Genomic DNA, 72,089 nt, shown 5'->3' with positions numbered 1-72,089 from the left:
AATCTCAAAAATCAAACAACTTTTACCACCAGCATTCAAGTGAAAGATATTACCTTTAGTCTTTGTCCCTGATGCAATCGCAGTTCCAGAGCTACTCAAGATCTCACATTTGTCATTCTTGAATTGCAAGTTATATCCCTTCTCAACCATCTGACCAACAATCAAAAGATTATGCTTTAAACCTTCAACATACAACACATCATCAGTATTGTGCTTATACCGTCAAGAGAAATAGAGCCTCTACCATGGATTACACAACCTTTGTTATTACCAATTCTTACTATACCACCATCATACTTTTCCAAGTTTACAAATTTACTCTTATCACCTGTCATATGATGAGAGAAACCACTATCAATTACCCATTCATCTTTCTCCTTAACTTTAGTATCCCAAGCTTTCTCCTCATTGATGCAGCTTGTAAAATCTATAGTTACAGGATCATCTTCCTTAATAGAAATGAACACAAACTCATTGCCTAAATTTTCCTTATCCGACTCATTATCTGTCACACCTTCATCAGCAACATAATAACACTTCGTCTGATATTTAGGTGTATATGGCTTAAATGGATTCTTAGGATTTATATCTCTTTCCAGACACCTTGATACAAAATGTCCTATCTTATTACATGAAAATCATTTAAGAGGGAACTTTCCTTCATACTTACTGGCACCTTTAGGCAATCTTCTTGCAATAAGTGCTTCAAGCTCCTCAAGCTCTCTTTCTTCATCTTCCATCTCTTTCATCTCTTTCTCATATTTGGATACTCTTTTAGAACTTTCTCCCGGATCATATCTCTACTTCCTAGAAACAGTAGCTTTGAATGCAGATTCAGACTTAGGAAGAGAGTCTCCAAACTCACTCAACTCAAAAACAGCAAGCTTACCAATCAGCATGTCTCTTGTCACCTTTGTCATGGTTGGATCTCATCAACAGTGGCAACTTTATGTTTGTAAGCAGGAGGAAAGGATCTCAACACTTTAGCAACAATCTCATATTATTCTAATACTCCACCAATACATTTGTTTCCACACACAACCTCATTCACTTTCTGCATAAAAGAAGTAATGTTCTCGTCTTCACTCATCTTCAAGTTCTCATATTTACCCTTCAAGCTCTACAATTTACCAATCTTCACATGACTATCAACTTCATGCAAGGTCTCCAACTTTATCCAAATCTCACGAGCAGTCTCTAAGTCCATCACATTAGTCATCTCAGAATCTAACAAGGCACTCAACAATGCTTTCTTAACTTTGATATTGTATTTTTCTTCCTTTATCTCATCTAGAGTAGTAGGACTATTCTGAGGAACATTATATACATTCCTAGTAATCTCCCAGTACTCTTCTCTAATGCATCTCAAATGACATTGCATCCGGTTTTTCTAGAGAGTTTAGTTTTTTCCATCAAATCTTAGACTATCCTTCTTGAAAGCAAAGGTTTCCATCCCGAATCTCCTTAAGTGGTCAAGCTTCTTCCGGAGAATCTAGCTCTAATACCAATTGTTGGCAACAATGTAGCAAACTGAGAGGGGGGGGTGAATCAGTTTGCACAAAAATTTGATGCACCTTAAACCACAAATTTGATCTGATAATTAACAGCCAAAGCATGAAACAACACCACATCAATAACACACATAACACCAAAATTTTGACGTGGAAAACTCGGTTAACAGAAAAACCACACTGGGAACCTACCCACAATGAGATAATACCATGTTAGGAGTAAATGAAAATATTACAATGGGGAATGCACATGCATTCAAGCACACTGCCTAGAGCTCACTGCTCAAATAAGAAACCCAAAAATACTACAACTTTTAGGGAAGGCTCACGACCTTACAAGAAATCTCACTGACTTACAAAATCATTCGGACAACAATCTGGATTACATGAACTAAGAAAATAGCATATTCATATGCCTAGGTACAGTTCTTGTTAAGCACACAGTCTACTCTACAGCACTTGTCTTCTCTCCTTCACACTTCTGAAAAATCAAATCACTTGTTCGCACATCCAACTCGATCATAAACACTCTCAAAGATCACAGACATTCACAGACACATCTTACATGATTATTACATTTATTTATACAAGTCATCAACCTATATTTCAAGGTCAACTAAACCCTCAATACAAATTACAAAATAATAACCTCACACGCTACAACAATATATGCGGACCAAAACAATGTTCGCTAAGACATAGTATGGACCCAAATAATCACCGCAAACACGCAACACCTCCAACAATTACGCCTCGATCATCCGCAACACGCTACAACCACAAAGAATGTTGTATAACAAAGAACATCACCTAACAAATAAAATCTTCAATAACATGCACAATAATCAACGCGGACCACCATTACGCATAGAACACGATCTAGAGATATTCACAAGCAACGTGAATTGCACCACAACAACTGCAATAACTCGGATTACAAGAGTCATCATCTTTCTACCAGAGCTCAAGAACACCATCATAACTGACTATCAACCTGAAACATTTGCTTGTGGATTTCTAAATCATGAACCAATCGAACTGAGGACACACATCAACTTCCATAACACATCCCACACATCCGCAACAAAAGATATTGCAATCCCATAGCAATATGGAGCACAAACCAGAATACTGAATAACACAAACAACTAAATAACATTCTTAATACCAAATCACAAAACTTAATCAAAACATCATGCGGACCTCTGTAAATGGAAATGAACCATCTACAGACAACATACCAGAAACCCTTTAATCCGCATCAGCTCATCTGCAACACACAAGATAAACCAACTCATCCAATCAAACTGCAACACTCGAATACATAGAAGAATATGTTGACATCAATGACAACACATCATTCCACCAAACTTCTCAGCAACATCTAACATAAATAATGAGATATAGTTGTCAAACAAAGCCACGAACTTGGATGTCAACAATATGTGAATGTTCGGATTCGTTCCTAGAAGGTCATCCTGAATTGTCTAGGACCAAAATGCTCGTAGATCTGGTCTTCTGAGCTTTTCATTGTCCAAAAGGGAACTTGTTTATCTCTGCAAATAATGTCGATCCTGAAAATTGCAACTTTGTACCTGTTCCTACGTACAAAAGAGAAGGGGAAATGATTGGGAATAGGGGTTTGTCTTAGGTCAAACCCCAATTTTGGAATTAACCATGAATAGAATTGAAATGTAAATGAAATATTGTAATGGAAATGATTTCCTTTTGAGGGAAATGTTGAGAATGTTTGAAACACTAATGTTATACCTTTTTATGAAGTTTTGTTTGTCTTCACAAAGAATTAGGGATTCGTGTAGATAGTCTTCATAAAACATAGAACATGAATGTCATCACCAATGTTTGAATCTTGACTTTACTTCAGCTCTAGTGCTTGAAAGAAGACTGATTGCTTGCTCACTTGATGTAATTGAGATCTTAAATTCGAATTGTGAATATGTTATATCAAAATGAGAGGGATAGACCTCTTTTTATACATGTTAGTCAAAAAACAAATTAATTTTCTGACATGAGCCGACATGGGATCTAGGTTCATGCTCAAATCATGTTACCATTATGAGGCCCCAAAATAGGCCCTTTTGGAGAGGACCAGGGCATGGGCACCCTAGTCCTAAACATCAGAGGCCTAGGATCTTGGGGGAAGGGAGTGCAAATCATGAAAATTTAAGTGAAATACATAGTGTGAGCAAAATCAGGGTTTCAATAAGGCCTTATGGGATGAACGCCAAGGTGAGGGCCCAAGTGAGGACAAAATTATAAGGGAGTATAATTTAGGATGCTACAGCTACAAATAAAGATTTTAGTGAAGGAGGGAGTCCAAATAATAGACATACAGCCCCATGTCTACACTGTTAATATAGTCATCATGGTTATAGGTAGAAGAGCTCATATGCTTGAAAAAGAGGTTGGAAATTTTAGAAACAAAGAGATTGTATGAAGAGAGTGGGATAAAAGAAGTTGTAGAGTTCAAGTACATGTTGAGAGGGGGAAATTAGATAATATTCAAGGAAATATTGAATAACATGCAAAGAGATTAGAATTAGATCAATTGAAAATAATCGGAAATAAGAAGCTAGAAATCATGAAGGGAGATGACACAATACAAATTTAGGAAATTCAATCAACATTAGTAGACAAGGGGAGGGGAAACAATTAATAGACCATTTAAAAGAGTTCAATTCATGGTCACAAGTTGTAAGTGAATCATCAAATGAGCAAAAAGAAATGATAGAAAAACAAATCAAGTTGCAAATAAGAGGAGAAGGAAAAAAACAAAGCAGACATCAAATATCATTACCAAAGGTTTGAGGGGCCTATGTGAGGAGAGAACTGACATTTTAGCAAGATACTTTCTTAAAGACAAGCTAAAGTGGAGGGAGCATAGCCAACAAGCAAATAGGATTGGAAAGAAGATAGATGGGGGAAGGGATAGATATGTTGTAATTATCATGATAAATACAGAAGACAAGAATGACATTCTAAATAATAGAGGGTTGCTTAGAGGTTCACACATTTATCTAGATGAAGACTTGACCTTTTTCCCAACAAGAAGAACAGAAGAAGGAATGAGAGATAGTGAAAGCAATGAAAAATGAGGGAATGTGGACATGGCTAAAAAATGGGAAAGTGCAAATAAATGTACATTTAGCAAACAAGAAATAGGGATTAGGAGCCCCTTAGGAGTACTTATGTGTAGTAAGTTGGAATTGTGAGGGTTATCCATGGAGAAAAGGACTTGAGTGGCAACCCATAGCATAGGGTAATGACATTTTATTCTCACAAAAACACATGAACATGATAGCTACAAAGTCCCAAATTTTGAAGGATACAAGAAAATCTTAGTTTGGAATGAGGGTAGTGAAACAGGTAAAGGACATGGAGGTATCACAGTTCTAATCAAAGAAATTTGAAGTATAATTATTAAAGTTGGGAAGGAGAACCCAAATAAGTAATACATATGACTATAAATAACAAACGAGGTAACTTTCATATTGGTTGTTTATTACTTTGCACCAAAAATGTTCAAACATCCACTAGATAAATTTATACAACAAAGATCCACATGCTTAATTTAAAAAAGACATTTCTATACTCAACACCTGGAGGAAGATAGTTATAATAGGTAATTTTAATGCAGTGACAACAAACAACAAATCACTCTAGTTAAACAATGAAGAAAGAGGAAATAACAATCCAAATTGGCTAAAGGAAGGAGGTAGTCATTCTTGGGGAAGAGCATCACAAGATGGAAATGAGAATGTCACATACTTTGGGGCATAATTAGTAAAACTTTGTAGCTTATATGGCATGGTTATTTGCAATGGCATGAAAGATTGGACAAATTCAAGCAGTATCACTTGCAAAAACTTATAATGGTCAAAGTGTGGTGGACTACGTAATTTGCTCCCAGAATTTTCTTGCTAGATTGCTAGAGTTTGATATCAAGGACTACCCTATCGAAATGAGATATGATCATTCACATTTATCCCATAGCATAGGGTAATGACATTTTATTCTCACAAAAACACATGAACATGATAGCTACAAAGTCCCAAACTTTGAAGGATACAAGAAAATCTTAGTTTGGAATGAGGGTAGTGAAACAAGTAAAGGACATGGAGGTATCACAGTTCTAATCAAATAAATTTGAAGTATAATTGTTAAAGTTGGGAAGGAGAACCCAAATAAGTAATACATATGACTATAAATAACAAACGAGGTAACTTTCAAATTGGTTGTTTATTACTTTGCACCAAAAATGTTCAAACATCCACTAGATAAATTTATACAACAAAGATCCACCTGTTTAATTTAAAGAAGACATTTCTATACTGAACTCCTCGAGGAAGACAGTTATAATAGGTAATTTTAATGTAGTGACAACTAACAACAAATCACTCTAGTTAAACAATGAAGAAAGAGGAAATAACAATCCAAATTGGCTAAAGGAAGGAGGTAGTCATTCTTGGGGAAGAGCATCACAAGATGGAAATGAGAATGTCACATACTTTGGGGCATAATTAGTAAAACTTTGTAGCTTATATGGCATGGTTATTTGCAATGGCATGAAAGATTGGACAAATTCAAGCAGTATCACTTGCAAAAACTTATAATGGTCAAAGTGTGGTGGACTACATAATTTGCTCCCAGAATTTTCTTGCTAGATTGCTAGAGTTTGATATCAAGGACTACCCTATCGAAATGAGATATGATCATTCACATTTATTTGTTGGGATTGACATTGTCCCAAACAACCAGCATGGCTAACAAGCCCATCACATCCAAAAGAAAACTCTTCTCAAAGATAAAATCAAGGACTCTTTAGTGCTTCTCTTGAGCAGCATTTTCATGAAAAAAATAACATAAGGGACAGGGCAACCAATGGTGCTTGTGGTCACGCTTGTAACAATTTGTTGATTCCTATAATCCACAAGAGTGATTGTAAAATATCTAACCCTAAGAAAGGGGTTGCAAACACTTTTTTGACAAACTCATGGTATTATGAAGAGTGCAAGGCTGCCAAGAGATTACTGAAAGAGAGTGCGATAAACAAAAAAAAACAAGAAGAAATATTATAAACCTATGCAAACAAAAAAAAAATGCATGCAAATGTAAGATGAAAAGAGATAATTTCTCTTGCAAAACATATTCCCAAAGGTTTTTGGAGGGAATTGCAACAAAGGAGAAAAAATATCAAAAACAATATCACAAATGCCCAGTGGTCAAAAGTATGCAAGGCTCCTTTATGAGTTGGTTCAAGAGAGACTCCCTTGCCAAAGTTAACATATTAGCATAGATATTCTTGGTAGGAGATATTGAGCGAGGAATTAAAAACATAGCAAGTGGTAAAGCACAAGACATTGATGATTTGTAAGAAAAATTTCCAAAATACGGAGTTGAGACTCTAGCTCCTCACATTACTAGAATTTTCAATGATGTCAATCATGATGACTTCCTAGTGAAATAGACAACTAGTGACGTGATCCCTATCTATAAAAATGTAGATATCATGAACTCGTCTAACTACCAATCTATTCTAGTCAATCCTCTTCTTGAAAAGATTTTTGGGAGTATGATAGAAAATGAGGGCAAAAGAGCAAAGGGGCAAGCAAGGTTTAGACCAAGACACTCAAACATTGATCATTCACTTGATTGAAAAATATGGGTCACTCAAGGTAGGGAAGGTTTTTGCTACTTCATAAACTTTTTAAAGCCTTTGACATTGTGCCTAAGACAACTTTTGGAACATAATAGAGGAATTGGGTATTCTTCTTAATGGGTATAGAGATGTAGTGCACAGACCTTATAAGCAAGTCAGAGCTAAAATAAGAACAAGTGAGACAAGAAGATGATGAGTTTGAGCAACTTGAAGCCCCATTTGCTAGAAGAGTACCTAAAGGTCCGGCAGGAAGTAAATATGAAGGAAAATCACTTTTTAAAGGTTTTGCATGTAATAAGATAGGTCATTTTGCATATAGATGTCCTGAGAGGAATTCAAGATTTGAAGAGAAAGCTAGAAGATATTTTAGACCTAACCATGATTATCAGAACAAGCATAAGTACAGGAGGAACAAAGACAAATCATGTTACTATGCGGATGAGGAAGGTGTAACTAACTCTGATGATGAACCGACACAAGATTCAACTAGTGGATCCGGCAGTGGAAAGGAATGGGTATTTTTGGCTATCAAGGAAGATGTTCTGGCACCTGTTATTCAAAATGAGGAAAATGCCCTTGCTGCTAAAATTGAAGATAGGGATGAATGGGTGATAGACAGTGGATGTTCACATCATATGACTGGAGATAAAAGGAAGTTCCTATCATAGCAAGAATTTGATGGTGGTCTGGTTAGATTTGGAGATGACAAAGCATGCATGATCAGAGGAAGAGGAACTATATCATTGGATGGTAAGCATAACACTAATAATGTTTATTTTGTTGAAGGTTTGAGGCATAATCCTTGAGTGTAGGACTGTTGGTGGATAAGGGATTTCAATTAAAGTTCAAGGATGGAAAATGCAAAATCATTAACAGATCTGGTTTGGAGATTGCAAGCGGTACTCAAACTAAAGGTAACATATTTCATTTGAACTCCAGTGAGAAGACATGTTTGATTGCACAAGTTGATGAGAATTGGTTATGGCATAAGAGGTTGTGTCATGTGAATTTTGATTGCATTGTAAAGATCAGTTCAACTAAGGTTGTTAGAGATATACCTAAGATTATGAAGCCCTATAATTCGGTATGTAAGGAATGTTAAATGGGAAAGCAAGTCAAAACTTATTTTAAGAGTGTACAAGACAAATCTAATGATGTTCTTGATCTTATTCATATTGATTTGTGTGGTCTTGCTAGAATAAAAAAAATTCAGGGTGATAGATATTTTATGCTAATCATTGATGACTATTCTAGAATGATGTGGGTTAGTTTTCTAAGGGAGAAATCTAAAGCTTTTGAAAAGTTTAAGATCTTTAAAGCTAAAGTTGAGACAGAGACAGAATTGAAGATTAAATGTTTAACGTCGAATCGGGGTGGTGAATTTATATCCAATGAATTTAACAGTTATTGTGAGAAGCATGGGATAAGGAGACAATTGTCTGCACCCTGGACACCTCAACGGAATGGTGTTGTGGAAAGAAAGAATAGAACTATCTTGGATGCGGCCAGAACTATGATGATGGAAGCTAATCTGCCTCATATCTATTGGAGAGAAGTTGTGAGCACGACGATATACACATTCAACAGAGTTCATATCAAATGAGACACTGGTAAGACAACCTATGAGTTATGGTTTGGCCATACACCTACAGTTATGTATTTCAGAATCTTTGGTAGTAAATGCTATATCAAAAGAGATGATTCCATTGGAAAGTTTGATCCTAGATGTGATGAAGGGATATTTCTTGGTTATTCTAATGAAAGCAAAGCATATAGATGTGATAACAAAAGATTGCAGAGAATTGTGGAGAGTGCTAATGTCAAGGTGGATCAATAGTACAAAAGTTAAATTAGAACTTATGAGAGAGAACCGAAAGTGGAGATGATCATAACTGAACCGGTAGCACCTGTACCGAAACAGAATGTTGAACCAGTTACCCCGACAATATCAAAAAATTCAACAATAACTGAAGATCAGAGCAGAGAAACAAAAATTCAGAAGACTCCTAGGTATGTAAGGTTAAATCATTCAAAAGATTAGATCATTGGAGACAAGAACAAAGGAGTAATGACAAGAAGAAGGTTGGCAATTGATGAGGTATGTTTAATTTCTCAAGTTGAACCAACATCAGTTATTGAAGCTTGTAAAGATGAATGCTGGATGAAAGCTATGGAAGAGGAATTAGATTAGATTGAAAAGAACAACACATGGACTTTAGTTCCCCTACCTAAAAATAAGAATGTTATTGGAACTAAGTGGGTCTTTAGGAATAAATTGAATAGGGATGGACAAGTTGTGAGGAATAAGGCTAGATTGGTATGTAAAGGATATTCTCAGAATGATGGAATTGATTATGATGAGACTTTTGCTCCAGTAGCTAGGATTGAAGCTGTAAGATTATTTATTGCTTATGTTGCCCATAAGAAATGCAAGGTTTATCAGATGGATGTTAAGTGTGCATTTTTTAATGGAGATCTTGAAGAGGAAGTTTACATTGAGCAACCTAATGGATTTTCACTTTCAGATGACAAAAAACATGGTTTGTGGGTTAAGGAAAGCTTTATATGGATTGAAACAAGCCCCTAGAGCTTGGTATGCTAGATTGGACAAATATCTTTTGAAGTTTGGTTTCACTAAAGGTAACGCTGACAGTAACTTATATTATAAGATCACTGATGATGACATGTTGATTGTTGAAGTCTTTGTTGATGATATCATTTTTGGAGGTGAGGATAAGTTATGTATGAAATTCTCTTATAATATGAAGAATGAATTTGAGATGTCTATGACCGGGGAGATGAAATTTTTCTTAGGTTTGCAGATTACTCAGAATGATAAAAGTATTTTCATCTGTCAAACTAAGTATGCTAGAGAGTTGTTGAAGAAATTTGGTATGGAAAATTTCAAGCCGATTGGTACTCCTATGGTTACAAGTAACAAATTGACAAAGAATGATGTATCATCTCCGATAAATCCTACAAGGTATAAATCTATGATAGGAGGTTTGTTATATTTGACTCAGACTAGACCGGATATAATGAATGCAGTTTGTATTGTATCAAGATATCAGAGTGATCCTAGAGAGAATCATGAGAGCGCAATGAAAAGGATTTTTCAGGTATTTGCAAGGAACAACTGAGTATGGTTTGTGGTATCCTAAAAATGGTGACTTTACACTATGTGCATATACAAATGTTGATTGGGTTGGAGATGTTGATGACCGGAAGAGCACATCCGATGGAACTTTCTTTCTTGGATAGAAACTCGTTTCATGGATCAGCAAGAAGCAGTCATGTACTTCTTTATCTATTGTTGAAGCTGAGTATGTTGTTGTTGCTATTAACTGTACACAAGTTCTATGGTTGAAGCAAATGTTGAAGGATATAAGGGTAGATTGCAATGAACCGGTAGTTATTCACTGTGATAACTCTACTGCTATTGACATATCAAAGAATCTGGTATTTTATTATAAGACTAAGCACATTTCTATCAAGTATAATTTTATGAAGGAGAAGGTGGAAGCAAATGAAGTCAGACTGGTTTATGTGAACACTAAAGAGCATATTGCAGATATCTTCACTAAACCTTTGCCTAAGGAATCATTTGAGTACTTCAGAGACAGATTGGGAGTTTCTGCCCCTCCGATAGAGACTTGAGTGATGTTGATTGGCATCAGTTTGGCATGCATTATCAGAACTATCATTCATTTTGGATTGATGTGTTGATGCTACTACTCTGGGGGAGTAGTTAGTTGAGTGGTTCAGAGGATTTATGATTTTTCTTTGATGTTTATGTCAGATTTTTGGCATTGATATCAAAGGGGGAGAGATATTTATGTGAAAAACGGAGCTTAACATGGATATCATTCACAGGGGGAGTTTGGTATGTTGGTTTAGAACTTCATTGTTATATATCATTTTGGGGATTTTGTTGGATGTCTTCCTTTGGGGGAGACTTGTTTGGCACTTCTTGGCACTTGGATGTTTTTCACATCTAGTGTTGCCATCAATGCCAAAGGGGGAGATGGTTAGCAATTTGGAGGAATTGATTATGTGTTGCATTGATGTTTATCATTGATGTCAACACTAGTTGTTTTGTTGTCTACCGGCTTCCAGTAGAGTGGTTGGTCTTTGATGTTGATCTGGAGATTTGTCTATGGTTTGGTTCGGTTGTTGGAATTGGTTTGGACTGGTTATTCATGTGTTCTTGATGTGTATCACATTCAATTGGTTCGGGATTTGATGATCTAGATGCTATCATTTGTTCTAGTAAGTCTTTTGGTTACCGATGAGAGTTTTACCGACAGCGCTTTGTTGAAGATCTTTTGGTGAATCCAATAAGTGGTGTTGGTGCGACTTCTAGAAGGTTATCATGATGCTGGTGGCTATCATGTTCATGTTTCAGTTGTTCGTGGTGTTTCATTTGGCTTATGGTGACCTATTTTAGGTCCAATGGTTATTCTGTTAGGTTATGGACCGGTTTATGTAACGTGTTGGTTGATGCTTCTGATGCATCACCGGTTGGATTTATTGTTTGGATTATGTTGTTTTGGTCTTAAGCCAACTTGGTTTATCATTGGTTTGCGAGATTATGTAACAGAGCTATTGTATTTTTTTTTTTATCGTAAGAGGTCGAGGCCAAGAATTTTATTAATTATTTTGACAACAGATCTATTGTATTATCTTTTAGGTGGCCGACCTAATTGTTTAGGTCTTGGGTTGGTATAAATATGATGTAAGATCTCTTTGTAGATCGTGATATATGGGTTATGGGATTACCTATGTACGAATGAAGTTGTAATCATATGCAGAGGTTTTGGTCGATCATAGGTGATCGAATTGGATTTGTGTAAGAGGTTTAAGACCTCCGGCATTGAGCTTAACCGGAATTGTACTCATGCATAGGAGATGCTATTCTTGCAGTTCATTCATCTTTCTGGATTGTAGTCTGGATTTATTTTGTAGTCAGTGAGGCTCCTTTTGTGATGAGCAGTGTGCTCTAGGTAGTGTGTCTTCCTGCATGTGCAGGCCCCTCTTATTGTAATCACATACTTGCTGCAGAGGTATTATCTGACTGTGGTTAGGCTTCCCACCCTAGTTTTTCCCCTTACCGGGTTTTCCACGTACAAATCTTGGTGTTGTGTTATGGATGGTTGATAATTATTCTATGATTTATGTTTATGCTTAATTGTTATATCTGTTATTCCGGTAATTGGCTTATACATTCCGATAAAAGGTTTTGAGTGCTTAAAGTTTTATAATCTGTTGACAACTAATTCACCCCCCTTCTCAGTTGTCCACCAGTTATTCCACCAATTATTCTACCAGTTATCCTAACAATGTTGGTTCCCACTTTTTTGTACATCCTGATTTTTGCTGAAATCATACATTTTTTAGAAAATATAATAATTTAAGCTTTAAGAGGTCTCATTTGAAGTAATTAATTAAAGAGAGTTAGATCAAAGGCTCTGATATAACCTCTCTACTTCTAAATCATACTTGCAATGGAGTCTCCTTTGCATCTATCAAATGTTAATAAAAAACAATTTTACATTAACTTTTGGGGGGTCAAATGAATTCATTTAAAAGTTTTATTTTTTAAGTATTTAGTCCTTATTATAAGCTTTCCAAATAATATAATTTTTATTATATTTAATTTCATTAATATATTTTTATTTTATTTCTTATGAATGTAGGTTTCTCACCGAACATGAACTTTTTTGTTCAATGCATTGGAAAAAAAAGTAAACTAATTCAAAAAAAATCTTTTAAATATCTATGCACTAGGTATTGATGTCTTATTTCTAACCAAAAAAAAAAAAATGAATTTTTATATATATAGAACAAGTTATGTGTTCAAACGTACACCTATATCTAAATTATAATTAGTCAGACTTCAAACCTTAAATAAATGAAAAATATCCAACATATCAATATCAAACCAACTGCATGCCCTGGGTATTGATGTTAAAAACCAAAATTCAAAAATAATTAAGTTTTTATCATTTATAGAAAAAAAAGTTATGCGCTTTGGGATGCATCACTCTTAAATAATGATGTTTGTTGTAAAAAACTACTTTTTGAGGGAGATGGAAAAATCAATAAAATTTTATTCAAAAAAAATTGAAAAAAAATATATTTAGAATCTACAAACAAGATGTTACAAATCACTAGTTTACATCATTTTCAAATTTTTAATAGTTTAAAAGTTATAAGTGTTGGAAGTGAAGGTTTTTTTCAAAATGTTCATCAAATGTCAAAGTTGATCAAAAAGTGGGAACCAACACCCAATGGCATGAAACAAGGAAATCCTTTATCCCCCACTTTGTTTGGCCTTTACATTGACAAATTGGAATAATGGTTAAGCAAAATAGATTAGGGGGTGTTTAGTTCGTAGGCTACGTGATGAGCCTACTCTTGTATGTAGATGAGCTTATCCTAATTTCAAAAACTGCCCATGGGTTATTGAAGGCCTTGGAACTCTACCAAGACCAAAGTCATGATTTTTTTCATTAATAAAGAAAGAGAAACATGGTAACTTTGTTTTTGAAGGTAGCCCTTTGGAAACAAAAATCTTGGGATTAATTTTCACTTCAAACTTAGTTGGGAGACTTGCAGAGCGAAAATTATACAAAGAGATTGGAAAGCTTCTTACTCCAAAATAGGTGCAAGAAAGCTAAACTTTGGAATTGGAAAACCAAGAAAATCCTTTTTGGTTTGCTGGTCAAACTCATTGTCCTCTTTGGTTGTGAAGTTTGGGAGAGTAGCATGTCAAATCACACATAAAGGCAGTTAAAAAGAATCCAAAAGCATCTAATCACAAACAATTTCAAAGTGAAAGCCACAGTCCCTTATGAGACTCTTTTGGCTGAAACATGATTTTTTATCATTGGAAGCAACAATGATAACCTGATTGTTAAACTATCTAAAGATGGTTCAAAACACGGACAACCATCAATGGCCCAAAATAGTTGTGGAGGAAGAAATAGGCCGTAGGAAGAAAACATGGATGAAGCAGAATAAGTAGTGGTTGAGCAAGTGGCACATCAATCTACAAGAGTGCCCTAACACCAATGAGGAAAATTGAAAAATATGTAAAATAATTCAAGACTATGTGGACAATACAGATTGGAAAAAAGAAAGCATACTACATCAAATAGTTTAAAGAACAGTAACTAGTATCTAGAGTTGAAAATTTTTAAAAAGCTCAATTCAGTGAAGAAAAGAATGGCAATTTCATTTGTACCAAGCATCCTTCTACACAAAAAGACGTAACAAACTGTACCAGCGTTCATATTGTTGTCATCCCATTTACATTGTTGTGAAACACCAATGAAGAAGACAAGAAATATAAAATCTAACCATAACTGAATGTAAAATATGGGAAAGATAACAAAGTTATGGGTAAATCTTCAAGCTATACCAATAGAGTTAATAGTCACCTTCACCATTCTGTAAGTAGCATTTACCAAAATATCATAGGGACTGAAGTGTTTCCTTCTGTTTAAAATTTTTAAATGGCGCCATTAAACTGGAAGTGGCACATGTAATGCCACAAAGATGAGTCCAACTTTTAATCACTCTAAGCTGCCTGAAACTACAGAAAACTAGACAGGCTTTTTGCAAAAGTGGGTAAAAAATCAATGACCTCAGTTTCAGACTAATAAAAAGAATATTGAAAAAATTATGCTGATGTACAACAGATTTTCTTTTTTGCACCAGTCTCCTGCTCTGGCCCTGGAACAACTATTTTAGTCCCTGATAGAGATGATGCATTTCCATTACCTTGACCTTGATTTGCAATAAGGGCTTTCTTACTGACTACCCTGAAAATCTCTGTCAACACAGTTAAGAATGCACTCTCAACATTTGTTGCTTCCAATGCTGATGTTTCTAAAAAGAACAAACCCTCCTTTTGAGCAAATTCTTTAGCATCCTCTGTCTGCACTGCACGAAGGTTGGCAAGATCACATTTGTTGCCTACCAGCATAATAACAATATTATTGTCAGCATGGTTTCTCAACTCTTCAAGCCATCGAGGGATATGCTCAAATGTCTGTCGTTTGGTTATATCATATACCAACAAGGCCCCAACAGCACCTCTGTAGTAAGCACTTGTGACTGCTCTGTATCTGCATACAGCCAATGAAACACAAAATTATGACAAAAAAATGATACTTGGCAATCAGAAGATGAACCTCATTTTTCAATTTGCTAGCACTACATCATGGATACATAATATTTAGTCAACCATTATCATTTTAACTAATAGCCATCTAAATCTGTCTCTCTATCCCTATAAATGCTCAATGAATGGAAAATACTTCAGTTCCACAATGCAAACGAAACAAAGAATTGCTTTCTGCTAATAATGTAGAGAGAAAAGGGAAGGTCCATGCATATCTATTAATCAACATAGATTTTTATATTGCAAAACTCCTCAGACACGCTTGGAAGGGAACAACTATATATAGTAGTATAATTTAAATTTTAGCTCCATTTTCAACCATGTACTAAATCTTCATGAAGAAGATGACTTCAAAAGACAAATAATATCTTAATAATGTAACTGTTAGATTTGCCACTCATACAGCATCATTCAATTAAAATCCATTTTCTCTTACGGGTTATCAGCTCATCAATGGTAATCTGGCACAAATGGAAGGAGCATAATTACAGAATTTTTTCATAATGATCTCTTCCAGATGAACTTTTACTTCTCAAACTGGAAATAGCCATCAATGAGATGGCGATGGTTTAGAATCCACCAAAAGTGCTGAAAAACAAACTCTTCAGCAAACAGGACAATGAAATGTTAAAAAATGGAAGCATCCCAAACTCCCATCCCCCTCCCCACACCTCTTGCCCTATCCCCATTCAGGGCTCCTATGGGTCCAACCAAAGAAAAGAGACACACCAACACACAAGATGGATCCCCCCACCAAAAGGGAAGCTTAAGATGAACTCTGATGGAATCACATGACACTCCAAGTATTTCCAGTGTATGGTACGCAAAAAGAGATTGGAAAGGGAAGATGGTCCGGGCTGCCTCAAGAAAACATAGTCAAAGAACCAACAATCAAGCAGAAGCTCAAAGATAACTCCTTGGACTACATGTCTGCATAAAGAAAGGGATATTGACACTCCATAGAAGGCGACTCTATGGTAGTCGTAAATGCAGTCAAAAAAAAAAAAAAAGCCACAAACTGGAGTAACAAAAATATCATGGGATGGGTCTGGAACAAGTTGAATATGATGAAATCATATACTATTTGGCTCACGTTTTGGGAAAATAACAAACTAGAAGACAGGCTAGCAAACTATGCAATTAACAATATAGAAGATTAAATTATCACCAGTAAGATTTCTGAGTGGAATGGAATCAATGAAGAACATTGGGAATAAAAAAGAGGGACATGCTCCGTCAATTTTATAAGGGAATAAAATACTATCTTCTGTGGAATCTTGGTTTTCTCTTCATCGGCCACATGCAAGTTACTTGCAACAACTAACATCTTCGGCAGCAACTTGGTTTCTATTTGACAACTATATGTAAGTCACCTTCAGCTATTAAAATCTTCTGCAGCAACTTAGTTTCACTTTGTCAACATCTTGTAAGTCACTTCTGCAACCTCTTAATATCTTTGTCAGTCAACCATGTGCAACTCAGCAGCTTTGTGGATTTGTCTTCATCAGCTCCAAAATTTCTGCAACATCCTTGCTGTAGAAGTTCCAATCTGTTTCTGTTTTGTTTTGCTCAGCAGTTTATGGGTCTGTAGCACATTTTTTTGTTCAACTTTGAAAATTTATTAGAGGGCCCTCATCCTGCACTTTTACCGATCAGAAAAGGAAAAATTACTATAAGACAACAATTTCCTATTAAGAGGAAACCCAGAACCTGAGATGGGAGGAGGATGGCCATATGGCCTCTGCCACAAAGAGGGTTTTGGTTTGATGGAGCTACCACAGGCAACCCTAGCAAGGCATGTGCAGTGTTTAATGATAATGGTAACCTCCTAGGGACCATGACTGTAAATGTAGGCTTTGGCACCAATAATGAAACAAAACCCTTGCACTGATTGAATGACTTAAGTGAGAGTGTTCACACAATATATTGAAGATTATTGTAGAAAGCAACTCCTAGTTAATCATCAATACAATGATTAGAGGGGAAACATCTAGTTGGATGTTAAGTGAACAAAACCATAGACTTACTAACTAGTTCTAGGATAGAGCTACAGATCTTTTTTACTGTATCTAGCAGACTAGAACCTTGGTGAGAGATGTCATAGGTCTTCAGGAATCACTGCTTTTCGAGAGATCCCTTTAATATTTGTATTGTCATTGTATTTTCTCTCTAAGGAGTCGGTGATGCTTTCAATGAACCTCCTTTGGTTATATCCTCACAAATTATAAATTATGGGCAACGATGGAAAGGCAACCAATAAATTTCAAATTTTCAATGTTTTGTCTTGTTTGAGTGTCAATGAGTACAGGGTTAGCAACAGCTTGGTGTGATGGTAGCAAGAAAAATCAAAGATGGCAGCAGTGAGGAAATTTTGAGGAGAAAAAGGTGACATGTCATTTAAAAAGGCCTCTCTCAGCCAAACTGCGACATTTTATATCTTCCATTGTTGACAAGTCAAGACATGGAATTGATAGACTATTTTGGAGAAAGAAAAATGGGTTCCCAAGAGTGTGAATGCTTCCGTGGCTGATTGTTATGTCTAGTTTAATGGCCAAAATTCTAGAAAGGGATCATTCTATCCAGATCATTGATGCCATGCTTCAGAAACGTTTTGGGTCCGACCAAGACCATTTGATTTGATATGGGAAGTGGCAAAGACCCATGGTGGGATTTCCAGTGCAGGCAAGGACAGTACATGTTGCAGGTGGTGTAGTCAAGATTTGGTCCTGAGAAAGCCAAATTTAACAGCAAGGGTTTCTACTCTAGAAAAGAGCTATAAGGCATGAAATGAGAGTTATGTGGTCTTCAAAGACTTCAATAAGTCTAGAGTAATCACCTTCCAATGCTTGAAAAACTCCCAATTAATCCTGAGTAATCATGAACCACCCCAGTTGCCATGCTGCTTCCCAAGTTTTTCAAAAAGTGGTACTAATATTCCTTTGCCTAGCTTTTTTTACTGATTTTACAGAGGGTCGCTGCAGTGTAGGAGCCTGGCTGGGGGTTGTATGCCTCCACGATGGGGTCAGGTTAGGGGTGTTCCTCTGATCTCCTATTCATAACAGGGCCTTCAGGTCAGCTCATATCCTATAATATATCAGGGTTTCTCAAATGATTGGAGAACCTTCAGTGGCAGAGTAGCAGTGAATCTAGTTAATAGGAGAGGACAAAAAATATAGAGCAAAGGTAGACTGAACAATATTTTAAGCATAAATGTATTTTAAAATTTCTTTACATTTTAGTTATTACTTTGAATAGATCTTCTTTACAAATTACATTTTAAAATATAATGTGTTTTCTTTTATATTATGCCTTACTATGGATTTTGTAAAAAAAAATATGGCCACCCCTAAGTGGTAGGCCTATTCCATGACAAAATGTCCTCCTATTTTAGGACCAGCAGTTTTTTTACACAAACCATCTTACATTTTTTTGTGATTAGCAGTTTTGTAAGGCATATGTTCAATTTTACCTCTAGACACTATATTTGACATGAAATAGAAAAAGTATTTTTTAGTATCTCTATTTTTGCAACTAGTACTTTGTTTTTTAACTCTAAATTTTTTGACATGCTTTCCCCATATTAAACCTAAGTAATTGAATTCTATTTCTATTTTGGCCATACCATGTAAATGGAATGCTACACTATGTTCCAGGCACATAGTCGTCAAGAAGGATGGAGACAATTTGCTCATCAGTGATCTTTCTAAAACTGGCATTTCAATAGCCACCATGGTTGGAAGAGGTTAGGCAAGGTAGGGTGCAACCACTGCAGTTGTTGTGGCTCCCCTATCCATGGGAATTTTGGATTTGAAATAAGGCATTAAAGGGCCTTTCCACTCTCAATTGGATTTAAAATGCATAAGCGTCAAGGATTTAGCAGGGAAACTGCATTTTGGACAGACCATTCGAAATGCTATGCCTTCCTTTCTAATCTCCAAGGAAATAAGTCTCAAATTGATTTCCACTCAATCGCTCACTCAATCCTAGGGTCCAAAATGGAATGAAAGAGGAGTGCCAACAGAGGCAAAAGGAGAGGAGGAGGAAGGGGAAGAGATAAAGTGTGTGCACATCAGCACAATTCTAAAGAAATGGAGAATGGTATGGATCAGCAGGTGGTAGATCTAGAGGAAAACATGGTTGATGGGCCAGACACAGGCTTTGAGGTGGGGCACACCAACTGACCTGGATGAAAATTCATGGCAGGCAGCTTGAGGACCCACCCTGGTGATGGTTTTCATTTTTTTGGCTATGTGATTTTTTCTCATATTTCCTATAGTGACTCTTTGTTTCTTGGTTGGCTAGCTACTGTTGTCGTTTTCGTAGTGTTTTGATTGCAGCTGAGCCCCATGCCCAGTCTTTTATAGCAAAGTATAAAATACCAAAGTATTTTACCCCCTCTTGAATAAAATCACCTCAGATGCTGAATATCTGATCAACTAAGACGATTCCAAGGTTTCTACGGTCAGTTCTTGACATGTGGGTAACTCAATGGCTTAATGTGATAATGTTGTTTTCACTTCGGGACTTACGTGATTGTTCAGTTTGCGAATCTTTCATGGATTTGGAATTCAAATAGGTTATGTCGATGAGTTAAGATTTTGCAATTCAGCTCTTGATCTAATCTAACAAAGATTTCTAAAAATAGGGACAAAAGGAATAGGGTTTACGAATTCTATTATAAAGCCTAGAATGCAAGAAAAGGGTGAATGATTCAATGGAATCCTACTAGGCAAGGTCTCATCATCAAAACGAACAATTTGACACAAGCTTAGTGCAATCATCTAAGGTATATTTCATAGATGTTCAAATTATTACCATCAAACATTGATACCATTCAAAGCAATGCATAGCAATGGACGCATAACAATCGAGGTTAAGTTCGCATAAAAATTCCAGTTGACCACACAAGGCACACTTACAATCAACAAGAGAGGCTAGTGGTATGGACTAAATGGATTCCACACAAATGCATTCAACAAATTCCTTCATTCAATCTAAAATGCTTGAAAGCAAATTCTAATCTAACTTGGAGGCAATGAGAACCACATATGCATGCAACACTTAAACAAAATCACCATCAATTTGAACAATGACTTGTATTCAAATCTGCAGCATATAAGCGACAATTCTCAAAAATCTCTCTTACTAATGAGAGGCGATGTTATTTATATAGTCTCAAAAGAAATGAATGGCCAAGATTCATTCAAAATCAAGGGCCAAGATCATGCCAACACAGCCCTAAAGTTGCCCTAATTAGGGTTTACATCAAAAAGTGAACCACCAACATATGATCCAATGGAGTGACGCCTAATCATTCAGTAGTAACTTGTATTCCTCTCTCTCACAGCATATTCCAGGAATCTAACCAATACTAAATCTAACTCCTCCATGGTAATGTTGGGCAAAGCATCCTGCTGCACATCAATCACATCCAACGCATCGAAACAAGCATCCAAAGTATTCTCCCAATCTGGCATAAGCTTCTGTGAATTATGGACATGGATCAGCAAGGAAACCAAATCATCAATCTGATTCTTCTTCAAAGAATCCAACTGGTTGAAGTACATGAACTTCATCTTATCTCTCAGTTCCTCTAAGTGTAGACCACTGGCAACACTAGCATCTACCCCTAACAATTCCTCAATAGATGCAAGGATCCTCGATTGTATCTCCTGAATCAGTCCTTCCATCTCTGCACATTCCTTTTGTGCATGCTCATAAGTGGATTTCTGCATGGCCAATGAACAATACCAACCATGGAAATCGTATCTATCTCTTGCTTGCACAACTCTTTCCCGAATCAATGTGGACATTGGAATTTTCTTCAACACTTTGAGGCGAGGAATGGTCTTCTCCTAAATAGGCTGGAAATCCTCCAAATATTGTATCCTGAATATGAGTGCCATTGTCCTGTCAAATACATGGACAAACTGAGTAAGGAAATCATCTGCTTGCCTCTTCACATCTTCAATCCATTTACCAAACTCCACATGTTTACTCCTCATTGCCTCATGATCAAAATGAAATCCACGATCAACTGTGATAGGCGAGACAAAGGTGGGATTCTCATGACTTTTCCCCGCAAAATACTCCCTAAGCTTGATATTCTCTTCTCTGTACATTTCTTTCTTCTCAATCTCCCTATCTAACATTGCATTGATCACCTGAATTTTATCACCAAGTTCCTAGAATTTCTGCTCTTTTGTAGTCCATCCAAGGGCAGCCGAAGTGATCTAGAAATTCATAGGAGTGGCATCATCTTGAGTCACGTCACCAATCGAGACAGCCACCTATGCAATCCGCATTCCTATTTTATCTCTAATTATATTTGAAAGTATCTTATCCCTCTCAAGTTCTTTCTCATTATTAATCCTGGCTAAGTAGTCATCAATATCATCAATAGGCTGGACCTCTACCATCTTCTTACTTTTCTCCATGCTCTTCATCAACCAATCGGGAATGGTGGACATTTTCATTCCATCATCAAGACACATTTCCCGCTCGAGTTCCCTCAACATCGAGATAACATCATCATCATCCTCCTTGTCCTTAGTTAAATCATAAATACTTTTACCCAAGCTAACCTCCAACAGGACAGTAGGAGATCCCAGTTGCTCATCATCTTCATTAGGTGGGGCAGATTGTGTTGTAGCATGCAACTCCTGAATGTTCTCTAGTAAAATCATTGTGTTGGAACATTGTTCAAAATCCTTACTCCACTCCAGCATGTCGATCTCCTTGATCGATGAGGAACTAAGGGGAGACAAAGGAGCACTAGGTTTATGCTTCTTTTTCTCTTGACTAACTATCTCCTTCCCTTTCGTCTTGGATTCTCCAGGCACACTCTTCCTTCGTTTTGGAGCATGACTCTCCTCATCTGAATGAATCCTCACATCACTAATTGTTCTTTGATCATCTTCAAGAGAGGATTCCTCTTGTTTCATCTTCTCATATGTGAAGACAATGCCCATATCTATCAATTTGTTCATCTGCTTGTCTATCCACTCTCTGGAGAAATCCATGACGTCCCTCATAAGCACATTCAAATCTATCATTTCTGGCTCTGACCAACTAGGTAATAGGATAGGCCTCTTCATTTCATTCTCATACTGCGGATGAGTATGATCACTATCATCCAATATCTGATCAGGAATGAGAAAGAGTTCACATTTCCTCATGAAATCCACTGACATCCTGGACCACATCCTTTTCTTCACTGCTTGTTCATCCATTAAGTTAGCCCAATAATCCTCAATGTCAACCTTGTGTATGAATCTGTCTCCTCTGATCCTTTCAACATTCTTATGTGGATCAAATTTGTCTCTACTCTTATAAGTTCCAAAACAATAGAATGCAATCTCATCGATCATTGTACTAGTTGCAATGGCACTGTGGCACACTTCCAAAGTTTTCCCTATAGCAATAGGAAAAGGCATCCCTGTTCTATGCTTCTCCTTCTGGATGAAATCAAATTCCAAAATTTGTCTCACCACCTCAAGTAGGAACATTTTGTCTGTAGGATACCTAGGAAGCTTGTATGGTTCAAATCTGAATCCCTGAACCCTTAGGTATGTGAAAGTGGGAAACTATACGTTCCACGATCCATATTGTTCAACTAATTATGTTGCCGCCTTGGACAACCTCTTGTGGATTCCGCCCTGCAACATCTTGGTAATATAAATGGTGAAAGCATCATTCACCCTCCTATAGTCTTCGATTCTATGCATATCAAGTTGTGGATAACATTCATAGCTTCTATATTGCCCTTGTCCATTCCTGACTTCACCTTTGCATATCAATCCGTTGTATGTGACAAATCTAGCAAGTATATACACAAGGTAAGAAGTCATGGTGAATGACTTAGTCTTCTCCACATTCCTCAACTGAAAATCCAAATTGTTGTTGATAATCTTTGACCAATTGATCATTGTTCCTCTTGTACAATCTTGGATAAAATAAAACATTCATCCCTCAAATAAGGCACCCTGCGGCATCCCCATCACTTGGTTTAGTAGGAATATCAAATCACTATATTCATCTTTGAAATTTGTGCCCATGAGTGTCTTTGGCACCTTGGAATGATGAGGCCTTGGCTCAATCATCCACTCTTTATTCATTACTGATTTGCATGCATCCACCTTCAATTTATACTTCGCTTCATATTCATCCTTTGTCCTTTCTTTCATGTCTGCACTGTGAGGGATCTCGAACACTTTGGCAATTGCATCCTCAGCAAGGTGAGCGATGGTTACCCCTTTGGAAGTTTGGATCATCCTGCAGAAAGGATCATAGTGTCTTGTGCATTTTGGAACGAGCTCGCTACATTGTATGGATTGTGGAAACCCAGCGACGTGATATATGCCACTCCTCATGATATTTGCATAGGTAGGAGAAGGAATCTGGTTCTTTGTTCCGAACATCCTATGCCGCATCCGCTCCATATTCAAGAAATTCATGTTTGTATATGTGATTCCTTTCCATCAGGAAGACAATTGGGAATCTGAATAGAATCCCTCTTGAACGATCTTCAACTGCTCCTTCCAAAATCCTATCCCGGATTCGGACATGGTACCTGTATGAAGCTAGAAGTTAATAATCTTGGAAAAATTATCCTGATAACTATTTTCAGAATTGAACTAGTTCTGATTTCTAATGATTTAGACAAATTTAGAAATGGAAATCAAGAATTCTATCCATATTCTTAACGAATTCTGAAAATAGAAAGAGGTTGATATGAATAGGGTCTAAAACCCCTCATAAAACCCTTAGGAAACCCTCATTTTCAGACTTAAATGAAGTCTGATATAAAAAATTTAAGTCTGAAAACATCTTGTATACTCAGAAAATTGTTGAAAAATGAAGTCCAAATGAGTATACCAAATCTGGAAATGCTTTGGAAAGGTGTAAAAAGTCTGATTTTTCACTCTTAGATGTCTCAAGACACCCTTCCAAACTCAATAAATGGCTGCCAAATGTCTGAAGACAACCTGCAAAACTCATAAATCAACCGTCACTCAACGAGGTTGCAGCCATGTAGAATGCACATGTTTGATGAAATTTACCTCTTCAATGTCAAGTGATCAAGTCTGGGCACAAACAAAGGGCAGGTAAAAATAGATCAGTCTGAAGATAGGTCTGAAAATGGAGTTTTAGACCTTGCCAGCACCTTACGAAATGATAACACACTCAGAAAATGATCACAAAATGCCTCAAAAATGCCTCCTCAATGAAATCGCCCAAATGTATAAGGCTGGAAATGAAACACCAAATCTGAAGTCAAACTGAAAATGGTGTTTTCAGACCTGCGACAACTCTGAAAATGCCTCCAAAATGCTCCCAAAATGATCCTTAGACAAAATCGCCTAAGTAGGAGTGAGCTGCGAATGAAATGTTAAGTCTGAAAACTGAGTTTCCAGCCAACAATGAAGACAAAGTAGCTCCCAGCAATGGTGGAAAATGCAGGTCTGAGAACAATGGCAGCCCTCTAACAGCAATGGCGCCCAACAAACATAAGGAAATCACCCTCAAAATGGAGGAATTCACCTCCCAAGCAATATCGCCCACTCCTACAATGGTGCCACCTAGCAAAAAATCGCCAAATGTAGAAAAGTCGCCCCTAAACTTGCTGCAACCTGCTCTAATGGCAATGCCTAGGCAAAATCGTCCTCCAAACAAGCAACTCCAACCCAAAATGGTGTCAAGAATGACACTTAATCAAAATCGCCTAGCTGGAAAAACTTCAATCAGCCACTAAAATGTCTTCAATCTGCCACTTGACTGTCACAATCAGCACTTATAATAATATTTTAATGCTAGGCAAGCTTACTTATTCATGTTTTCACCTTGTTGTTTCACCAAACAAGCAATGTGGGATAAAAACTTACTTTTATAGTTGCTTGGGAAAATCGATTTGCGACTAGAAAATATTTATTATTAATAATTGTTGTAAATCATTTAATAATTGTTTTTGGTAATTAAATAGCCGTTGTCTAATACAAAAACAATTAAATTTGGGCCCACTTGCATTAAAAGCTTTCAAAATTCACCAAATTGGGCCACCTAGAGGAAAATCACCCCATATATGGATAAAAATCCAGATCAAAACTCAATATTAATCACTTTAATTGATCATTAGAGGAAAATCGACCTCCTTTGGGATAAATTCCCAATCAAAAAATCATCAAATTCACCAATAAATACCTTTGAGGGAAAATCGATTTTCATCTCGACTCCAATATTCACTTCAATTTCATCATTAAGTCCAAAAATCCACTTTGGGGGAAAATCGCTCCCTATCTAAATAAAAACAAAATCAAAATTCCATCAAACTTCACACTTGGGGAAATTCACCATTCATCAGGACAATCATCTGCATAAAAATCCATTAAATTTGATCACAAATTGTCCTAGTGGAAAATCGACCTTCATCAGGACAAGGAATTTCATCCGCATCAAACTCATCTACATTCCCAAGGGGATAATGTGGGTCATCACGACAATTTCCCACACTAGTCAAAATTTTAGCCTCCTAGTGGAAAATCGCCCTCCATCGGGAACTTGAATGGGGGGAAAAACAAGGTCCATCGGAATTGCGGGGGAAAAACACCTCCCATTAGGGATTCTAACCTTTACACCCACTAAAACATAGATTTTCATCAGAAATTTAATGATTCTTCCACTCAAAATCACCTAGACACTTCAAATTTCATTAAAATGCATCGGGACTCAGCTAAATCCATCAAAACTTGAGCGAGAAAATAGGAATTTCATCGGGATAAAATGCAAATTTGACTTGAATAACCTCATAGGAGCAAGAAAATACGTCCTAAAGGACCCTTTAACACTTAGGCACAAAAATATCTCTAACTTGGACACACTAAATTCAATCACTCAAAAGTCTACAATTAGACAAAATTAGGATCACCTAGACATCTAGCATCTTAGGCACTTGATTCTATTCAAAACTCAAAAAACCCCAATAGCAATTAGGCATTATCACACTTCAAAATTCGAGACTCCGACACTAGAAGCTCAAAACTGTTCCTACCACCAAAACCCTAAACTAACAAGATGCAAAGAGCAGGAAAGAGGGGGTCCCTGTTTGAAATGGGGCAATGTGTGAAAAGGTCACAAAAGGTCCCAAATAAAATCCCGTTTACCAATATAAAAATTATAATATTAGAAAAATGATAGAGGTGAAAAAAATAGAAACAAATGCATGTTAATAAGAAAAGAGATAGTGGAACAATAATAGGTAACAAAAACATAGGAAAAAATGCAATTTAATAAGATTGCATGTTACTCCAATATCAAGATAAAAGGGGTGAATGGTACCAACAAAAAAGCCTTTCACGACACTGGATGCCATGTAAGGTTCATATGTTTCTATCTACATGATGATATCATCATTGGTGGCCAATGTATAACAATAAGTAAATTGATTTTTGTGTTGTCATACATGATATGTTTAAAGCAGATTATAGAGACAAAACTATAGCTTTTCTATATTTTTTCTATAACATATCACAAACCTAGAAGTGAGTTTCATGAAACATTTGGGATCTATGTTCCATGGCATTTAGGGGATAGGGACAGCAGGGGACAGCAGGACATGTTCTAGGGACAGCAGCCTATGAGCCATTTTTCAAGGACGGCAGCACATACATATATATGGGGAAACACAAATTTTTACAAGCTTAGCTTTACATGACATCAAAAAATTAAGTTTAGGTGTTATATATCAAATTTGATATTATAAGTATCATTATTCTTACATATTAATTTCAATATATCTATTAGCCCCAACTCTTTATTCTAAATTATGTAGTTTATTCCTAGTAATTATTTATGTAGTTTGTTATTCTCCATCTCAATACCCTAGTCCTCCCATACCCAAACCTAGTTGAATATGGATGTGATCCATCCAAACAATTATCACAACATGTCAATCTAATATTTAGAATACTACCTTACAAAATCATACATATCTCACCACATATGCCCTGATCCCATCACACCTTATGCTGCTTAAAGATAAAAATTAGTTAATTTTTATTTTAAAAACCCTGTAAACATAACTTTACTTCAATTCAATCCCATAAATCATCAACATAAACACTACATATTCCAATGGAGGGTTTCAAGGGTTTGCAAAAGCTTCAACAAATAGCAGCTGTTGTGGAGAAGAAGCAAAAGGTCCAAGAGCAAGTATCTATAAAATAGGAATCTAAATCACTGAAGCATAAGACAGTGAACAAAATAAAAAAGGCAATGAGGGCAAGGAAGAAACCACAAAGATGTTGAAGCCCTTTGATGAACACTATATATTCCAATGAAGCTTTTCAAGGGTTTGCAAACACGTTTCAACAAAGAGCAGCTGCCATTGCAACGAAGCAAAAGGTACAAGAGCAAGCATCTATTAAATGGGATTCCAAAATCCAAAGCACAATAAAGTGAACAAAATAAAAATGGTGATGAAGAAAAAAAACACAAAGTTGTGAGGCCACCATGAAAAAAAAATCCAACTGCTGAAAAGCTTTGAGAAACATTTTTTTTGTCATTGGTGAAACGTAGATGTCCCCAAGATAGTTGAAAGACATCTCAAATGTCCTCAACTATGGCCAAACATTCCAACAACATTCTACGTTTTTGTATGTCACCCCAAGGATGTTCCAGAAAATTATTGCAAACTAGGGACTGCCAAGGGGCATCCCCTGATGTCCCAAAGTCCCTAAAACAGCTATGGGACAAGGACATGCATTTTATAGTGAGGAGTGTGTCCCCACGTAATATAGTTTGGGATTCCTATATAATTATTTGACTTGTGCACATTACAATAAAATTTCAATTACCTATTTATTCAATTTCAATCACCTATTAATTCAAATGTTAATGTGAAACAAAGAGTATACCACAAATACAGTGCAAAAAATTAATACAATCTAGGCCTCCAACAATTAAATTTTCAATGCTTAAGTACATATATGCACAGGTAGTTTTGATGAATTCAAGGATAGAGTAAACCAAAGTGTTAGATTTCTTTTGGATTTCAAACTCCACAAATTTTTCAATTCTCTAGAATCAAAATATTAGTTGCTCTATGTAACGAGTATAAGAAGGATACTCACTCTTGTTGGTGCCTCATTGGCCACAAATTACCACACCCTTTAAAATCTTGCAATCAAAAATGTATTGCAAGTAAGTTTATTAATTATAAGTGTGAATTGTTACTTGAAGTTTGATTTACAATTTAAAAACTCTATCTCTCACTTTGCCTCAATAGTTTGCTAGTTCCTCTTCATTGGTGTGGTTCCAATCCCTTTCACTGGGTAGTTTGAATCATCTCCAATTGTGACTTCCTCATCAGAATTTTCTATCATAGTGTCTAAGTGCTCTTTGAATTGTGTTATATGTCGGGATGCCCCACTGTCTATTACCCAGGTGTTAAGGCTGGTTGATACTTGACTGGATAGAGCTGAGTAGATTACAAGCCTCTCAGAATCTGTGTTGGCCTCACTGACTTCGGCAATTGAGGCTTGAGGCTTAGGTCTGTTAGGACACTTTACAGCAATATGACCATATTTATCACATCTAAAGCATTGTACTTTAGATAGGTCCCTCTTCCTTTTGAATGACTGCTTCCTAGTTGAATCCTTGCCTTTCCTCTTCTTGGAGTTATTCCTCTTTCCTCTTTTGTGAGATTGAGAGTTTAGGGCTTGCATCTCTTCATTTTTGGAGTTAATTCCAGTCCCTCTAGTGATCAATCTCGATTCTTCTTGTATACAATCAGTTTTCAACCGATCAAATTTGGGAAGTTTAGATCGTGCACTAATCCCTTGAATAAACGATTCCCAAGAAGTAGGAAGCCCGTTGAGTGCCAGCATGGTCAACTCCTTGCTATCAAATGTGTGACCAATTGTAGATAATTGGTTTCTTAGCCCAGTTATCCTCATGAGATATGAAGTGATAGTTTCACCTTGGTTCATTTTGATGTGGTGGAGTTGTTGTTTTAGAGCAAGAGCCCTGCTAGTGTTATTTATCTCAAACATGTTATCTAGTGTTGAGAACATTAGATAGGCAGTATCTAATTTTGAGATAATAGGAACAATATGATCTTTTACTCCATCCACCAATAGCTTCATAGCTTTATTATTATTCCTTGTCCATAGGAGTTTCTTGTCTTCTTCATCAGGCATGGGTAAGGCCTTTTCCACAAGAGTGTTCAATTCATGTTCCTTTAATGCGAGCATCATTCTAAACTTCCATGATACAAAATTTGCAGCTCCTTCAAGACGATCCTCAAGTCTAACTCCATTCACCATTTTGTCGAATATAGAATTCTAGAAACTTTAATGGAGGTTAGTTGTTTCCTTTTACAAATCTGATCGGATCTTTTCTTCAAACTAGCTCTGATACCATGTTAATTTTGGATCAGATTTGATATGTGAGTAGTTTTAAATTTATTTCTATTACTTAGTTCACAACTAAGCTATATGACTATGAACTCTATGTGCAGGTTGCTAAATATATGAGGAGAACACAACTTAATTCACAAAGTATTTGCTGGACTGCAAATGAAGGAGATCGATGTCTTATTGGCTTGCACTTTCGATTTATGTACTTACCTTTAGAATCGAAATCTATCATGATATATATTACACGGTTTGGGCATGTCGATGATAGACATGCCTCTACGTATGTGGAGACATGTCGATGAATAGACATGCCTCCACGTACATGGAGACATGTCTCTTCATCGAGATGCATCTCTAAATACCGATTCACATAACCGTTTGTTAGCAAGATAACGATTCACATAATCGTTTGTTATTATTAACAGTAGGTAACGATTCACATATCGTTGGTTATTATTAACAGCAAGTAACGATTCACATAATCGTTTTGATATGAAGATCGACCCTAGTCGATTCAAACAGTGATTAATAATATCAAACTGTTTAATGTGGATGATCGATTTATATTGATCAATATAATCGATACTTATGATCATTTAGCAAATGATAAATAATTCGGTGCTCATATTCAATTTGGTATAAACAACGTGATTATAAATTCAATTTAATCACTAGATTAATATAATCGATATTACTTATTGATTCAACATGAATTTAATCTCATTGATTTATCAACAGCATGATTAATGATTTAATATTCCAATCATAAATTATGTATATATAAATATTCATATATATAATAATAATAAGAGCACTTATTATTATTACATATATTAATATGTATATATACATATTAAGAAATCATTAATCATGTTGATGGTATAATCAGCATTACTTATACATATGATTTGATGAGATTACTCCGATCGAAGCCATAAATCATCAACAGGTATCAATTACTCCACCTGTGCCTCTTCCACAAGAATCATTGAAGGATTATGAAGACATGAAGACAACTTACAAAGAAGCTAAAGGATGGACTTTTGATGCTTCAGAACGTGCTGACATACTCATTGAAAACCTGGTATCAGCACACAACTCCACATCTTCCTTATTGAGCAGAATTCAAGACATAGCTGTAGCTTGGGAGAATATTGAGGATATTTAGAGTAGAACAATTCCGTATTTGAAAATAATCAGAGGACTTTCTCAGCAAGATCTTATAGACAAAAAAGTCATCCAGTCCGGTGACCTATATGATTTCAGCACTTGGTACTGTGTTTTGATTACAAGGGTTAAATCTTTGAGAAAATTTGAGGCTAAGAGTTCAAAGATTGAAAAGACCATCAAAGATATTCGAGACAAAGTCTTCTTTGTGGCAGCTGAGATATTGCAGCAGGATGAGGTGCGAGAAAAGCATCTACCTACAGAGAATTTGAGGGCCAAAGTTCAAGGAAACTTCAAAGTTTCAAGGCCAATTCTCAAGGAAGATCTCACCAAAATTTCAAGCTTCATACGCATAGATGAGAATTTCTTAGCACAAGCAGCTGACTGGGAAGACACTCTCGGCACATGTGCAGATGGCATGGACATGGTTGATTTCCAAATTGGCAGCTTGCCACATGTCACCATAGAGGAGGTGCGACTTCTTGTGTCCAGGTACATCGAATCTACAAAAAAGGAAACTGGACACTCACCTCAGTGAGAATAGCAATTGCACCACTTGTCTCCTTCCTATTCATTTTAACTGTTAGAGCTTTGGGAAACCCTAATTAGGGTTTCGATCTTTTAATCTAGGCCCTTGATCATTGTTCGATCTCGATCGTTCATAATTTTTAGACTACTATATAAGGTTGCCGCCTCTCATTTGGAGAGTGTGAGGTTTTTCAAATATTGTTGCATGAAGGTCATTTTTCAAATAATATATTACATGTGTGATTTCTCTTAAGGCTCTGTAATCCCTATTGTTTGAGTGATTAAGCAAGGTTTTCAATTTCTTCAACATATTAGTTAGAATTTATTTCACGCTGTTAGATGAATGAAAGATCTAATAAGTATTGAATACTTTTGGTGAATGGATGATTTTCATTCACTGTGCAAAGTTAGTCTGAGCTTTTCCATTTTGTGTATGCTTAAACTTCCGATCATAAGCACATCCCTTGAAGATTGCATCCACTTTGTGTAAGTTGTCTTAAGTAAGGCAGAACAAAGTGTGGTTTATCGAGCTCACCGAATCAATACCGTCTCTAGAATTCATAGGATTAAAGTAGATCTCTCGACCCTTATCCCTTTTGGCCTTTTTTTTGAAAGTCTTAAACCCCGAAAATCCCAAAAAGAAAGAGAGGGAGCTTTAATTGACAAATTCATCTAAGTTCCAAAGTTGTTGACAATTCGTTCAAGCGTAAGTCCCTTTGTGTATTACCAGCAAATCACAACGCCCATTGAGCTTATCCACACGTCAAGACCTAACAAAAGAAACCTTGGAATCACCATATGATCTTCTAGCAATCTTAGCATAAGCGATGATTTTTCAAGAGAGGGTAAATTATCTTTGGGTACTTTATTCTAATGTTTGGTAGATGATAAAACAGACACCAACACAACGGATAATTCGTATTTATATATCGAAGAAGCAGTTAATGGCCATTGAAGCCGAATTTATTGCTTGGCAGTTGATACGTTGGCGGCGGGTGCTTTAAACTAATGTGGACGGTTGATGGATTAACATTTTGAGATAAGGCGCCAAGTTGGGTTGCTAACAATCTGCGTGAGGAGTACGTTTGAAGGCAAGGGAAGGTGGTAATATGCAAGCAAATTTCTCCTTGCAACCACCAAACTTATGGTGGCTTTTTGGGGGAGGATTTTGGAGGAGCGCCTGCATCATATCTTCAAGATCGTAGACCAATCGTTTCTGAACATGGTGAAGATAGTGTTGGGGGACGAATACCTGAATGCCCATACAAGTATCGGACTAATATTGATATTGCCTCCCTCTTCATGGCTTGGTGTCTAGAGCTTGAGACGAGCGATATGGTTTTCTGGCTCATGCATAATTGTGTGAAGGATGACTAGTGTTGGGGTTTAGCAAATCCCATAGACATGGCGAGACAAGGTGAAGGGTTTGTTTGTCCCGGTGGTGATCGGTTGCACCTTGGTGAATTTACACCACCGTTGAGGCCTTTCCTCCTTTGGAGTGTGAATGGCAACAAGGATGTTCATCGAGCTTCTGCTCAAATTGGGTTACAAGGAATTCCTTAAGTCCAAGGAAGCAAGAATGGTGCGCAAGGAGGTGGCAAAGTGGATGCCAAGAGTAGAAGACCAGCATCAAGCGGAGGAGGCATCTCCTTCTAAAAGAAAATGTGGTCGTCCTGTGGGCTCATACAATGCGAAGAGGAGGCAATTACTGAAGGGTCAAACTTCCTCAAGCATGGAGAACCCAATCAAAGAATTTCGCAGGCAGGAGGGAGTAGAGGGGAAGGAGGCCCGTGGTAAATGAATTGTGGAGCAGGAGTCGAGCACTTGAAGAACGATAAGTAGTGTTAATAATCTTGATACTGTGTTTATAAACGGGATTCATGCCTTTTTTGTAATGACTGATATATAGTTTCTGAGTGGTCCGGGTTAGAAAGAACAGGGCTCAAGGGTAGGATGTGTTGACATGTTTTTTATGAAAGCATCTAACACAGAATAAAGTTGTCAAACGGTCACTTCACTCTCTCTTGATCAAAGTACGATTGTATGCTAAGATTGCAAGAAGTTCAAACAATCGACTCCAAGGTTCTTTTATGCTATGGACGTGACTCAATTGGCTGATGTGATTGCTGGTAATCCAAGGGGCCTTACGTTTGCATCATTCCTTCACCTCTTTGTTGTGGCTGGAACTCCATCATCGAATATGGCAATTCTGCGATGCTATTGCTTCGAATGGACTAAAATGAACTAAAAGAAAAGGGAAAGGGTTCAAAAGGATCTAAATCTACTCCTAAGGGCAGTGATAACAATGAATAGTGCTCTAGTGGACAAATTTCAAATAAACCAAGCTCTGTTTCACCAAGTTCAACTACAACTCCGCAAGAACCAGTGCAATCTTCTGAGGATATTGAAGGATTTTCAAATTGAGAAAGTGCATTTGAATACCCAAAACGGTGCAATCCAAACGACTGTCCACAACTGAACTTAGCACAAGTTTAGTGGCTCAAGCTAACTTTACACTGCAACTTACAATCAGCAAGATACAAAAAGTATGAACCATGGAAATTCATTAGACACCATTACATTCTCCATTGAAATCAAAGCACTTTACTACTTCTAATCTAAGTGAGGAAGGTGAAACCATGCAAGTTTTGAAAACATAACTTAAGTAGACACCATCAGAGAACAATGTTTCACTATTATTTTCTCAAAAACTTATCGCAACAATTTCATACAAAGCTCCCTCCCCCTTCAAATGAGGGGGTCACCCCTTTATATAGGCCTCGGGCCATGATTACATGCAAACCCTAATTAGGATTTTCCCTAAAAGATTCTCCACACATGATGCAACAAGGTGGGAATCTCCAATTAATAACCCATCATGCCCATATACAATTAATTCAAAAGTACCCAAAATAGCATCCACTGCGCATTAAATGCACCACCTCCTTCAAATTCGTCCAACATGAGTTGAATATTCATCCATGCAAAATCACCCCACTATGTCATAAATGATCCATCATTTCCACATGCGGCGACTGCATGCAAAAGGAATCTGCCATAAATTCAACATGCAATGACTGGGTCGCCATTTGGTCAAATATTCCGGTAATGAATGCGCCACTCTACTGCCATGTGTTCAATAGATCCTCACCATGCAAGTGGACCCCGTCGTCATATATCCACTCCTACACATCTGGAATTGTCGGAGAGGGAAAATTCGATTCAGGAAGAATTTTCTTGAAGTCTCTTCAACTTTCCTTGCTCGGAGAAGGTTTTTCATCAATTCTGCACATTTCCTATTTTTTAGGAAAATTTCCAAATTAGGGATCCACGGTCCAGGAGAGAGAAAATTCTCCTACGAATCCAAATCTGTAAAACTTTTGAAATTTGGATGTGATTTGATGCCCGAGAATGGATTTTTCAATTTTTTTCCTAGAGGGGAAATTTCTTGTTCAGTTCATCCCTGATTCCTTCCTTGCCTTAAAAATTTTATGTTCAATTCATCCTTGGGTGTATTTCTTCCTTGCTTGGAATTTTGTCCCGAAGGAAGGAATTTCCAATACTTAGCCAAATTTTCATCTTTCCTGGAATTTTGTCCTGAAGAAAGGAATTTCCAACACTTAGCCAAATTTTCACATTTCCAAGAATTCCGTCGTGAAGGAAGGAATTTCCAACACTTAGCCAAATTTTCACGTTTTTCAAGAACTCTGTCATGAAGGAAGGAACTTCCAACAGTTAGTCAACTTTTCACCTTTCCTGGAATTATGTCCTGAAGGAAGGAATTTCCATTACTTTGTGAATTGTCCATGTCTCTTTTTCAACATCCCTATTTTTTAGGGATCCTCCTAAAATTTAGGAGCCAGGTTCATTGGATGAAGAATTTTTACCCCGATTCTGAATCTATAAAATTTTCCACATTTGGTCAAGATTTGGTGTCTAAAAATAGGATAATCGAAAATTCGCCCGAGGGGAATTCTGCTTTTTATTCCTCCTTGACTCCTTGGATTCCGTGCGAGGTAAAATTTCAATTTTTAGCTTGGGTGAAATTTTCACCATGCCAAGGATTCAAGGATTTCCCTCCTGTGAATGCATTCTTGGTTTCAGCACCCCAACCCAGTCTTGGGCGCATTTTAGCCCTGTCCATGGATACATGGAATTTTCCTCCTGTGAATGCATTCTTGGTTTCAGCGCCCCAGCCCAGTCTTGGGCGCATTTTGGCCCTGTCCATGGGCTAGTGGATTTTTCCACTTGTGAATGCATTTTTGAAATTAGCGCCCCAGCCCAGTCTTGGGCGCATTTTGGCCTTGTCCATGGACTAGTGGATTTTTCCACTTGTGAATGCATTTTTGAAATTAGCACCCCAGCCTAGTCTTGGGCGCATTTTGGCCATGTCCATGGACTAGTGGATTTTTCCACTTGTGAATGCATTTTTGAAATTAGCGCCCCAGCCCAGTCTTGGGCAAATTTTCACCATGTTCATGGATTCATGGATTTTTCCATCATTTCAGGCTCTTCGTCAGGATATATATTTCTTATACTTTAAGTTATATTTCATATATATTGTTTGGATGTTTGAGAGTGGTTTCAGGTCCATAGGAATCATAATGCAAATTCTGGATTTTGGAAGATCTTCCAAATTTCCAAACTTAGTCAAATTTCAGGCCATTTTCGGATCAGGATGACATTGGTGGATTGATGTGAATTTCTGGACTTGGATGATTTTGCATGCTTTCCTCTTCTGGAATAGGAGTTCCAAACTTAACCATTTTTTATCCAACTTGTCTGCCTTCTGACTTTTCCGGATTTAGAAATGGTCTTCAGGAACATTCAGTCTTCAGCGTCTTCGGAGATATTCAGCTTTCAGTGTTTTCCTGTGAAGATCCTGCCAAAAATAGATTTTCCCAAATAGTAAGTGTTTCAAAATGTCAAGGTTTGGGCAAAATAGGTCAAAAAAGCACTTACTAAAAATAGAAACTTACTAAAATAGAACTTACTAAAAATAGTAAGTTTGATTTTTGGCAAAATTAGATCAATCCGGGACTCAGTAAAATCCCTAAAAAAATAGGAACTTTCTAAAAATAGAAAGTTGCTCCGTTTTGGCTCAAATTTTACTAGGAGGTTCCTTGAAGTGTCCTGATTCCAGTTGTATGTTCATCTTTCTCGAAACCCTAATAGAAACCCCTAAAATCTAGGACAGAAGGCAAAAAACCCTAAAATTCACAAAACGAGTCCCAGACTTAGCCGAATTTGCTCAAACGAAAGGCAGACTTGACCAATATGATCCTCGAACACCTACAAAGCAAAGAGACTGCTGCGAAAAGACCACAAAAACGCAAGCCAAAAAACCCGGAGGGCCTAAAAAGAAGGGGGTCCCCATTTGCAATGGGGCGATGTGTGAAAACGTCACAACAGGATGTCCATACAATGTTTTTTTACAAACTTGCATGATACAAACAATGTATATTTTTTGCTATATTAATACGATGAACCAATTAGCAATCAAATAAAAACAGCATGTGGTGTATTGGGCGTAGTTTATGAAGATATAGGGGTTCGATTGTTTGCAAAGACTTTGATCAGAAGTGCAGAAAATTATCTTAATCATCTTTCTGTAAGATCAATCACAAATCAAGAATCTATACATGAGAAATTTCTAACACAATTCAAACCAACACAAGATAGTCATATCTTGTTTGCTCAACTCTCACATGTGAAAAAGGGTGATAGTTAACCTATGTAAGAATTTATTGCACACTTCAACCAATTGATCAATTAAATCAATACCACCTTGAAGCCTTCTCCAGATATTTTTTGAGTTACTCTATCCATAGTTTGCATACTCAAAACTTGAATCAAACTCTACTGACCAAAAAATTTTAACTCAACAACACTCAACTTATAAAAATTAAACTTAAATTTCTTTTAAAAAAAACAATTTTATGCAAAATATAGTTACAAAATGTATCAAATGAGTCTGTAAGATAACACCATCATGCATATACAACAGCCAACTACCAACAAGGAGATAGAATAAAAGGGAAAAAAAAAAAAAGAAATGAAAACATTCACAATTATGTACATTTTATAGTGCAAAACAGTTCCATTTCAAGATTATTTCTTTACATAAATCCCATTAACAAAGATCAAAAGTTACTCTCCATTAGGTCAAGCCAAATCAAATGCATTTGATTGCTTTCTCTCTTCCTCCAACTCCAATAGTTGCACCATGCCTCACCAACAAGGCATCATCTTCTTAAACAACCAAGTGGTGAATGACTTGTAGTGTTAGAGACTCAATTCCAATGGTAATCTCCCTTCCACTCCATACACCAAGATATAGGGTGAGCTGCCTTGTAGCTTTTTTTGGTGTGATTTTATTTGCCCATAAAGCCTTCCTCACTTGTGTACATTAGTTCCTTCGACTTGTTGAGACTGCTATTTAGATGATCCTAGTAAGGCTTTTGGTAGTTGATCATGCCAAATCATTACCTTGAGGATACTAGTAGGAAGATTGTAATGCCCCTGATCCAAAGTATGATAGCGTCTAAGTCAATTTCCATCTTTGGGAGGGATTTTTTGGTAGTTTATTATGCCAAATCATTACCTTGAGGGTACTAATTAGAAGATTGTAATGCCCCTAATCCAAAGTGTGATAGCATCTAAGTCAATTTCTAGCTTTGGGAGGGATTTCAAACTTTCTCATACTATCATGCCTTCCCTTCATTCCCTATGCCACCACAACCCTACTCTTTCCTACATCATATATCTCTAAAGCCCAGTCCTTGCTCCTCCCTGCATTAGGGATCTCCAGAGCTCAATCCTACTCCCTCTAGCATCAGGCATCTCTAAAATCCAATCCCCACTCCCTCTCACCATTACAACCCTCAAGCATGCAAATCCTCAAACCCCCACAAGATTGCATCCTTCATGCACATGAATTATCAAACTCCCAACATCGAACCCTAGACAATTCTCTACTCATCCTTTGAGCATGCATTTCCCCAAACCCCAACTTTAGGCGTGCACTTTTACCCACCACCACAGCCAACCAAGAACACCATTAATGACCCCAAATTTTCATGCACAAGGGTGAGAAACTTTCAAACGCCTATCAACATGGATGGGCTCGTATTAGGGCCTCAACCTCTATATAAAGCAAACAACTTCATCAATTTGGATCATCTTTCATCATCTCAACAACAAACTCCAACCCTAGTTCGAGCACTCACATTCAGCCATTGGATCTAGGAACAAAAGCACTTGGATTTGGAGATCAAAGGACAAAAGTTCTTTCGCTTTTAAAGGGAATGTTCTTGTAGAAGTTGCTTTTACACTTCAAGTTGGAGACTTTCAGCATTTAAGTATTTTCAAAATAAAGTTGTAATTGTTGTAAAAGCAAATTTGTTAGAAAGTAGGATTTCAGGTTACTAATTATCACAAATAAAATATAAGATAAATGAAATGAGAATAACAATATACATACATTCAACACATAACACAATATATACATCGGAAAAACCCTTTCAAGTAAAAAAAAACATAAAGCATCATTGTATTATAAAACACTTACAAAATTGTCCATAAAAATATGGATAGAACCTAGTGATATCACTTCTCATTTCCACATGACCAAAACTCCCTCTTGTGCATAATGATGGAATTCGCTATAAAACTCCAAATTTCAAAACATCTCAATCGGAGAGAAACTCCTTAAATAGAGACAAGGTGGCAAAATACTTGAAGAGGTATTAGTCACAACTATTTAAAAACATCATGAATAAAAAGTTAATAAATTAATAAGTTATTAAATTATTAATTATTACATGGTATAAGCTTTATATATTATAAAGTATATAATAATCATAAGGTTTCATGAGCTTATATTAGAACAAAGTCACAGATATATCAGTAATAAGACATTTTTTCCATCCTTACTCTCTTTCAACCTTCCTATCTCATCTTTTGTTTTTCTTTGATATTGAATAGTGTAGGATTATGAGTGCAACTGTGTAGGCATTTTTAAATCAACATTTCGGAACACAGATGCATCATCACTTTTTGCTTGATCCTGATGATGGATCACAGAGAGTGATCCAAAATGTTGATAGAAAAGAACCAAAAGAATTGAATCCAATAGCACTCAGATACATCTTCATGATCTGTGGAAAAAAATGTCTACTAGATTTTAAATGTCGTTTGAACAAATTGTAATTCATTTTGTAGTTTATAGGTTAAATTCCACAAACTTGAGGCATAGCTTATCAGTTTAGCACCTGCATTGTTACAACACCAACATCTCTTCCTAAGGAAGCATATTCACATAAGACCCTAAGCCAAAACACACAAACACCCTCACCGGGTATACAAAGCATTGGAGGAATTTATTCCTTTTCAAGGAAAACGATAGTTCCATACTTTGGTAAGTCAAGCACCCAAACAATAACTTTCAAGGGAGTGAAAAATATTGATTCAAAAATTAGGCTGCCCAAGTATAAAACTGAGTTTAAATTAAAAAATTCATTTGGTTAACCCATATTTTAGAATTTAGACATGTTAGCTACAACAAACATGCAGCAGATGGAAGGAAAAATCGTGATGATGTTGAATAAAACATGGCAATAGATGAAGGGTATAAGGACAGGGCAAGCAGGAGAAGAAAACAGAAGCAACATGTACCAATCCGAATTGAACCCACAGAATTTGAAAATGCCAAGGGACACAAGAAATTGAGCTGTCAGTGCTACTGATAATGCTGAAACTGGAAGAAGCTAGGCCCATCAAGGTACTTGCGGCTGAACAATTTGAGCCCATGCCAGTGCAGATTGACATTTCAAATAAGAAAAGGAAGGAAAAGAAGAGTAGATTATACAGAGACATCACTATTTTATATAGCATTTAGATATGATCTACTATAATCTAGCTGCAGACTGCCAATGGGGTTGATGGAAAATTTTCTACCCAACTTTGATTGGTTGAGAGTCCTGAAGTTACTAGGAAACTTTATTTTACAAACAAGAATCAAATCGTGTTGCCATACCCACAATTCTTGGCAACTATAGTGATATTTAATACAGCTATACCCTTATCCATTTACTCACATATCCTAATTTTTATGGTGCCTCCATCCCTGTACCAGTGCCCCCATCACCATGTCTCCTGGTACCTACAGTTTGAATTCATATGAAGGGTCACTTTGCATCCATTAGATTCTATTATTTCAGTAGATTGAAAATCCTAACTTCATAGATAATTTTTAAGATAACAGTTGGTATGCTTGTCAGTTTAGTATACAGATTGTACTCACAAAATCTTTTTTATTTTATTTTATTCATGCAAGACAGCTTACTCTACAAATTGTCTTTACTTTCAATATCATTATCTTGTAAACTCCTGGAATGTCGTTTTCTCTTCTGATTGTTCTTGTCACTGACCCAAGGTGGTGTCGTTTGAGTGCTTGCTATCGATATCTACGATGCTATTGTTCTGTTTTTAAGTTAATCTATCAAGAAAACACCATAGTACCATTAATCAATTGCAAAATGCCAAAGATAGAAATCATTCTTTCAGCAACCTACAATTATTTTGTCTTCAGATTTACATTACTTTGTGGATCCTCCTCTTTGTTAAGTGTAGTCCCTGTATAAGTCAGCAGGAATTCTATGAGTCCCAGTGACCAGTGTGTGCTCCTTATATAAAGTCTCCACAGCTGAGCTTTTAGATCAAACATCCAAATTAGAGTGAGTTAGTGTAACACCTCGAGCCATATGAACCATAGACAAATAAAAATCTTTATCACCTGTAAGGTGGATGGGAGTCCTGTGGGCAGTTGCTGATTGTACTTTTCAAAAATGCATTAGTAAAATCACGAATGAAAATTAAATGTAAAGGATCTCAAAAAATTGGGAGACAAGGGAAAAAAAAGCTGGGTAATTGAGGAAATGCAAATTTAAAACAAAACAAAAAATCTCACAAAAAAACTGGAGAAGTCAAGATAGTCCTTAAGAAATTAATTAACTAGGAGGATTTTAATTAATAAGAAATTCTGGAAATGCAGCTTGAATAGGATTAACCTAAATTGGTCATTCAAGGGCATTAACAAAATTTATTTATTTCTAGGATCTGTAGATAGTTATTTTGATTCATCAGCTAGTATCTTAAAATAATCTTAAATCCTTCAACTGGTTGTCCTTTGTGGTGTGTTCTTGCAGTGAGCAAAATGATAGAGCACTTGCTGCAATAGCCCAGCAAGTAGGCCCTCACAATAAGAGGCCTATGAGTTAACGCAGTTTGTTGGATATTACAATCGAGTTGGTTTTGGAGGAATCCAATGATGGAACCATATTAGCGCGAGTTGGCTACTTTCCTTCTGGTCCTAAACCAGACTATTGTTGGCAGACGTTAGTGGATGCAAATGATAGAGAGAAAATCTCATATTAGGCAATCTCAATTTTCAACTTAAACAAAAAAATTACAGATGACTTAGACCATTTTATGCCTTAATCCACATTAGTCCTAACCTGCATTAACCAAGTATGTTCCCCAGCAGTGGCCATATGGTAAAGTTATTTTGCAAATTCCATGTTGGCTAATAGTCAAGTTTCAAAAAACATTACCATCAAAAGATATACTAGCCTGGGCTGGTTGTGATCCATTTTTTTTCAAGGCCTTGAGAATAAATTTCCATTAAAAGAGCAGCAAGTTAAAAGGGATAAGCTCAAGTCAAAGAACACGTTATCTTAAAACAAAAATGAGGCTTTCACAGTCCAAGATAACGACTCAATGATGTTTAAATCAGATACAATACAGCATCCCGCTCATGGGCAGCGGGGTGTTGTGACAGGATCCATATCACTAGAACTTGATCCTGATCCATGTTGTGGATAAGCATTCTGAGGGAGAGGGGCAGCTTTCTTTTGTGGGGGACATAGTATGGTAACCTCTGGAATTAATGGATTAAAGCGTTGAGAAAAAAAAAGTAGTTGTACCTTTCTTGGCCAGCAGTGTCCCATATCTGCGCTTTCACAGACTTGTGGTCAATGACAAGAGTCCTAGTTTGGAACTCTACTCCAATGGTGGCTTTTGAATCTAAGCTGAACTCGTTCCTGGCAAACCGGGAAAGGATCTGCGACTTACCGACTGCGGAATCTCCAATGAGCACCACCTTGAATACATAGTCAATTTTCTGATTCGGACCCCCATACCCGCTCCCACTCGCCATCTCATCCAGATCTTCTCGCTCGAAGCCTGACTCAGTGGGGAAGACAGCTCCAGTCGATTTAATTGCTTTCTATTTCTACTGTGGAAAACTGCCTACACCTGCCCTTTTTCTTTATGTTTTGGGCTCAGATTAGAGTAAGAAAAAGTTTTACAAGGGCAACTCTAAGTTGATTGATCTTAACTTTCTAGTGGTGAAAATTGATTATAGGTAACTTTTTTAATGATCGATTTTTATAATTAAGATATATTTTAAATATAATAACTAATTTATATGAAATTGGTTTATAATATTATCATATATCGATTTTTTAATTATTGTTTTATTTGATATTAATTTTAGACTTATCACTGTTAATGTGAATCAAGTTTTTGAGTGTAAACTTGATCCAAGTCATATATTCAACACTCATAGGTCTAAGGTCGAGCTTTAAAATTTAAATATTGTTTATCATTTCACTAGACATTGTGAAATGATCTACTACATGTTTGTGTTGAGTTGTGTGCTTCATTGTTGTATTTAAATATATTCACCCATTCATTTTGTAATCATTTAGAAGCATGTTAAGGTTATTTAGATGATGAAAGGAAGTAGGGGTGTCAAATACACTTTTTACACTAATCTACAAGAGAATCTATGTGCAAAAACTAAATTAACCATAAATTTACAAAGAAATAAACACAAAAACAATATATTGTAACTCAATGATTTACATGGGGAACACCCTATCACAAGAAAAATCCTAGAATCAAAGCAACTCATTGTATTATGCAATAACCAAATAGTTGCAATGCACTTGCAAATTCTAAAACTTTATAAAAGCATCACCAAGAAAGACCTCATACAAAACTCAATATATCACACCTCCATAACTCAATGCCCAATAAATAGAAGAAGCAAAACATAAAAGCATTATTTGTTGATTAGGAAACCATAAGCTAAAAGCACCCAAATCCCTAGTCAAAATATCATATCCAAATCCCAAGATGAATCTACAAGATAAGCTAAGAATGGCATATTCCTTGCACTTGCCAATATGTTCATCGTAATCTACCCTCTAAGTTAGGCACTTCATTTTTGCTTCATTATCTCCATTTAATGATACCTTGTGACATGTAATAGCATGCAACATAAGTTGATCAACAAATATAAGTTCCTCTTATACTTGTCTTATGCACCATAGATTCTCTTTTTTTTATGTGGGAGGCACAACTTTTAAATATCCTAATTTTAATTTGAGAAACCAATTAAATTGAAGATCTCAAAAAGATCAATTTCACTATGGTGTGTTTTGTTTTATTAAGGCTTGTTTCAACTTTTTTGGGAGCTAGATTAATCAATAAAGCCTTAAAACTATTTTATTTGTGTTCTATAGCTAAAAAATATATGTTTTGGTTCTTACAACTAGTATACGACGTTAAGACATGTAACCTAACATTCTCTCACTTGTCAAACAACTTGCTAAAGTAAAGGAAATATTGAATCTATCAACAATCTACTAGGTGTCGAGATGCCCATATGCTTACTACACCACTTGATTTTTTCTATGCTTGTTAGCTTATTCAACTCATTTGTAACGTTATGAAAAGTGTCAACTTTCTACAATATCACCTTATTATCTTGTATTATCTTGTTAACAAAATGTTATGAAAAATATTTGAGCTTCGTCATTGCATGAAAGGTCAAGTTCTATCAGGACTCAACTTGAATTACCAAATTCTTCTCAAGTCAAATTCCCTTGATGCATCTAGATCTCATTTCATCATCACTTATAACCAATCTAAGAAGAGTTTGAATGGGTCCCCCTTAGTCAAAATTGCATGTATATTGTTCCTCGTCATACTTCATACTTTTGTCATATATTGAAAGCTGTCATATTCCAATAAAATTATAAAAATGGGGTATTTTTATCATTTTGTTGGTGTTTCTAAAAACTTACATACTTTTAGTGGACATCCAAACATTTCCTACTAGTCCAATATCCAATTTCATTGTCTAAATTTATTTTAAAGGTATATGAATTGTAACACTTCCTTCAATCCTTCCATTTCCCTTCTTATTTATCACTTGGGATTTTGATAAGGATCCAAACATTTTTCTCTCATCTCAACCTTTGGTCCTTCCTACTCCCATTTCCCACTTTCCTTTTAGTTCTTCTTTATGAAATTTCTCTGCATTCCCAAATATTCAAACTCCATTCACTTCCCCTCGCTAGTTTCACATAGTTTTTTCACAAGGTTTGACCTATATCCTTTTTCATCTATTTGCAAATTCCCCCAATAATTTCAAACTTATGTCCTCGTATTCAATTCTCATCTCTAGTTCTATATAAAATTAAGCAAGCTCACATCCTTCTACTTTTCCTGAAATTCTCTCCTTGTAGACTTTTATTGGACATCCACCAAATATCTAGTTCTAATGTCCATTTTTGCATTGAATGCCTACAAAAGAACTCTTCATTGCTTTTTCCCTTCATTTATTTTTGTGTTTATTTAAGCTTAACTTTTGAACACCTTGTTTCCCACATGGACATCCTGTCTTGATGTCCAACTTTGCTTACTTTTTTGGCATTTTCTATCATTAGTCTATAACTAATTCCTTTCACTCATTTTGTAGGATTTCAAGATCCTTTTAGAATTCATTTAGAATGTCTTGTTCCAATGCCCTGTTCCTCAAGGAAATCTCACATCTCACATTATCACCTCTATTTTTGTTATAGACTTTTGTGTTTCTTCTAGATTGTTGCTTGCACTTATTGAATCTTCCTAGAAGTGTTATTGATGTTTATTTGACCCTACAACTTACAAAATTATAATTTATTGCCCAAAAAAACTTATTTGTCCCAAGAGTGTGAATCTAAGTTCAAAATAAATGGTGGATGATGAAGAACACCATATTACCACTAATGCAATGGTTAAGTTCTTAATGTAGATTATTTTTATGTAAACTTCAGGCTACCATTTAAACAAATTTTAAGGGAATTTAACTTGTTTCATATGACACTTTAATGAATCTTGTTCTCATGTAAATTATACAAGGTTATAATGACAAAAAAAAAAGTATTATAAATATGAGTTCATTTGGTACAACAATAGTCAACCGTATATCCAAGCATCTTCAAGGGTTTCAACTCTTGCCAATCCAATTGCTTGTTAAGCAACATATTTTGTGACTCTTGGTGAGGTGGCTAGTTTGTAGTATATATCTATAATTAGATGTGTCCTTTGCTATTTGTAGAATTTCAAGAAAAGTTGTAAGTGACAAATTGCGACATCTTCTAGCTTAGAATTTTTTGTAAGTGACAAATTGTGACATTATTCTAGTTTAGGATTTTCTCTTTCTATATTTGTTGGTATTATTGTAATGAGAATTTAATAAGTTTTGTAGTACCTTAGTTCAATGCAAATACTATTTGTGATGGTCATTTATTTATTACAAATGGATCTTTGGAGTTAAGAGAGAGATTATTAAGCATATTCGGTTGTTTTATGACATATCTATTTTGATATTTATATGTGTTATTCTTTTTGGTTGATATTGATTATATAACTCACAAATAAAGCACCATTCCTAGAAACTTATTGACCCTCCATATTCTCTAAATGAAAAAATCATTTACTTAGTAGTTTAGGAATAGGAACATTACTTTGTATGCACTTCATGAGTCAATGACTATTTCAAGGAAACATCATTAGTGCACCTAGAATGTTTACCATGAGATAATTATGTTTGGCATGATTGTATCATCTTAATAGAGGTTATATGTTCAATAGGTTAGTCCTTGTTCTATTAAAAAATTTGGGGCTAGACATATATTGGATATTGCTATAAATTTATGTGTGTGTCTATATTTAGTTGTGATTAAATATATTAAGGATACTCATAGGAATGCCCTCAATTTATCTAAGCCCAAAGTGAAAGAGATATTATCGACTCTCAGCAATCGACATTCCATCACCCACACTCTATTAATGAGTTGATCTACTTGACTTAAAGTAGCTTAATCAATCTAAGAGTGTGAGCAATAATTTTAATACCCAATATATTCTTTGACATATATATGGCACTATAATTATTGCAAGAAACTCTAATATTTTTATGGTTCAACCTAACATATGAACACAATCTCTTCAACCATATGGCCTTCGTACAATCATTAATAGCTACCATGTACTTAGTCTATGTAATGAAAAATGTGGTAATAGAATATTGCTTACTTATTTATAACTTAAATAAATTGAACATATATCCAGCGGTGAACCTTTTGTTATTGACATCTCCCACCTAATATAAATCAACAAATCCATGAATATCCATTGCGTTTTTGGCACTCTAAAATCACCATAATAGCAAATAGATTACTCAAAGGTACCCCAAAAATATTTGAACACCCTCTCAACTACATCCCAATCATCTCATCCAATATTGACCATGAATCAACTAAGGGCTTTTATTTGTCGAGCACTAATTGGTCACACAAATCATAGTGTACATCAAACTCTCAAAAGAATTATTCTAAGAGATTCAAGCCATTTCCGCCATCTCACTAGGTGTATGTGAGCACTAATCCAACACAATATTTATATAATTACCATGACACAACCAAAGTTTTATATTTTCTCTCTCTTATAATCTTCATACCCAATAGCCCCCGAGCCATTCATGCCAAACTTTGGTAAAAGATGGCACATCAAATTATAAATCATATTTGTACAATTACCAAAATATAACATATCAATTATGTTTAACTAATAACAATGAATTGATCCCCATCCATTTTGTAGTACACATTATAATTTTATTTGAGTCTCAAAAAACCCAAGCTGAACACAAATGAATAAAATATTTAGCACCACATTATTAGGAAACTATTTGAGACATGAAAATATTTTTTTAATTTACAAATAAATATTAATCTACCTCTCTCTATATACTTAGCTTGTTTCATGTAGAAATCTTCCTCCAAGTTACTGTGCACAAATGCTATCTTCACATCCACATGTTCTATCTTTGAATCAAAAGCTACTACTATAAATAATAAGGACCTAGTAGATATCAACTTAATAGCTAGGAAATTTTTTTACCAAAGTGTATTCCCTCAACTTGGGAACGTTCTTTTCCAATCAATCTCACCTTGTACTTTTCAATACCATCATCTACATCAATCTTAATTTTGATACCCATTTACATCCTATTGGTGTTTCCAACTGATTGTCCAAAGAAATCCTATGGGATAGCCAATTCCAATATATAGATCCTTGGGTCAGTGGCCAACAAACATGATTCAACCATAAAGGTTGTAATCCTTTGCACTTCAAGATCTGCTAAACCTAGGGTGTACCTTACAATGCCCAAAAAATTTCAATAAGTGTCTAATGACATTGCATTTAAATAAGACAATTGCCAATTAAATATACCAAGGAAAGTACAATTTACCCTAAATTCGGCTCTATTCCTAGTAATTTACTATTCAATCAGCAATTGGGAATTAAATTTAAACTATACCTACTCATACAACAAGAAATTAAAAATAATTTGATTATAATGAAGTGTTTATGAAATAATTTAGAATCAAGACAAATTGGTGCCTAATTCTTTGGGCAATGGAGTCTAAAAACATATACATTCATACCTAGAACTAATTTAAATCTAACTATTTAGTCCTAACATTTATGCATTACACAAATGTTACTTTGTTGTACATCCAGGACTATACTTACTAATCACAATATATATCCTCAATCTTACTACAACATGATCATAGCCTTTAATTCTCTCCTTGAAAGAAACCTAGGAAACACAAATTACACATTCACAAAAATATTGCAAAGACAAACCAATATCTCCTTGACATGTTGATTCATGTAAACAAGAAGACACAAATTGGAGACAATCCTAAAGTAAATTTTCATTAAGTGTTCATAATAGTTGATACAATTTCTTGAATGTAAATGACTCTACTATTTTCATTCCATTATTAATGACTCTACTATTTTCATTCCATTATTTCTGACTCTACTATTAGACAAAATAGTATCTACCCACCCGAAACTATATCTCAAAACCCTTTACGAATGATCTTGATTTCCCTTTTATAAAACTACGGGAGAAATAAGCTTTAGATCATTTGTACATTTGTCAAAATTTGATTCAACTATTTTTGAATATGCCAAAGTATCTTTACATCACAAAAGAGACAAAAATTGTTTGCTCATTGTTGGAGGGAATTTGCTCATTAAACTAAAATTCTTGTTGGTGTTGATCTTCTCCAACTAACTTGCTAATGTGGATGTCTTCGAACTAAACATTTTTAAAAAGAATAATATTGTTTCTAACTTGACTCATGACACTTGAAACTTGGATGGCCAAGGCATTAAAATTTGATGACCAATGGATTCTGCATCTCAAACACATCAGCTTCATTCACTAAATGTAAGGTACCTGTGATTTGTTGATTTGGAAAGGTCCTTATGTATATAAATGAAATGTGGTTGATGTTGCAATCATTCGCTCCTTCCACATGGTGCATGTTTATTATTCAATAGTACAATACTTTGCATGCCATTGTGTGATGGAGAATTCTGATGGCCATCTATACTCTTACAACTACTGAAATCGAGTTGGGCTTTCCCTACACTTATTATCAAGTATGGCCTTGGTCTCCACCATGAATCTACTATATCCATTATCAGATGCAATGATTTTATCAAGAATAGTATGATACATGGCCATTTGTATCTTCTTCCCAGCATCAAGCTTCATGAGAATTGAAGGTATGATCATTCCAAACTCCTCCTTCCATTTCTCCAAAATCTTCACTTCTCCTTGTTCACTAACCAAGTCTAGGATGGACCGATGTTAAAATGTATGAAAGAAATCCACCTTGCCTTTTATTGCTTGCTTCTTCGACTCTATGAATTTGACCTCTTCAATTAACATCTTCACCATTTTTCCTATTAGCATGATTAGTGGTGGAGCATTTTGCATATGCTGAGTGGTTATGACTAAATTATTCACAATGTGGGCCTATGGCCACCATCTATCATGCATTGGCTTGAGGATTAGCAACAAGGTCTTACATTGTTGCATGGATTAGTAATGGTCGTACACATCCTCCAATTTATTCATAATTTTCTTTAGTAGATGTGTGTACTTTTCATAACATTTGTGGCCTTTTTCTTAGCCATCTCACTAGCTTCAATTAGTAGTTGATATGCCTTTTTCAAATTTTTTGTGTATTCCTCTAATTTGGTTTTAATTCTAGTAACTTCTTCAAAAGAATAAATATTTGCTTTGGTAATTGGGGGTTGGTACACAACCATGGCATTTGAAGAAATTGGAGAGGGATCTTTAAGTCCTAATGAATTTTTCAATCTTATGTTCTTCATATACAACTTATTATAGGCCTCATTCATCTCAATTTGTCCCTTTTTCATCTCTTCCATTTTTTTTGTTGGTTTTCAGCAGCATCTCTAGCAAACACGATTGGGTACATTGTGATGGTGGCAACTTCCATGGTGGTGGTGTCCTTTAGTGTTCTTTTAATGACATTATCCCTTATCTATTCCATACCAAGAAATAGTGTTGGATTTTATTTTTTCTCGGGGCCTTTGCCCATTGGGAGAGTGCTTTGAGTTGTGGATGGTATCTCATTCCATTAACGCCTCGCTCATTGTCAAACTCTACTGCAAATAGTGGATCCCTTTGTTTCCTAAACTAATCCAATAAAAAGACATATTCCAAATTCCAATTTGGCATGAAAAATATCTTGTTGGAAATCTAATTATTGTTGTTTATGTTGATGATATTATGTTTAGAGGAAATGATGATCTATGTAAGGAGTTTGTAGAAGAGATGCAGAAGGAATTTGAAATGTCAATGATTGGTGAGTTGTCATTTTAGACACCTAAAATTGTCCAGTCTAATTAAATAAATATCTTTATTTATTTAATTATTTTAAGCCTAATTCTTCTATTAATTAAATAAATCTTTATTTATTTAATTAATTCATTTATCCTCTTCTAGCCTTATTTCTCATTTAAATAAATACATTTATTTATTTAAATAGCCCTTTTCCTAAATTAAATAAATATTTTATTTATTTAATTGACCCCACTTCTTCTATTAATTAAATAAATCATTATTTAATTAATTAATTCATTAACCTTTTCCACCTATGACACATGTCATTCATCTCTTAATTCCTACACTACCTACCCTCTCATTATTTCCTTATTTTCTCTACCTACCCTCTAATCCTAGCTGACCATTTATCTTTTACACCTCTTAATCTTATTCCTCAGTTTCTTACAGTGTCTTCTATATAAGGAGATGCTTCCTTCATTATCAACCCCCAACTACGCTTTCGAACTTTCATATGCGATCAAGCCTACTTACAACCACATTTTCATTCTTTGTTGAGCTCTTGTGCACACATAAAATCTGAGAGCAAATATATCAAGCAAGATCAATGGAGATAGGAAGAATGGAGATCCAAACCCTATTGGACATGTGATGGTATAATCTTTGTGATTTCATTTGATTTGCATTGTCTTAGGTAATCTTCATATGTTATGGTGGATCTTTGTTGTTGTAAGGCTAGGGTTTTGTGGTTGAATTCATTTAGTCTTTCAATATTGTTGTTTCCATTTTTACCATAAACATTTTGGCACATCTGGTGGGACCCTTGTCCCTTTTGCATTTAACATCTTTTGTTGCAGATTTTGTGTTTTTGAAGTTGCAGATATGACATTTTCGACATTTCCGCATCTACGCATACCAGAACCACATTTTTGCTTTCCTGTCATGTCTGTGACCTCCGTAATCGCGTCTACATTCAGCATTATTTTATTTTATTTTGCAGATTGCAGGGTTGTGTCTCTATTTCTGAACCGCATATGTGCACTTTTTAGATGCGTCTGTGTTTGAGAGTCGCATCTGTGTTATCTAGGCACGTCTGCGAAGGATTTAGGCACATTTGTGATTTTCTGCCATGTCTGCGTTAGGTTTAATCACGTCTATGTTTCGGATTTTGCATTTTTCAGTTTTTAATCCAGTTTTGAGGCTTTATTTTGTCATTTGGATTTTAGGGTTTATTTCGAGCTAACACTTTGTGATCTAGCTAACAAAATTGGTGCAGCTTGTCTTTGAAGCAAATCGTCTTGTCGAAGGCCCCATTTTCACAAAGTCTTTTGGATCTAAAATTTACCTAACTTGTGTGCTTGCAGGAGGGGTATTATTGCAAAACTACTAACAAATCTTTGTTGCAGAATTTTGGCAAGGGTTTTTTATCTTTATTGTGTGCCTTGTTTTCATAGATTACCAAACACTTCAATTGGTGCACTAAAATTGAACCAGTGCCTTTTGTGTCTTGAGCAATAGGCTCTTTTTTTTTAATCTCTAGAGGGCCTATCTCCCCGTGTGGTCATTAGGACTACTAGTGAGGAGAGAATGACCCAAGTGGTAGTGAGGAAAACCCACCTCTTCCGAACCACTATAGATAAATGTATCCATGGTGAAAGCCATGGGTAACGTGTGCTGATTAGTTCATACCGACACTATGTCTCCCCATAAACCTGTTTGATCAAATTTATTTGATCAGTTCTAGGGCATAACCCCTACCAGCTGGGAGCCTTCTATATTTACAAAGCTGAAAGTGTCGCATGTATGGCCACACGAGTGGATTCCCTTACTAGCACCTTTTTGTTTTAGAAAGCCAAAATCCTTCTAGTTATTGGGGCAGGAGGTCGGACCTCTAGAGCGGCCCACACACATACGGTTCTTAGTAGAGATACAAAGTTTGCCATGGGGAGTTTTTGTGGGGACTGATGTTTGGCTGCCCCAGAGAAGTGAGTGTCAAGGGTGGAGCCAGTGGGGTCAAGCATCTAAGTATCCGCTCTGAATAGCGTAGCCTCGGGGGAAACCCCATGTGGGATCAACAACTATTGTCCTAGCCAGCCATAAGAATTGTGCTTGTCTTCTTTTGAACATTCAAACATTTAAGATCAAACATCAAAACATTGTGTCTTTCGTGTCTTCAAGTGTATGCAAAACATTTTTACATCAAACAACACACTTTCTTTGGAGTCATTTTTGAGTCTACACACTTGCAAACATTGAGTCCTCATCAACATTGTGTCCTCTTGTCATGAAAAAATAGTCAAAAATTTAGATTTGGTCACAACAACAAATTCACAAAACTGGAAAAATTGCACTTAGTTTCTAGAAATGCGTCTGTGTCTGATAGAACCACGTCTGTGTCATTTAGCCGTGTCTGTGAAGGATAGAAACGTGTCTGTGTCATCATAAGCAAAACTACATTTAAAAAATCTCAGAAACACGTCTGTGCAGTGTTCAAAAATGTATGTGTCATTTAACCGCGTCTGTGAAGTATACAGGCACGTCTGTGTTTAGAATTGAAAAACACTTACAATCCAGCAAACAAGAGCAGTCAGTTTCAGACTCATTGAGCTTCCTAGGTTATTTCTCCGGGTTTTCATCTAGCATTCAACCTATTTTTGGGTCTCACAAAGTTCATCATTGTTTTACATCTTGCATTACATTCACATTTGTCTAAACTTGAGTCAAAAGGTCACTTGCTTGTCCTCATCTTGCTTTGTCAACACACTACATACAACAACATTTTGCTAAGTGGTCCCTCATCAAGGTCTATCACCTTTGGGTCCCATTTGGTCTTACTTAGATTCAAGGTCAACTTACCTCATCAAGAGAAACTATCATCTCTTTGGAAGCCACACCTACTCTACTACATACATACTTGGTCTTACACTTTGGACATTGCAAGTACACCTCAGACTCATTTACATTCCATCCAACTCTTGGTCTTTCATACTCTTTCCATCTTCATCTAGTCTCACACATCTTGGTCAAGACCTAGTTCATAGTTGAAACCCGTTCCCAAAAATCTAGGAGAGAAGCTAAAGAGGCTCAAGAGTCCGCAAAAATGAGGGCCTATGAGTATGACAATGGTGTCTTTTTCAATTCTGATCATACCACATTACTTGACATGGATGTCTATAGAAATATTACAAATGTTGAGAACATGGACACTACAAACAACAATGATACACACAATGACAATATGGACAACTTTTACATACATTTAGCAGAAGTGGAAGACTCCATTATGGATCCCCATTTTAATCGATTGGTTGAGGAAATAATGAGGAGAGATAGACAATATTTCTTACAAGTGATGGCACAAAGTGGAGCCAAGATCCCTCATGATTTTGACATGTCTCAAATAATGGAAAATCGACCTTTGCAAGAACCTCAACTCAACATGGATCAAAGGATGCCTAATAGTGGAGGCAATAGAGGACCACATCTTGTGCCTGAATCACCATCATCTTTGTTTCAAAAACCTAAGGTCCCACATACACATGGTTAAGCATATGATAGTCACCTTTGCAGACCATTATGGAAGTCTTATGCAAAAAAATATACTCAATCACATACCAATGCTGAGGACCAACCACCAAAGCAATTAGATATCCAAAGGCATGCTCAAAATTTAGACACAAGGAAACCTCGTGTCAAATTTGGGGGCAACACATTAGAACAAACTCATGACATGCTTGTAGAGTATGGTATACATGGACAAAGCAGATATTCTATTCCTCATCATGACTCTATATGAAATGGTCCTTATATGCAACATCACTGTAGACCTCCTCCATATGAACATGTGTATGATCAATATCATCCATATATGTAGTATGCTCCACCCCCACCCGGTGACTCAGGTATGGGATATGGTCCAAGAAGTCAGTCTCCACCTAAGAATAATTTGGAACAACAAGTTAAGGACTTAAAAAAGAAAATGGAGGACATAAATACACCAAAGCCAACTTACACAATGAGAGAGATATGTCCCTATCCATTTGACAAAAGCATTCTAATGCATCCTTTTCCTACACATTTCATGACACCTAAGTTCGATAAGTACAGAGGCAAAGGAGACCTAAGGCACATGTAAGATAGTTTTTCATGGCTTGCATTGAGGTAGCAGCAGAAGAGACATATTTGATGAGACTATTCCTACAAAGCTTAGGTGATCAAGCTATGGAATGGTTCTCCCAATTGCCACCTGGAATTAAGTCTTGGGGTGATCTAGTAGAGGATTTTATCTAACATTTCTCATATAAAATAGAGATAGATATATCAGTCACCACTCTATGCAACACCAAGCAAAAGGATGGGGAGTCTTTTTCATCATTCTTGTAACGATGGAGGAATTTAGCTAGTAGATGCTCTTGTGAAATTCCACAAAAACAAATGGTAGAGATGTTCACCCAGAATGTCAACAAAGACATTGGTTATGACTTGAGAAAAGATTGCTTGTCCACTTTCAAGGACATCATTAAAAAAGGCTTAGCAACAGAGAAGGTCCTAATTGAACAAGGAGTAATAAAGATATTCAAAGAAAACAAAGAGGACTTTAAAGGAAAAGACAAGCCACGATTTTGGAACAAAAACAAGAAAACAGTAAATGATGGTGTTGTTGATGCTAATAAAGTGCGACCCAAAATAAATTTTTTTGGATCAAGTTCTACAAACAACCAGGTGAATACTCAAACAATTGCAAAACCATGAAGGAAATACACCCCATTGGGAGAACCACTTGAATCATCTTTCAGGAAGCTACTGGCAAACAAGATAATAGCAATTCCTGACAATCCTCCATACGAACCAAAGGTCAAACCAAACTGGTGGAATGATGATGAGTATTGTGAATTTCACATGAGCAAAGGACATAAAACAAGAAATTGTCATCAGCTAAAGAACATCATACAAGATCTTATTGATAGAGGTGACATTGAGATCGAAGGACATTCATCCAATCAAGAACATGAGATGTTTAAGGAACCATTCCCTAAACATGACAATGGAAAAGCCAAAGCCACATATGAGCATACCAACTATACCAGAGCATCCTATAACTATGATTCAACTGTCAATCACATTTCAATGGATAATTATGTCTCTACCATTATCATAAAGGACAAAACACCTGAAAATTCTGTCCAAAGACCTAAAATTGTCCTAAAAGGAATTGGATCTTCTTCTGAACCTACCTCTGAATGTAATGTTACAACTTGTCGAGGTAAGGTCACTTTGCAAGGTGCTCGAGCTAAAACCACCGCTTCCTCATCGGCCAAACCTGAGTACGATCTGGTAGAATAGTTAGGGAAGACACCTGCACTTATCTCCATCCTTGAGCTCTTATGCATATCCCCTGCACATAAAGTCATTCTTGACAAAACTTTGAGAGACACTACTGTCCCCACTGATCTGAACGTGGACCAGTTTCAAGCCATGGTGGGATACCTTTCCGTTCCACACTCCCTTACATTCACAAAAGCTAACGATGCCTCCGTGAGCCAACTGCATAATGCACCTTTACACTTTGAAGCCTTCCTACACAAACATCGAATAAAATGAGTCCTAATAGATGGAGGAGTTGATCTCAATATATATACTTTGAACACAATAATACAATTGGGATATTCAAATAAAGTTGTGAATGCTACAAACAAAATTACCATCAAGGCATATGATAATGAAGAGCGTTCATCCAAAGGCACAGTCACCTTACCTCTCAGAGTAGGCCCAGTTGCAAAGGATGTGATTTGTCAAGTCCTAGACTTGGATCTCACATACAACATATTGCTAAGGCCTCCATGGATTCATGAGATGAGATCAGTCCTATCTACATACCACCAATGCATTAAGTTTCCTCACAATGTAGTTGAAGTAACAGTTAATGGTGATCCTAATCCATTTATATACTGCAATAACTTGAGACCAAAAGCTGAGACAATCATTCCAATTAATAGAGAAGCCATCCCTTCTTCTGCATACATTGACCCTGAATCATTAAAACCTTCAACATCAAAGCAAGGTGAGCTTAAAGGGAAATATCAGGACAAAGGCATGGGTGAATACACTTTGAATCAAACCATGTACTTACGACAAGTTATGAGTTCACCAAAAGAATATGGATGACCATTTATCATTACACTAAAATGGGATCCTACTATCTTCCAAAAGTGGGGTGAAATGGAAGAAGAAGACTTATACAAAATGCTTTACAAAGACCCTGAAGATGGTACACAAGATCACATCAGTATACCATGTGAAAAATATGGCAAAGGATTCAAGATCCTACAAAAGTTTGGGTATGATGGAAAAAGTCCTCTTGGCTTAAGAAAAGAAGGTATGACTCAACCTTTGCAACCAGAATTAACATTTAAAAATCAGTGCTCAAAAGGGCTTGGTTTCATCTCTTCTAGAGTAAACACTCACAAATCAGAAGAAGCATTACAAATCATGTTGTCCAATGATCAACAAGAGAACCTCTATTCCACTGACTCTAATGAATGGGAATGGGGTTCAGACAAATCCTCCAGTGACTATGAACTCACCGAGACATTCAGAGAACCAGGTGAACCCACAAAAGAAGAGGAATTCCATAGAAAATTCAAAATTGGTCAAGAAACAACCCTGAGGATCCCACACAGTCTTTGTCTCTAAGTTCTAGGTCAAAATCATGAAGGATGAGGACACCACTTCCGGAATGCGCTTTTAGTAATTACAATTTGGACTCGTTCACGATCGAGATAGATGAGGAGAGTGCCAACGATGGCCTCAACAACTACCTTGACATACCTGAATATAATTGTATCTGCACCCTAGCACCCGCTACCTTCAAAACAATTGAAGGTCTTCCCCTTGTTCACCACCAACTTATCAACTGGGACTATGAAGGACCTATACAATTAGACACATTCCAAAATGATGAAGCCTTTATCGACTATCTAGGCATACGAGATGATCTTTTTCTTGGGGACCATAAGGCAAGATACACTATATAACTCAACAACATGGCATATTTTGGTGAGGGTGTTGGGTCTTCTAGTCGTAAAAATGTAAAAATAAAAACAAATCAAGGGTTTTACGGTGAAAACCACATTGTGGCACTGTCTGACCCCAAAAAAGTAAAAAGAAAGGACGTATCTAAGGGTGAAAACCTCTCTGAGGCCCCTGAGGCCCCTGAAGATGGAAGGCTCGACATTTTCTCGATATCATATGAAGAAAAATCATCTATGTTAGTAGAGGAGACCATCAAAACAAACATTGGTACAGAAGAGATTCCACATAACATATTCCTGGCACAATCTTTGATAGAGGGAGAAATATCAAAGCTCATAAGTTTCTTCACATAGCGACAAATAAATTTTGCATGGTCATATGCCGATATGCCTAGACTGGATCCGGATTTAGTAATGCATCATTTGACAGACAAACCGGGGGCAAAACTAGTAAAACAAAAACTAAGAAAGATGCATCCACAAGTGGCATTATTAGTCAAGGCAAAGCTTGAAAAATTATTGGATGTCGGATTCATACGCCCAATTGATTATCTTGAATGGATCTTCAACTTGGTACTAGTTAGTAAGTTGGATCGCAACATCAGAATATGCACAGATTTTAGAGACATTAACAAATCTTGTCCTAAGGATGACTTTTCATTGCCAAACATCGACTTGATCGTAGATCTCACAGTAGGTCATGCAATGTTATCTTTGATGGATGGATTCTCTGGCTACGATCAAATCAAAATTACATATGAGGATCAGCACAAAACAACATTTAGTTGTCCTTGGGGAACTTTCTGCTGGAATGTCATGCCCTTCAGGCTAAAGAATGCAAGTGCTACATATCAATGAGCCATGACTACTATCTTTCATGATCTCATGCACGTAACTGTAGAAGATTATGTTGATGACCTTTTGGGAAATTCAATAGACAGAGACACACATTTGGACATCCTTTCAGTCATTTTTGATCGGTTGGAAAAATACAAAGTAAGATTAAACCCCAAGAAATGTGTCTTTGGAGTAACCTCCGGGAAGCTCCTGGGATTCATTGTTTCAAAAAGAGGGATTGAGGCTGATGCAACAAAAGTCAAAGAGATCCTAGAAATTCCACCGTCAAGAAATATCAATCAACTTTGATCTTTACAAGGAAGACTCTAGTCCATACGACGGTTCATAGTACAACTTGTAGATAAATGTCATCCTTTTCAACATTTGCTACACAAAAAAATCAAATTCAAATGGGATGATAACTGTCAATAGGCTTTTCAGATACTCAAATATTATCTTCTGAATCCACCAGTCTTGATGCCACCTGTCCTAGAACAACCCCTGTTACTCTACATATCAGCTACATCAATAGTACTAGGGGCACCTTTAGCACAACAAGATGTTGAGGGCAAAGAAAAGGCAGTTTATTACATCATCTGTACTTTGGTCAGTTATGAGCTAAACTACACACCAATTGAGCGTGTGTGTCTCGCTGTGGTTTTTGCTTCGTAGAAATTATGACATTACATGCTAACTCATAAAACTAAGCTGGTCGCAAGGATCGATCCATTAAAATACCTTCTCAATAAGGTGACGCTTACTAGCAGACTAGCTAAATGAGTGATGCTCTTGAGTGAATTCGACATTGAATATTTGGACTGAAAAGCAATAAAGGGACAAGCTATCATAGATCAGTTAGCATATGCGTCCATGATAGATGATACTCCTCTAATTTCAGAATTTCTAGATGAATCCATCTTGACGGTATCACACATAAAGCCTTGGCAACTATACTTTGACAACTCATACATGTAGCATGGTGCAAGAGCTGGCATCCTCTTTATCACACCTCAAGGGGATTCCATTCCAAAATCCTACCGATTGTCATTTCCTTGCACTAATAACATAGCAGAATATGAGGCATTAACAAATGGGTTACAGATTGCAGTTCAGTGGAAGATCCAGGAACTTCATGTTTTTGGGGACTCTTAACTAGTAATTCATCAAGCAACCGATGACTACCAAACAAAAGATGAAAAATTAATGCCTTACAAGAAAATGGTAGATGACTTCAAGCAACACTTCATGAAGTTAACCTTTGAGCAGATACCAAGAGAGCAGAATCGAGCCGCAGATGCCATGGCTACTATTGCTTCATTGATTTATCTACCATAGAATGAAACCCGCTATGAGTTCTTCGTGGATAACCTTTTGGTTCCCTCATATGAGATCACTCTTACTGAGATGATATGTGTCATTGGTCCTGATTCCCAGTTATACGGTTCCATTTTCACATACCTTCATAACAACACCCTTCCTCCTAACTTATCCAACAACCAACATCGCACTTTCATTCACCAATCTTCTCGATACGTCATTTTAGCTGATATCCTATATCGTTGAGGACTAGATGGCACTCTCCTTAGATGCTTAGAAAGGGACGAAGCTTAGATTGCGTTACGCGAAGTTCATGAATCTTCTACTGAACTGCAATCCATAACCCATTTGTTAATGCCTCGTATTCTGCTATGTTATTAGTGCAAGGAAATGACAATCAGTAGGATTTTGGACTGGAATACCCTTGAGGTGCGATAAAGAGGATGCCAGCTCTTGCACCATGTTGTGTGTATGAGCTGTCAAAGTATAGTTGCCAAGGCTTTATGTGTGATACCGTCAAGATGGATTCATTTGGAAATTCTGAAATGAGAGGAGTATCACGAGATGAGATGAGAATGAAATTGAAAGAATCGCAAACTTGTGTCACATACTTTATTTGTGCAACATATATTCATCACTGGGCCTTATTATTGAACAATGAAGCTTAGCACATCAGGGTATAAGAAACCAAGATTCAAGATATCTCATTGTAGAAACAAACACGTAGCAGACAAGGAGTGAACCCTCCATTCTAGGGATTACACTAGGGGTCGAGGTATGTGTGGCATCCAATAGCTGAATGCTCCTATCACAGACACCCACTAGAGCAATTTCCCTAGAATTTCATCGGTTCACACCACAAACAACAAACAAAGAAAAAAGATAATGCCCATCATAGCTCCTCTAGTCACTTGTGGACATCCATGAGTAGCATAGGAACATAATCTATCACCAAATGATAAAAGATAAAAGACTGACCCGAACAAAATTCAGTAGCTATACTGACCTTGTGCCTTCGATCTCAGTTGCTTGATGTGATGGTTGATAATGTCTAATCTCATAAAGTTGCGGAACTCGTTTAAGACTGACCTGTCTGATTTTGAGTGTATCCTCTTCTGTTTAAGATAAGATAATGATCACTTTGATATGGATATGATATGATTGATAAGACAGGTTGATCAGTTGATTGCAGATATTTGACTAGATAATCGTATCCTTTGTTGACCTCATGCATAGCATTTGCTGGATATCTGCTAGGGTATTTGTTTCTTGTGAGGCATTTTATTGCAAGTTTTTCTGATTGATTGATTTTCGATTTTTAGTTCTTTTCCTAGAGCTTTTTCGATGTTTTTGGATTATGTAGATCGATATTTGAATGTTTTTGATTGATTTTTTAGGACATTTTGCAAATGTTTTTGGATTTTATGGTTTTCACTGTTTTTGGATTTTAAGTTTTTCAATGTTTTTGGATTTTAAGGTTTTCAATGTTTTTGGATTTTTTTTCAAGATCATATTTGATTTTTTAGGATGTTTTCGAAGGACATTATACGATTTTTTGGATTTTTTCAGGACTTTATACGATTTTTTGGATTTTTTCAGGACTTTATACGATTTTTTGGATTTTTTCGGGAGTTTATATGATTTTTTGGATTTTTTCAGGACTTTGCATGATTTTTGGGATTTTTTCAGGATTGTATTTGAATGTTTTTGGTTGATTTTTTCAGGATCATAGTTGAATGTTTTTGGTTTATTTTTTAGGATGTTTTTGAAGGACATTATACAATTTTTTTGGATTTTTTCAGGACTTTATATGATTTTTTGGATTTTTTCAGGACTTTATATGTTTTTTTGGATTTTTTCAGTTATGCCCCCAGTGTGCAGACTTGTATGACATGATGATCTGCAGAATGCATGTGGAGACAATGAATTTTTGATATGACCTATGTTAATGCAATATGCATGATGAAGATGCATTTCCTATTCGAATAAGGTTGACTGTGTTTGTTTTAGCATTTGTAATACACTGATTGAAATGGAGGTGCAAAACATTTCATAGATAAGCGGTCAATCGATCCCTAAGGCCCTTTGGAATATTCAACTCAACACACTTAGTGACTAGGATTCACAAATGGAGACGTGGAAAACTTCTCCATTGGTTCTTGAAACTTTGATCTTCTTTTGCCCATGTGTGTGCAGATGAGTTAATTCATGCTCTTGTGTTCACTAAAGATCCTTAGCATCCTATATGACTAGCTACATGGATTATCCTAACTTCAAAAGCATCTCGAATAGAGCCATGCTCCCAGCAAGCCTTGAGAGCTCCGACGAGGTTATAGACTGTAATTTCTCAAATATTGCTCCATTGCCAGTAGGCGTCCATAGCCTTGATGGAGTTACTTGCATGTTCCCATAGTCAATATTTTTATCTCATTTGTATACATGATATTTTAGTTATATATCATTTCTCTTTTGCCTTGAGAGGGATATTTGACATAGCTCTTTTTCTTTTTATTTTCTTGCCTTGACTTGTAAGTAATGAAACCTACTTGGGTGTGACAATTATAGTGGTGCTGAAGTAAAATTTTAGATCTTTCACTAGTCATATGATCAACTAGGTGTCTAGAATGGATTAGAGATCTTCTTAATATGCTTGAGATATAGCAATTGATATATTTTGGGTTAACAAGTCTCAAATAGTGAAATCACTACCCAACCATAAGTAAAGCATCGTCATAGGGTAATGTTGAAAATGAATGACCTTAGAACACCAAGACTTCATGTCCGAATATCTAAGAAAGGAGATGACCCTTGCTTCTCTTGAATGCAAAGGAATGATAAACTTGAATAGTTGCCTTGTTTTATTGAAGCTGCTATATGAAAATGCAGAAACTTTGAGAATGTGATGTATTTAAAAAAGAAAATATATGTAATGCAATGCTTTGAATAATATGATATGCAATGCGGAAAGTAAAACCTAAACTAACCCAACCCTTAGGTATAATATCATTTAAGGTGCATGTTGTTCATAGGGTCAGAGAGTGGATCTCCTTCCATGGTAGCCAAATTATATGCTCCATTGCTGTAATATCGTCGTTATTTCTTTTCAATTTTTTCACAAAGTTACATTCAACACAACACTTGTTAATGTTAGGAAATGAAAACCAAATGTTGTTGAAAGTAACCCTCCACTTTCTGATCACCAAGAACCCAATCTGGGAGGGTGAGAGCATACAGTGTCAATGGGATCATTAGATGCCAATATCTGAAAATGATTACAATCTTCGGGTGGCAAGCCACCCCCTTCTGCTTATACAGTGGGATATTAAAACAATGCAATCACTTGGCGGTAAACCAGCCAAGGACAAGCCAAAGAACTGAAGAATGCAATAACTCAACCGCTTGTGCAGCGGGAGGACAAGAAATGGAAATTAATATCAACTCCACCGCTTATTCAGCGAGAGGATAGTATACAAACTCAAGATAGGCTGCCAAGCCAACCTCTTCCACTTATGCACTGGGAACCCAATAAGAAATCTAAAAGATATTTGTCAGTACTACTAACCATCTTTACAAATTAATTACAATGATTTTAGAATATAAGAAATATTACTAATCTAAGATAGGTAGCTAAGCCAGCCTCTTCCACTTATGCAGCGGGACATCAGAAAGCCAACATATTGTTGTTAGTACTACTAGCCAGCATTACAATAAATATGAATTTTGATAATCAAGTGCTTATTATGAGCTGACAACTACAACAACACCTCCAGTCATCACCTAACCACCCAATCTACTCACACTCTAAAAAACACACCCAAAATCCAACTTTCAAAAATTTGATATATAAGACAACAGGTTGGAAATGCATAACCAACAACACCAATCCACACCAAAAATCTCCTAACTCACTCAAAACCCACTCAAATCACCCAAGAACACACCCAAACCAACACTAAGCATTGAGAAACCAAGTACGAACTGGAAAATAGTAGCAATATAACCCCAAACACTCAACACACAACCCAAAGCACTCCCAACATAAGGCATTACAACAAAAAACTTCGACTTGCATAATAAAATTCAATACTCCAAGAAAACCAACGAAAACTTACAAGATGAATTGTCCATGACATAGGAGATGAATGAGTGAATACTCAGAATGACCTGATGCACACACAAGGAGCTATGAACGAAAACACGCTTCAGCACACATCGTGACCAGCAACATGAACACTCAGAAAAAACTCCAAAATATCTGAAACTGACACATAAATCTGCAACATTGTTCCTCAAATATACTCCTCTGGATGAAGAGCAGTCACAAGCTCAATTAGTTATTGTATTGCAAGCAAGAAACCAAGCAATAGCTAGGAGGTATGTATTCCCCGAAGCTTCACTCCAAATTTTGGCAGCACTTTGTTATAATTTTCTTCATAGATGATGAATGAGAAGCCCAACCCTCTCATTTATAGATTTTGAAGGCTCAAATTCAAATTCAAATGCAAATGCCTCCAAATTCTCCCAAATCACATGTCATTTCATTCCACTCACATTTGGCGTTTATTTCATTTCATTTCCTTCAAGTTTATGGCGCCCAAGATGAAAATCCACCACCTAGTCTTCAAGTTCAAACTTTTCCCTTGGTCCACACTTTGCAACATAAAAACATTATAACTTAAGAATATTTTCATCCATATCACCACTTTTGATAAATATAATGCTTAAAAAATAATATTCATGAAATTGCACTTTGGCATCCAAAAAGAAGGTGAAATAATTCACCCAAAAAGACTTAGGACAAAATTAATATTTTCTCCCTTCCTAAGTCGTCCATCCATAAAATAATCAAATATTAATACCTCATGCCTAAGGTATTAATATATTAAAAATAACTTCTCCTCAAATATTGATTATTGCCAAATTGAGTCGGAGACCAAAGTGGTGGAAATCACCAAAATTGAACTGAGTTGGGGCTCTGAACTGAACTGCTAAAAATAGTCATTTGAGTGAATACAAGATCCTGCCAAAATAATACTGCCAGAACTGGTGGAAATCACCAAAACTGAACTGAGTTGGGGCTTTGAACTGAACTACTAAAAATAGTCATTTGAGTGAATACAAGATCCTGCCAAAACAATACATAAAGTTTTACATTTTAGTTGACTTGGAAGTCAAAGATGACCTTTTTGGTCCAAAAGTGCACTTTTCAAAATTTTAAAAAGGAAAAAAACACTTTCTAGGAAAGTACTTTCTCTTTTTCAGCTTCACACTCTTTTTCTAGAAATTCATCTTCACAATGCAAATATTCCTGCCAAAGATCATGACCTGCTGCACGTTCCCCATGGATATACTCTTGGAACCTGATGCATAATTGGAATAACAGACTGAATGGAGGCATAGGAGGATGACGAATTTTATATTGCATGCCTTCAAGGTACTGGTCCACGTGTTTCAAACCATCCTTCCAGCTGGAACGGTTACGCTTGAAACACAACATGTCCAAATGGAACTGACCAACAAAACTCAAGTCTTTAGCGGAATAAGTAATCCTATCTATTCCCAATCTTTCCTCCCAGTCTAGTTGTATTTCATCATCGGACAAGCCATTTTTCCATCCCGAAACAAGTATACAAGTGGGGAAGAATGAACATGCAATCGGATTTTTAAAACCCGAATGCAAGTATACTTGTAAAACAAAAAATGGAGAAATGAGTGAAAAATTAGATTTGGACATGTGGGAAATACTGATAATAGTACTTTCTCTTTTTCAGCTTCACACTCTTTTTGTAGAAATTCATCTTCACAATGCAAATATTCCCGCCAAAGATCACGACCTGAGTTGAGCTGCAAAATCCTTGCTAAGAATAACACCAAAAAAAATGCTGGAAGACCAACTGCTCAAATTGACTTGCCGAAAATAGCCATCTGAATAGGCCTGCTGACATCTTGCTAAAAATAGTACTTACTAAAAATAGCATATTGCTAAAAATGGTAAGTGTTTCCAAAGTGATTTTAACCACATTCTGAGCAGCCGTCTCACTTACTAAAAATAGTAAGTTTGGAAAAAGTCACTCGATGCAGATGCATGTTGAACCATCTTGAAGCTCTCTGAAAACCCAGAAGGAATCCAGAATCTAAACTATCAAACTACCACATATACCCCCTGAAAACACCAAAGAATCCTCCTAGAAAATAGGAAACCCTAATTTCTGCCCCCGACTAGCCTACGAGCCTCCAAACTAGGCTAATGACCAACAAAACTAATCACTGCAGGGAAGGGGACATTACAATCCGCCCTTCCCAAAATTACTTGTCCTCAAGCAATGCCACCACAACTCTAGAAAATTTTAAACTGATCCACACCTAATCAAGTACGAGCCCAGGGTCCCATGTTCGTCTCAAGAAGAACCCACCATGCTGATGTTGCGCCACTCTGATCATATCACGCCAAAAATACACTAACCTCCCTTGTAACTCTAAAATGTTACCATCCATGATGCTCAAACTAAAAATTCCTGAAGGATTGAAATCAACATCATGTAGCATCTCATGCCCATAAGGCTCTAAGTAATCAATATCAACAGTGCCACTATCTATCACAAGCTTTGGCAATAGAAAATAAGGACTACTCAACTCACAATCAAACTCCACAACACATGTTCATATGGTATCTAACAGAGCCATGACTGCCAATGTGACTTCTCCAAATCTCCCTACGAGGAGGAAAACAAACCTTTGCAAGAGCTCAACAAACTCATTCTCATAACTCCACATGAGTCTACTAGGCCTCAATTGAATTATTCTGATACAACCACAAAGAATTCTTAAACCTCTTACAATTCCCACTCCAAGCACCTCCAGAATGATGAATCAAAGAAAGCAAAGATTTGTTATCCCAATCATAAGTAGAAGATAAGGCAAAAAGAGAACCACTAGTTAGAGCTTGAGCACTTCCCATACACAGATACCGATTGCCCCAACTCGCCATACCTCTCATCTGAGACCAAAATCCTATCCTTCCGAGAGACTGTGAAATTTGAAAAAGAGTACACCAGCAGCCCACCAATTCTAAAATGATTGACTTGAGATATGATTTTAGGAAAATCAGCATCCAAGAAGATGAACAGTTGTTGCAACACAGGAAATCATCATCCAAAACAACACATCTGCTCACATCCAAGGTGGAAATATCTTCTCTAGTGACTCCAACTCCACATAGAACCATCCTTTGCTCAAAATATTTTCCCAATCCACTAGTTGATGAGCAAAGGGAGCCATCAAATGGCTGGTAAAGAAGGGAACAACACCATCAAGTCTGAAAATTTGTTCCTTATCCCTCCAAAGATCCTTCTTTCCACATGTAATAAACTCCATCAGACCATGTTGACGATCTCGAACCTAGACACCCAACTGACAGTGATCTTCAACATTCTGAAAGTAAAACTCCAAATATCCCCAATTGCTAGTAAGGACCAAGAGCATACTTAAGAAATTGATGTCTCCTCTAGTGAACCCTTGAAGCCTAACCATGAAAGATTTAACAACATTGGAGTATGGAGAAAATGTTGTCCTCAAATCCAACTCCCAAAATGGACTAGTATGAGCCTTATTATCGTTCAACCCAAGGATTAGGTTATCAAGCATGCAATCACCATGTTCTAGTCCTTCTTTCTCGCCTACTTCATGAGTAACAAGTCTGAAATCTTCACTCCTTGCTGCCAAGTAGGAAACACATGTTTTTATCATCCATCACGAAGAGAGGGTTTTCATAACTTTTCTCAATACCCACTTCAAAGAAAGGGTTATCAAGAACCTGAAAGCCATCACACTCATAAGAATACAAAGATGGTGTACTGTTGATGGGCTGCAAGAAAAAATTAGAACTTTGTTTCTTGCAATTGTTGCTCCCATAGCTGCTCCAAGACTCTTGTCTAACTCCACCAACTAGTTGAAAATGCTCAATATCATAAATAGGATTAGACTTCACCAATTCTTCGAGCCTTTGATTACAATTGAAATTTCCATTCTTATCTTCAACTACTCCTTGGTTGTCCCTAGTCTCACACCCAACATCATCCACATGATGACATTGCTCAACACTAAGATCATGATTAACATTGTGCACTCATAGATCTGATTTATGTTCAAGGACACCATCAAACCCTTCAATGTTAGGAGCCTTGTAGACTTTTAAATCTACTTCCACCTCATTGTCACTTTGATCAAACGAGAAGGCATCCCCAAGATCAAGTGTAATGTCACCATTATTTTTTGATATAGAATCCTCATCAAGTTCCATTTCATCATCCGAATTGAAGGGAAATTCATCCCACATGGTCTCCTCATCGTCCTTACCTTCCTTCACACCTGGATCCCAAATACTAAAAGGTTGATTACTTTGCTCAGTTAAAAAGTGTTCACCATAGCTCCAAGTATCATCCAACTTAGATCTTGAATCATCTCTTGGTTTTCGCACATTGTTATTTTCACAAAGTGCAATGCTAGAACCAAGTGATGTGCCATCTTCCCACTCAAAAAGTGGATTGTCATATGCTTTCACTATACCCATCTCAAACAATGGGTTATCAACAATTTGAAAAGTATTTCCTTTTTCCAACTTAGGCCAACTATCTTGCTGTCCTAAATCTGAAAATTTCAATTTAGGACACTGCTCCAAGTCAAAGATTTTCAGAATTTGGTCAAGCTCATTCTTCAAACTATGAGTCTCAACCCCATTATTCTGAAATGTAATTTCTGATTGGTCCTCTAAATCTGCCCCTTGAATGTCATCATTTTGGTATATTTTAAACTCACTAAATAGGACAACCTCTTGGTCATTAGGAACTTCATCATTAGCTGCAATATTTTCAGATTCATGACATGAATCTCCATCCAACAATATGCTAACCTTTTCCTCCTATTTAATATCTTTAATTTTCATATGCTCTTCCTCTAAAAGCACATGAGTGTATTCAACATTGTCACTCGCTCCATAAGGAACATTAAGAGATTCATCATGCACAACCTCAATTACTATTTTTCCATCTTCTTCCAGAAATGGTCTCAAGGACAAATAATTTTCCAACTTCTGAACCCATGATCTATTAGAAATATTATCACTACCGTCAAAGTTGGCTAGAGTAACCTTTCCAAGGGCTTGCTGATAATCTAGTGGAGCATGAGGGTGATTATCATATCTTCCACCTCTTTTTATCTTTTGGTTCATAAACTGGTCAAAGGTGAGGATATTTTGGATCTCTGCAGGGAGAGAAGCATACTCCAAGTAACTATTCCTTATTTCATCCATTGTTGATATCTCAATTTCAGCTTGAGGCACTTCCTTTTCTAGGAAGACGAGTTGCAAAGGCCTTGGTACTAACCCTCCAGGTGTTCCTCCATTGTTGTTAGCTTGGAGTCCATTAGTGGGTTGATTAGGAGTCCCACCATATTTCTGATTAAGTTTGGCCAGCAACTACGACATCATGTTCATCATGGTTTCAAATTTTCTTTCCACTCTAGCATAAGGACCCTCATTTTGTTCTATTGTTCTCTCTGCCATAGAATCAACCACTATTTCTCTGTCACTCAAGGAGAACTCTGATCACTTGGAACACATAGGTTGGTAGGAAAACTAGCTCTGATACCACTGTAATATCCCAGTTAATTTTTTCCAATTTTTTGACAAAGTTACATTCAACACAACACTTGTTAATGTTAGGAAATGAAAACCAAATGCTGTTGAAAGTAACCCTCCACTTTCTAATCACCAAGAGCCAATTTGGGAGGGTGAGAGCATACAATGTCAAGGGGATCATTAGATGCCAATATCTGAAAATGATTACAATCTTCGGGTGGCAAGCCAGCCCCTTCCGCTTATACAACGGGATATTAAAACAATGCAATCACTTAGCGGTAAACCAGCCAAGGACAAGCCAAAGAACTGAAGAATGCAATCACTCAACCGCTTGTGCAGCGGGAGGACAAGAAATGGAAATTAATATCAACTCCACCGCTTATTCAGTGGGAGGACAATATTACAAACTCAAGATAGGCGACGAAGCCAACCTCTTCCACTTATGCATTGGGAACCCAATAAGAAATCTAAAAGATAGCTATCAGTACTACTAACTAGCTTTACAAATTCATTACAATGATTTTAGAATATAAGAAATATTACTAATCTAAGATAGGCGGCTAAGCCAACCTCTTCCACTTATGCAGTGGGACATCAGAAAGCCAAAATATTGCTGTTAGTACTACTAACCAACATTACAATAAATATGAAATTTGATAATCAAGTGCTTATTATGAACTGACAACTACAACAACACCTCCAGTCATTACCTAACCACCCAATCTAATCACACTCTCAAAAACACACCCAAAATCCAACTTTCAAAAATCTGATATATAAGACAACAGGCTGGAAATGCATAACCAGCAACACTAATCCACACCAAAAATCTCCTAACTCACTCAAAACCCACTCAAATCACCCAGGAACACACCCAAACCAACAATAAGCATTGAACAACCAAGTACAAACTGGAAAATAGCAGCAATATAACCCCAAACACTCAACACACAACCCAAAGCACTCCCAGCATAAGGCGTTACAACAAAAAACTTCGACTTGCATAATAAAATTCAATACTCCAAGAAAATCAACAAAAACTTACAAGATAAATTGTCCATGACATAGGAGATGAATGAGAGAATACCCAGAATGACCTGACACACACACAAGGAGCTACGAACGAAAACATGCTTCAACACACACCATGACCATCAACATGAACACTCAGAAAAAAATCCAAAATATCTGAAATTGACACACAAATCTGCAACATTGTTCCTCAAATCTACTCCTTTGGATGAAGAGCAGTCACAAGCTCAATTAGTTGTTGTATTGCAAGCAAGAAACGATGTGGTAGCTAGGAGGTATGCATTCCCTGAAGCTTCACTCCAAATTTTTGCAGCACTTCGTTATAATTTTCTTCATAGATGATGAATGAGAAGCCCAACCCTCTCATTTATAGATTTTGAAGGCTCAAATTCAAATTCAAATGCAAATGCCTCCAAATTCTCCCAAATCACATGTCATTTCATTCCACTCACATTTGGCGATTTATTTAATTTCATTTCATTCAAGTATATGGCGCCCAAGATGAAAATCCACCACCTAGTCTTCAACTTCAAACTTTTCCCTTGGTCCACACTTTGCAACATAAAAACATTATAACTTAAGAATATTTTCATCCATATCACCACTTTTGATAAATATAATGCTTAAAAAATAATATTCATGAAATTGCACTTTGGCATCTAAAAAGAAGGTGAAATAATTCACCCAAAAAGACTAAGGACAAAATTAATATTTTCTCCCTTCCTAAGTCGTCTATCCATAAAATAATCAAATATTAATACCTCATGCCTAAGGTATTAATATATTAAAAATACCTTCTCCTTAAATATTGATTATTGCCAAATTGAGTCAGAGACCAAAGTGGTGGAAATCACCAAAACTGAACTGAGTTGGGGCTCTAAACTGAACTGCTAAAAATAGTCATCTAAGTGAATACAAGATCCTACCAAAATAATACTGCCAGAAATAGCCACTGAGTTGAGCTGCAGAATCCTTGCCAAGAATAACACCAAAAAAAATGCTGGAAGACCAACTGCTCAAATTGACTTGCCGAAAATAGCCATCTGAATAGGCCTGCTGACATCCTGCTAAAAATAGTAGTTACTAAAAATAGCATGCTGCTAAAAATAGTAAGTGTTTCCAAAGTGATTTTAACCACATTCTGAGCAGCCGTCACACTTACTAAAAATAGTAAGTCTGGAAAAAGTCACTCGATGCATATGCATGTCGAACCATCCTGAAGCTCTCTGAAAACCCAGAAGGAATCCAGAATCCAAACTATCAAACTACCACATATACCCCCTGAAAACACCAAAGAATCCCTCTAGAAAATAGAAAACCCTGATTTCTGCCCCTGACTAGCCTACGGGCCTCCAAAATAGGCTAACGACCAACAAACTAATCACTGCAGGGAAGGGGACATTACAACTTGTGTGGGGGAAAAAGCGAGACTAGGTTAACATGCCCTAATTCTACCTTTTGACACACATTACGGAATACGAAAGAGCCTAGAGATATCGCACAATTGGCTACTTCTTTTGGTGAAAGAGAGAGCCACGGGATATCTATTAGGATTTCTATTCCCTTGTTGAAATTGTAAGATCAAGTAATGCAAGTTCAAACCCTAATCCCAAAATGCAAGTATGAACTAATAACAAGATTGCAGAATTGAGATTAAACAATGAATAGCTGT

The 72,089-nt window shown here is 36.4% G+C and overlaps 1 protein-coding gene across 1 annotated transcript; it reads right to left on the bottom strand.

Moving 5' to 3' along the window:
- Positions 1–14,524: 14,524 nt before the first annotated feature.
- Positions 14,525–42,843, bottom strand: LOC131064894 (ras-related protein Rab11A). The gene is made up of 2 exons (XM_057999223.2): positions 42,474–42,843; positions 14,525–15,323 (listed from the first exon to the last, which is right to left on the bottom strand). The coding sequence occupies exons 1-2, from the start codon at positions 42,704–42,706 to the stop codon at positions 14,876–14,878; spliced, it is 681 nt and encodes a 226-aa protein (XP_057855206.1). The 5' UTR covers positions 42,707–42,843; the 3' UTR covers positions 14,525–14,875.
- Between the last annotated feature and the right edge of the window lie 29,246 nt (positions 42,844–72,089).

This window comes from Cryptomeria japonica, chromosome 5, assembly GCF_030272615.1.
Source record: "Cryptomeria japonica chromosome 5, Sugi_1.0, whole genome shotgun sequence".
Taxonomy (NCBI): domain Eukaryota; kingdom Viridiplantae; phylum Streptophyta; class Pinopsida; order Cupressales; family Cupressaceae; genus Cryptomeria; species Cryptomeria japonica.
The sequence above is the reverse complement of the archived record's forward strand: the minus strand, read 5'-3'. Positions and strand labels throughout refer to the sequence as shown.

Excerpts from the sequence above, each read along its gene's own strand:
- LOC131064894 (XM_057999223.2), bottom strand. The coding sequence starts at position 42,706 with ATGGCGAGTGGGAGCGGGTATGGGGGTCCGAATCAGAAAATTGACTAT. Across the intron at positions 15,324-42,473 it reads GACACTGCTGGCCAAGAAAG|ATACAGAGCAGTCACAAGTG; the intron begins GTACAACTACTT and ends GGCTGTATGCAG.